This window comes from Cantharellus anzutake, assembly GCF_015039405.1.
Source record: "Cantharellus anzutake strain C23 chromosome Unknown EI90scaffold_132, whole genome shotgun sequence".
NCBI lineage: Eukaryota > Fungi > Basidiomycota > Agaricomycetes > Cantharellales > Hydnaceae > Cantharellus > Cantharellus anzutake.
Window position 1 is genome coordinate 85383 of NW_024067082.1, and position 70693 is coordinate 156075.

General features: G+C 48.1%; 8 protein-coding genes across 8 annotated transcripts; 4 read left to right on the forward strand and 4 right to left on the reverse strand.

The window, feature by feature from the left end:
* Nucleotides 1–10340: 10340 nt before the first annotated feature.
* Nucleotides 10341–11819, reverse strand: EI90DRAFT_3088205 (uncharacterized protein). The gene is made up of 7 exons (XM_039062255.1): nucleotides 11678–11819; nucleotides 11503–11627; nucleotides 11236–11450; nucleotides 11080–11187; nucleotides 10631–11003; nucleotides 10568–10610; nucleotides 10341–10538 (listed from the first exon to the last, which is right to left on the reverse strand). Exons 1-7 carry the CDS (start codon nucleotides 11782–11784, stop codon nucleotides 10430–10432), a joined length of 1080 nt encoding a protein of 359 aa, XP_038908883.1. The 5' UTR covers nucleotides 11785–11819; the 3' UTR covers nucleotides 10341–10429.
* An 865-nt stretch (nucleotides 11820–12684) lies between these two features.
* Nucleotides 12685–13437, forward strand: EI90DRAFT_3021903 (uncharacterized protein; the record flags this gene model as incomplete). The annotated part of the gene is made up of 4 exons (XM_039057712.1): nucleotides 12685–12748; nucleotides 12794–13044; nucleotides 13103–13271; nucleotides 13331–13437. 4 exons carry the CDS (start codon nucleotides 12685–12687, stop codon nucleotides 13435–13437), a joined length of 591 nt encoding a protein of 196 aa, XP_038908884.1.
* Nucleotides 13438–13806: 369 nt separating this feature from the next.
* On the reverse strand, nucleotides 13807–14433 carry EI90DRAFT_3021904 (uncharacterized protein; the record flags this gene model as incomplete). The annotated part of the gene is made up of 3 exons (XM_039057713.1): nucleotides 13807–13969; nucleotides 14224–14354; nucleotides 14392–14433. The coding sequence occupies 3 exons, from the start codon at nucleotides 14431–14433 to the stop codon at nucleotides 13807–13809; spliced, it is 336 nt and encodes a 111-aa protein (XP_038908885.1).
* A 4775-nt stretch (nucleotides 14434–19208) lies between these two features.
* EI90DRAFT_3135177 (uncharacterized protein) lies at nucleotides 19209–19825 on the forward strand (the record flags this gene model as incomplete). The annotated part of the gene is made up of 3 exons (XM_039064711.1): nucleotides 19209–19368; nucleotides 19417–19649; nucleotides 19700–19825. The coding sequence occupies 3 exons, from the start codon at nucleotides 19209–19211 to the stop codon at nucleotides 19823–19825; spliced, it is 519 nt and encodes a 172-aa protein (XP_038908886.1).
* A 4134-nt stretch (nucleotides 19826–23959) lies between these two features.
* EI90DRAFT_3135178 (uncharacterized protein) lies at nucleotides 23960–24595 on the reverse strand (the record flags this gene model as incomplete). Its single annotated transcript, XM_039064712.1, has 2 exons — nucleotides 23960–24138; nucleotides 24199–24595. 2 exons carry the CDS (start codon nucleotides 24593–24595, stop codon nucleotides 23960–23962), a joined length of 576 nt encoding a protein of 191 aa, XP_038908887.1.
* A 29750-nt stretch (nucleotides 24596–54345) lies between these two features.
* On the reverse strand, nucleotides 54346–56138 carry EI90DRAFT_3021907 (uncharacterized protein; the record flags this gene model as incomplete). Its single annotated transcript, XM_039057714.1, has 6 exons — nucleotides 54346–54875; nucleotides 55002–55636; nucleotides 55702–55744; nucleotides 55816–56023; nucleotides 56080–56097; nucleotides 56130–56138. The coding sequence occupies 6 exons, from the start codon at nucleotides 56136–56138 to the stop codon at nucleotides 54346–54348; spliced, it is 1443 nt and encodes a 480-aa protein (XP_038908888.1).
* Nucleotides 56139–66583: 10445 nt separating this feature from the next.
* Nucleotides 66584–67753, forward strand: EI90DRAFT_3021908 (uncharacterized protein; the record flags this gene model as incomplete). The annotated part of the gene is made up of 1 exon (XM_039057715.1): nucleotides 66584–67753. The coding sequence occupies one exon, from the start codon at nucleotides 66584–66586 to the stop codon at nucleotides 67751–67753; it is 1170 nt and encodes a 389-aa protein (XP_038908889.1).
* Nucleotides 67754–68297: 544 nt separating this feature from the next.
* On the forward strand, nucleotides 68298–69884 carry EI90DRAFT_3021909 (uncharacterized protein; the record flags this gene model as incomplete). The annotated part of the gene is made up of 8 exons (XM_039057716.1): nucleotides 68298–68307; nucleotides 68358–68668; nucleotides 68717–68825; nucleotides 68870–68994; nucleotides 69044–69275; nucleotides 69329–69455; nucleotides 69503–69617; nucleotides 69666–69884. The coding sequence occupies 8 exons, from the start codon at nucleotides 68298–68300 to the stop codon at nucleotides 69882–69884; spliced, it is 1248 nt and encodes a 415-aa protein (XP_038908890.1).
* Between the last annotated feature and the right edge of the window lie 809 nt (nucleotides 69885–70693).

The following is a 70693-nucleotide window of genomic DNA, read 5'->3' on the forward strand; positions in this document are numbered from 1 at the left end:
GGACCAGCCGTAGCGACCCGTCCTTCTTTTTGACAAAGAAGACCGGGGCTCCCATCGGAGACTTGGACGGCCGTATGCGCCCATTCTGCAGATTCTCGCATAAGAACTCGTCTAGTTCTTTCTGTTCAGGGCGTGAGAGGGGGAAAGTTTTCCCTCTGGGCAGTTTAGCGTCCGGCACCAGGTCTATGGCATGGTCCCAAGGCTTCCGGGGGGGTAGCCGGTCGAAAGCCTCTTTCGAAAACACGTCCCGGAAGTCTTGGTAATGACCTGGCACTAACTCCTCGAACGATGCGGGCTCTGCGTCCGGCTCACAAGCCTCTTGGGCCATTCGCTGGGAGGGCGTTGTAGTCGCCCTTAAGTCATGGCCCCACCCCGAGGGGATGATCGCAGCATAGATCCCGTCCCCGGGTTCTATCAGGGGGTCCTGGTCGTCTGGCACCCATGGTGACTGGCAGGACGATGGGCAGCGGGACATGATAACCCTCTGTCGCGCCCAGTCCACTTCCGGGTTGTGGTGTAGTAGCCATGAGTGCCCAATGATGAGGGATTGTCGTCCTAGGTTCGCAACAGCAAAACGGGCCCGCTCTGTGTGTCTCCCGAATGTTAGGAGGGCTTCTAGCTCCTCAGTTATGGCTCCATTCTCATTTGGGGTCCCATCGACATTACGGACGGGGATGGGCTGTGGGAGCGGGGTCGTCCCGAGCTTGTGCTTCCGAACGAACTCGGGGCTCACGAAGTTCCCGGTGGCCCCGGAGTCTAGGAGGGCGGACACAGATACAGAGGCGAGGGAGGTCAGGGTGGTCAGCTTCACGGTAAGGTTGAGTGACCTGGGGGACTGCTTCGAGAGGACGTAGATAGCGGGTGGGGATACCGCTACTTCGGGTGCTACCCTTGAGTCTCTCTTGCTTTCACGGGCTGAGGATGCATTTTTCCTCTTTTTCTTCGCGATAACTCGGTGGAACTTCTGCATTGGTGTTGGCTTACACGTGCTGCGGTATCTACACGAGTTGTCCGCTACAGGCAGCCGGGACGCATCCCTCACCAGTCGCCCTCCTGAAAATCCTCTTGGGGACCTTCCTCCGGCCCTCTCTGCTCCGTCTCTGGCTCTCCCGTCAACTGGCTCTTCAGTCCTTCCATCAGTGCCCGGAGGTCTTCAGGGTGGAGGCGTCGTACCCGACGGACTTTGGGGTGCTGGCACTCCCGGGCAACATGCCCTGGGGCATTACAGCTGTAACACAGCCCGTTCCTCTTCTGGTCGATTCTTGAGCGATCGAGGTCCATTGGCTGCGGGCCTGCTCCACTTGCATGGTGGGCTATAGGAGTCGGGGGTAGGGGTACGGGTGCGGGCGTGGGGCGTGGGTGAGAGGGGGTGGTAGTTGGTAGGGGTCGTCCCGGCGGGAGTGGGGGTCTAGACAGGGGTGTGCGGGGCTGTGTTGCCTGGAAACGTCGCCATTGGTTATCTAGGAGGGTGGCTTCGCGTTTCCATTCAGCCCAGGTGGTGGGCATGGGGCGGAGGCGGTAAATGCTCTCGCGGAGCCGGGCGTTGATTGCTTGCTCGAAGTGGTCGACTAGCCCAACGTCACCTAGCCGCGAGGTGGGTCCTAGTATTTCGAACTCCTGGATGACTTTATCCACGGAGTCGCTCCCTTGTCGGATGTTTGCCAGTTTCTGCCGGGCTGTGGCTTCCCGGTTTGGATCCTGGAACATGGCATCGAGTTCTGTGTTGAACTCGTCCATGGTGAGTGCGGGTGAGCTGGCCGTCAGCAACGTGATGGTGCGTTGCATGGCCCACGCTCCTGCGGTCCCTCCCTTCATATAGGAGAGCACGAAGAGGATCTGCGAGAGGGCGCTGGGGAACTCGGCCGCACGGACGTGGAAGTAGATACCACATTCAGCTTTGAAGCGGTCGAGATCCTCGCTGGCTCCCGAGAAGGGGGTAGGAGGGGCAACCTTGGGGCCCTTGGGTCTGGGTGCGGGTGTTGGCATAGGTGGGGGGGCAGGAGCGGGTATGGGGGCAGGTGCAGGTGCGGCCCGGTTCAGGGTGTGACTTTCGACAATGGCCTGTAGCTCTTCAAACCGGGCCAACAGGTCGTCATACTGCTCTTCTGACACCATGGCAGGGGAGGAGGTAGAGGAAGGGTAGTTGAAACCTTCTTCTGCTGTCAGGGTCGCGTCCGCGGTCGAGGCGGTCCGGGCATAGCGTCCGGTGCTGAGGACCTCACGGGGGATGGATCGGGTGTGCGTACTGGCAGCCCCGATGCGGGACGGCAATCCCTGGCCACTTAGACTGAAGTGGGAATGTTGAGTTATTATTAAAAGGGGAACTATGCTACTTACCTGAAGTGGGAATGTTGAGAAGAAGGTTACTTCTTCGGTTCCCACCCCAGGTGTGTTTATATACATGCGGCTTGGGTCACATGAGGTCCGCCATGTCACCCCGCATACAGCCGCAGTCACCCGGGTGTCCCTGTGGGGGATCCTGAGGGTGTATGCTGCACGCGCGCACACTAGGTTGCACCCTAGAGCCGTCCGGGGTCGTCCGGGGCTAGGCACGTCGTGTGTGCGTCGCGGGCGGGTCAATAATACATGGATATAAGGGAAAGGTCGTCCGTGTGAAGTAGAAATAGAAATAGAAATAGAAATGGAAATAGAAGGGGAAGTGGGAGAGGGATAGAGGGGGAAGGGGTATGAAGGAGGGGTGCAGGGTGGGAGAAGGGGAACCGGGTGAGGTGGGCCCGGGTGGAGGCGGGTCAGGCGGGTGTGCCCTGACATTCTACTGCGGTCAGACTGCACCTAGAATCCTTATTGTCCTCCCTCGCCTAAGCTATTTTAATGGCTAATTAGAACTTGGCTGCGCTGCATTTGTTGCAGTTACCTATTTCAAATTCCCTATATATACCATTAAATTTGCTATGACTCGGTGATTCTGAATTCAAACTTCGCATTACTATGCATACGGCTGTGCTGAGACCTTCAGCTGATTTATTCCATTTTTATTTAGTGACATTTAGTTAAAATGAGACTGAAATGGTAGATGAGTGAATTATTCAGGTTTAAAACTGAAAGAAAAAGTTGCTAGTAGTCAAGAATTACTCAAACGAATGTGTTATAGCTCTCCACTTCATTAGAATATCATTCCCTAAAATTCCCGCCATGGTCCATCGTAGTTTAGTGGTTATCATGAATTTCATTCATATTCCCTGATTCCCCTTTGTATTATCACATCCTAATCCTCCATATGCATTGTTCATTGTTATAGTAGGTCGTCCTTGAAGATATCATATTTTTATGTATTTTATTTAGGACTCTGGACCTCTTGAAGCTGTCTTCCCACGCGTTTTCAGGTTTCTAACTTCATGTCCTTGTATCTCATTCATTTCTGGATGTTTTCTCACGTTCTTGGTATCATAAATTTTCATTTATTCCCACCTTTCCAATGGTACTAAAGTTGTGTTCTATTTCCTGGTATTCGTTGAGTTAGCAAAAGTTCATGTGCACATTCGGTAATCACATGCATCGTTCCCATAGTCGTTCGTATGCGGGCACCATTTCCGTTTAATTGTTCAGGATTTATGATATGCGTGGGTGTTTATATCTTTCATATGGGCTTCTGTGATTTATTTCAGATTTTTCCCTCATGATCTAAGGTTGTTTTGCACTTTCTGTGCTTTGTTTTGACCGGGCTCTTCCTTATTTGGACGGAAATTGGTCTTCGCGATCTGCTGAAGTGCGGATCTCGGTTCCGACGGCTGGTTCCCTGCGCATCGCCACCCTCACATGTCATTAAACATGATGCAGATTTCTATATTCCCGTCATGGGTATAGCTTCACAACGGCTGGACCGTTTGGGCTGAAAATTTGCATAACTATAGTTCCCCATTTTTCATAATTTCCGTGTAAATTTCGTTGTATGTTTTAATTATGGATCCTATGCAAACATCGTCTTTTCTCTGAGCTCGGACTTTTGATGTCGCTATTCCCGTTATTGGATATCTCATTAATGCATGATCCTTTTATTATGAAAATTTGGGAGGATTAAGATTAGATCCCTTCCTTTCTAATGAGCCATCAAGCTTGTCTCGGTCGTTACTGGTTAGTCTTTGCGCTTGCTTTTTTTAGATGTTGTCCTCGTTTTGCAGGAGTTTTAGTCATATCTCCGTCGTTTATGGGTAGTTTCCCCTGTAATTACTTTCATTGGGTCCATTTGGGGGACATCTACATTCCCTATTATAGACACGACTTTGAATTTTGCATTAGTTCCTGAGGAATCCTTGTTCCGTGGTACTTCCATCCTTGGCTACGTGTGCGGATGTGGGAAAGTAGCTTCCGTGGAGGTTCTCTGATTGTTTTTATAGTCAAATCTTCGTCGATTGTCCTAATTCTTTGTTTAATATTTGCCATAAATTCCCCCGAGAATTCCGTCTCGTTGATGCTAAGCTTGAAATATTTTTGCTAATTTTCTTTCTTTCGATTTATCACGTATAGTCATAATAATTCGTAAAAATTCGTAAAGATTCATTAAAATTCAGGTCCTTCTATTTTCTCATATCTACTTGTCATATGAGGTTTTGTGATTTATCTGGCATATTTCCATAATGGGTTTCCATAGTGTGACCGTTATTTCTCCTATGGCGCTCCGATTGGTCGCCTCACCTTTCTCGCTCTCTCATTGGCTCTCCTTGTTTTTTCCCACCCTTTTGGCCCTCCTCATTCGCTGGCTTTAAGTGTGGACTTTGATGGCTTGACATCATTCTGATGTCCGCAGGGATGCAAACCTGACTGGGCCATTCCCAATCCATGGCCATCCATGCTCTCAATGGAGAGCACTCTCCTTTGTCACTATGGACATCAACACAGGTTCCAGGGCTCGGTCTCATTTCGATCACTCAGCATGTCTGATGGATTTGAATTTTCAGCCAGTTACGCCCTAGCGTTCATGTCACTCAGCTACCCTGATTCCGTGATCACCTACTGTGCCCCATCTCCCTCCATGCTTTCGCTTCCGCAAGTGGTTAACGTGGTACAGGTACGGACACAGGAGATGCAATGACTCCGTGCGATCATCCATGTAAGTTAACTCAAAATTCATCTCCCTCTCGATCAACATGGTTGAAATCTTCAAGACGGGCAGTTTTCCATGCTTTTGCTGGCATTTTGGCTGCATAAAAGTTGAATAGTGGGTGTGGGCCCCACTCAAACCCATTCTGTCTGCTTCTAGAATCATTCTCTCCCCCCCCTGTTTCTCTTCAAATGAAACGTTGGACACGACAAGAGGCTATCTCTCCTTGCTGTCAGTATCATTCTGTTGCCCTCTCCCCACCGACCGCTAGCCTATACACTCTAGTCGTTAATCCAGATACTCTACGATCAATTCTTCCCCCCTCAACGAACAAAACCCCTCCTTCCTCACCACATCCTCATGCCCCTCCCAGCCGATCCCTCATGCTGAAAAACAGCTGGCCTTCACCCTTCTGGACCACCATAATATCCGACACAAGCAACAGTGGTTGTTAGTAGACCTGCACGCCAGTATGCACATGTGACGGACAACTGAATACCACGCTATGGTGCGCAAGTCAGCCACGCTACATACCTCTGTTAGCTGTTATCTCCCTGCCGTTGCCGCCTCATGTGAAGACGTTTGGTGGCCTGCAGGTATCCGAGTGAAGGTATAAAATGCCCAAATTTTCCTTCAGCTCTCCCCTCCACCTCACCTCAACGCTTAAACGTCACCTTTATGTCATCCACCAACGTAGCTACCATGGATACTCGGCACAACAGGGTGCCTGGTATGTCCTGTGGAGAGTTATGATCGAAGCACTCCGATTGGTCGCCTCGACTTTCTTGCTCTCTCATTGGCTCCCCTTGCTTTTTCCCACCCTTTTGGCCCTCCTCATTCGCTGGCCTTAGCACGGACTTTGATGGCTTGACATCGTTCTGACGTCCACAGGGAAGCAAATCGTTGCAACCCTGACTGGGCCTTTCCCAATATGGGCCATCCGTGCTTTCGATGGTGAGCTGTGCACAATGTTCGCAGTAGTGGTGCTGTTCTTTCTGACTATGATCATCCACTCAGGATCCGAGGTTCGGTCCCTTTCCTTATACCCACTCAGGTGCGTGGGTTTTCACCCAGGCTATGCCTAACCATTTATGTCACTTGCAGACACTGCTACCAAACACATATCGCACCCATCTCCCATCAGTTCAGTCTTGGACTCTTCCTGTTTGTGTCGGCCCATGTACCGTCTGCATCAGCACCTATCAGATCCCAGGTTATGGTCTCATGCAACATCGTTCTCTCTGTCTGCTGTCCTGAGTTGAAGGATCTCCACCCGCCTCTTTCTCTCACTTCATCTCCCTCCCCAATGGCTCTCAACATCACTTTGCGATCTCACTTTGTTGGCTATGCTGTCTTGAATTCGAGACCGGAAATTAATAACAACTGTCTACACAGTGATCAGTGTGTACACACTTCCACTGTGAACACTGGTTCTTATCGTCCTAAATCAGGTACCGATGCCAGGGATGCAATGATTGTGAAGTTCGATTTCTTTGTGTCCGAGTCCAGTTCGGTCCCTTGGAGATCTCTTATTTGTTTGAGGTTCCTTTATCCCTCGATTTGTCAACAAAGAGTTCATCCCGTCCTCCTCGCTCTCCTCCTGTACTACTCTCCTCACTAACAATCCCGGAAGAGATATGCATCCTATTACTGAGATGAACGCATTTTTCGAATCCTCCTCCTCCCCTTTTCACCACCCTGATACTTTGTATCTGTATTCAATTTGTCTCCCTGTTGGCCAATCTCTTCTCTTTTGGCATCGTTGTATCTCATTGTACATTACCAGGACCGGGTCGCACGATGCCTGCATGCATGCCAATCCATAGGCTGGGACCAGCTTGGGTTCCGGCCGTTAAGTGCTCACACTGTCTGATTAGACAATAATCAATCACCATGCTTGTAAGGCTATTTAAGTGTTGCTGGATAGAGCCGGGTAGCCATTTAAATTGTGAGGCTGTGCGGACACTTTTTTTTTCTCTCACTGGGGTGCAGGAAGGATCGAGGTGGGGGAGGGAGGGCCCGCTCTTCCCCTACCAGATAACGATCCCAGGTTCTCTTACCTGTGTCCAAGGCAGGGTTGTGTTGTGCCCGATAGCGCGCTGTTGGGATATCATAGCACAGCATCCCTTGGAACCCTGCACCCTTCCCCCAAGTCAAATCCCTGGTGTGAGCCTTTTCCTTCCTATTTTATTGAGAGCTGAACTTGTCCAGAGTATAACCGGCATGAAGGTGGGGTTGGGAGTGTTGACTTCTAGGTAGGAACCTTTTGATGTGTTCAGCACTTACATCTCTCATTCCCACGCAGCGTTCCCATTTAGCATTCCCGTTTTTATTTTATTTTTCCTCTTGTCCCACTTTGGCATATCTGCTGCTCCCTGGGGGTTCCAATACTTTGATGCAAAGGGATCAGAGCATATCCCTCAAAGTGTTCCCCAGGCAGACGCGCCATTGTGTCTTTTTACATCCCTCCTTTTTTATTTTAATTTTTTTTGGTTTCTGAATAACAAATGCAGGAGCTATATCGAAGATAATTACCTTTATTCGAGGGAAATATGTCTCATGGAAGGGGATACACTGAGCCCGCAGTCGCAGTCACGTGTATGCGATTCCATCTCACCTGCAGTGTTTGTTGATGGGACAAGATGGGCGACCACCTACCTGCCTGGATCCTAACTTGCCTCCAGGAAGGCTGAGGTTGTGGGAGTTCTGCTCCCTTCTCCATCGCGCTTGTGCTTGGTGTTAACTGGTAGGTTCCCCCACCACAGCAGGGCTTGTAACTTACGCACGCTTATTGCGATGGCCAATCTCTGCAGGCAGTTATGTGGTTGTTGGGCACGGTTCATGCTCAGTGGACTGCATTCCTGATGCCGCACCCAAATGCGCTGGCTCAAGAATGCTCCTCCCAACAGATTCTGTAGATCCCTCCACACTCGACACCCTGTCCAACCCCTCCCTGCTTTGGTATCATCGACCCAATCCTTATCATCACCCAATCCCAATCTCGGAGATCCTTTCGGTACTCTAACACCCCATTGATAATGCGGCCTCCAACATTGATTTGAGTCGCACTGCTGTGCGCACAGATGCCAGTGTGTTGTCAGTTGTGGCTTGGTGTTCATATCTCTCTCCGCCTCCCGAGTCGTCGCGCCCACCATTAATGCCGTCCATCATTTAATTGTTGTTTAATGTTCTCATTTCACAGGACTAATCACAGGACTAATCACAGGACTAATCACAGGGCTGTGGTCAGACCCAACCCAGCTCATGCCGAGGTTTCCTCTGTCCAATCATATCCTGCCGCTCCTGTCCACTCTGTCAGGGCTCAGTCCTCGATCAGGGACAGCCCGACCTCAGGCCTGGGTGTCTGCGGTGTTCCGGGTGGTTGGGCGCTAGACCCTGTCCTCAGCTCCTCAAACTCACTGAAGGGACTAAGCAGGGATTGAGTTGTCATGTATTACAGAGGGTAACTACAACTTGCCTAAGCAGGGATTGAGTTGAGAAGAAGGGTAAGTTTCCCTATTCCCCGCTTGGCTACTATAAAAGGGAAGTGTACTGTACAGTTCATAACGTGACTCCGGGTAGAAGCCGAGCATGTTCCCGCGACTCGGAAAAGGTGTCACATGGGTTAAGGCGAGTTGCTCGCCTTGACCCACGTGATTTTTCCTGCGGGCTCACATGCGGGCTGAAGTTGTGAGAGATGGGGAGGTCAGGGAAGTGGGGGAAGTCTGGGAAGGTGGTTCTGGAGTGTGGTTGGGTGCCCTGACAGTGGGGTCAGGGGCCGATCCCTGACACACTCCCTTTTACCGCTCCTACCATTCACGAGTTGCCGCGCAACCTGACTACTCAATGAGTCTAGGTTTCTGCTTGGGTTTTCTGGCACGGATGCGCGGAACAGACCACATCAGCGGAGGTATGTACTGAACCTCCCTCACCACGAGAGTGCTCACAATTAGTCCAGGCCACACTTATAAAAAGCGCCTGCACCTTTACTTTCCCCCCTCTCTATCTCCTGGACTCGTGCCTCTCTCGGTGAGTAAGGCCGCTTACTGCTTTGTCTCCAAACTCTTACTCGTGCATTGTCGCTGCTGTTTCTGCTGCTGCCGCTCTCTTGACTCCCAGAATCGTCCATGCCTGCTCAGTAACTTCCTTTGCTTGTTTTTGCATTTCCCACCACCTCCCCTCTCTCCACCGTTTCATCTTTCCATTTCCACTCCTAATGGAGTTCACAAACTTTCTGGTTCACTGACTCTTCTCTCTCTTGACTTGCGCTGTACTTTGTACCTCTCTGTCTCCGTTTCCTTCATCTTTTTTGTCTCCATCTATTTTTCCGCTTTTCCTTTTTCCTTTCTGTATTTTGTTGTGCGTTCTACTCTGTATATGGACAAACAGGTCACGCATGGCTTGCTGCACTTTGCCTAATATACACTGGGCCACTTGGCCATCTCCCACTACAACTTCAGTATCACTAATCACAGGTTAGCAGTCTGCCCCCAGCTGACCTCAGGTTTCCGCCCCTGTTTGCCACTGGCTGGGAAACCTGGCTGCGCCCAGTCGAGACCACTTTGGCCTTCCCCTCATCGATCACGGATTTCTCGTGATTTATCGTGCAACTTAGCCTGAACAGGTCAAAGCATGCTGCCTCAGCTGAATGTTCCAGCACAGAGGCGCGAAGCGGACCATTCAGTGGAGGTACATACTGAACTTTCGCTGTTGAGGAGAGGTTTAAATACTACCTAGGTCGTGCCTATAAAAGGGCCTGGTATCTCGTGCTCCCCTGGTACGCTTTTGACCTGCTGCCGCTGCTGCCACCTACACATTACTCTATCCCGGATTTGCAGCTGCCAATACCGCGATTCTCAACTACATTCCCATTTGCTCCAGCTCCTAGCCTGTTTTCTTGTCTCCCTCCTCCTCCCCAATACTCCTCCTTTGCCGTCTCTTCTTTTGAATACATTGTCTGTTACTCCCTTTTCTTCATTGTATTTCATCTCTGTACATTAGCTTCTGTTTGCTGTTTTAGTTTTTACGGCTCTCAATTTGGCTGTCATCAGTTCTAGTAGCTTTGTGCTTTCCCTTTGTATGTATGAGAACACACGTCACGCATCGCACACATGCAGCTAATTTCACCACCTGCATGCTTGTCAGCTGTTGTTTTCATCATTACCCTCCTTTTTGTATTTACCAGCTCAAGAGGCTTCGACATCCTGTCGGGGCCGTTGCTACGCTAGTCTTTGCGAAATAACGTATTTGTATCCTGGCTCATGTCCATTGAGATAGCCCACACCAATTTGATAAATAATATATTTAACAAGGGACAAAAGAAAGAAAGGTATCGTGGACTAGATACCAGGCAGTCCACGTCACAGGAGATCACTGATCAAGGTGGGGGTGGTGTTCACGGAATTTTTTCTGTCCCTGCATCCCATAGATAGCGCCCAGGTCCTTCGGTCTTGGGATGTGCTCATGTGCAAATACCTGTCTATCAGAAAAAATGCAAAAACCATTCACCCTTTGCCAACCCAGCCCCCAGCCTCTTGATCCCCACTACAGGCTGATCCAATCCGGCACCACGAATAAAGAAAAGATCTCCAGGATGGGAGGGGAAAGAGCAACCCAACTCTCTGAAATGGAGATTTCCTCCCTCGTATTCTCCAAATACGGCTATTGCATCAAAGCCACACCAGGCAGATCTCCGATCCTTGTGGCACCGAATATCCACATTGAAATGGACCATCTGGCCAAAGAAATGGGACTTGATTTCAGATAGGAAACCCTCGTGATCCCGGTGCTCCCTTTCCCATACTTGATCGCTCTGTTTTGCCAATGACGGTGCAATCCTCTCAGTGTACATGTTGAGGATGTGGTAGAGTGGCTCGCATTTCTTTTGGAAGGGGTGATTATGTTCTTTCTCCTTTGAATCGGTGGAGATTCGAGGCGATATTTCCTATGGGAATATATTTAATTTAAATAATCAAGAAAACAATCAAAACTCATGTAGTGACCCTGTTGGTGCCAGTAACTTGGCCTTTCTGGAATAGATCCAATGATGGAACAAAGTGGTTCCGGGATTTCTTCTTGTCGAATTTAAAATTTTGATTGAACTCGCGACCAGCATTCAAAATTTCCTCCTTGGAAATAATCAGGTGAGTTTTGCAGCCAAGGATATGAAAACATACATGAATTGGGCTAAAAACATTTGGGATCCATATAGCCAGCAGGTTCCCTGACCGATCCTCAATGGCCACACCAGCCTCACTCTCAAGTAGGGTCCGGGGATGATTTGAGGAGAGAGGAGGGAGCTTGAGGTCCTTTGGATGTGACTGGCTCTTTGCAGGCGGAACAGCCCCATCATTGTGGCTTGCTATGTCGGCATAATCGAAGTCGGGTTTTACTATTTTGGGTTGCATTGAGAGAGAGGGTAAGAAATGGTATTAGGAACATACTTGTGTTCGTCATGGCATTACAAATATTGATATCTACTTTGCTCTCTGCCACCTCCACAATATGCCGGATCCGAGAGTCATCGATACCCTTTAGGCGCTCCTTGTGTGCTCTCTGGGACTCAAGTCTAAAATAAAGGTAGGTGGTTGATATCAACAAGGGATGAGATAACTCAACTCGGGATTTACGATGAACCGGACTGGTGCAATATTGGCCTCTCGATATTGGTCACGCTTCTGCTTCTTCTGCTTCTTTGTCTGTCGCTTTTCCTTGTGTGCTTTCATGGTTGTTGGTATTAAAACTGTGTTGATAAAATGTCTATGTATGCATGGAGAACTGAAAAAAAAAAAAGGGAAACAATTCAAAAGAGTATTGAATGGCTATAGGCATAAGTCATGTTATCATATAGCCTCTCAGGATATTTCTGAAAGAGATGCTTCATGGCGCTCCCCCAGCAGTTGGCTCTCAAACTATGTATGCACACTGCCCCAGTCGAATTATGGCAAACATTCAAGCTGCCTTGATGCTATACTGTTGGACATGAACGTTATTTAACACAAGACTGATAAAGTAAAACGTATAAGAGGAAATGGAGTTTATCACTCAGTCCCATTGTACGTGAACTAGAATAGATTGTAGAATAATCACCTAGCAAGTTTATCGCTGGTGTACAAGTATTTAATACATGATTTGTGCGAGATAGACAAGAGATAACGAAGTCACCTCAGTCCCATTGTACGTGAACTGAGGGAAGGTTGGGTTGTCCAAAAATTGGGTTTTTATAGTCAGGCACCATGAATGTGCACTGACTTTGGCACCAATGTGACCACGAAAGGCAAAAGGTGAAAATCTAAGACGCCACATGACTCAACATCAACAAACATGAAAGCATACACCATAATACCGAGAATTCTAACAAAATGTTTCCCTTCCAAATCCGCACTGGCAACCTACCTGGAAAACCGGATCTCTTTCATGAGCTACGATAGCGAGTCACCAAACTAGCCACAAGATTTCTTGTCGGTTGTGGATGATAAGTGTAAGTGCCTTGCAATATACGATGTTCACTTGCTTACTTATCGTGTCAAACTTCTAACCAAGCTCATTATCCATAAAGAGTTAGAAGAACAGAGCATTAAGGCCAAGCAGGTATGAGAGAGAGAAGGTGAGTGGGCCACAGAACTATGGTGGAACACGAGCAAGATTGGATCACAGTGGCAAGGCCCCATGATGGTGAAAATATTCTGGGTGAGTTGCTCACCCAGAGTGTTCCCACACTTGTGGCTGTGATAGTTTCTGGGCAAGTTGCTCGCCCAGAATGTTCCCACACTCGAACAATCACCATGTTTTTGACTGGGAGGTCCCTCCCACACTTCAAAAAGAAGTCTAGCACCCCGGCTCCTGCAACCAAACATTTATCCTTGAGTGTTATGGCCCCATGGGTCTCTCTACCAGGTGATGATGTGCCTTTGCCTCTATTGCTCCTCGATGCTTGGGTGGCCCAGTGCCAAATCAGTTTGAAAGGTGCTTGGTTTTTCCCTCAGGTATGCATGCAATTGACTTCAAGGTTATATTTTTCCATGATTTCCAATTTTTTTTTAGGCACAAGATTTGATGGTCTGCGAAATCATTGTGCCATTGGATCGTTGGTGGCAGGACCAACTACTTGTAGTGTTTCGGTGTCGATTTCCAGAGGGAAATCTTGGCGATAAGGCAGGTTGGACAGTCTCTGTCTGTGAGCATGGAAGCCAGAGCGCTCTAGAGCTAGCAGGTATGCATCGTGCAGTATTAACATGATCGCGTCTTCATTCCTGCTCACGTTGTGACTAGGCTACATCGATCTATTTCGTGTTTATACTAAATTCACGATTCAAGAGGGCTGCATTAAGTATGTGGACACAATGAAAGATATCGATGCACAAGCTTTACCCTCTTGATCGATCTCATTTTTGAACGTTCCACCCACCCAGCCCAATGCCTCCCACGACGCTATGAACCCACCTTTGGTGGAGCTGGAAGATTTGAGTGCATGGGCGGAATGTGGGATTATATCTCAACTATCGCACAATGATGCCATCCATGTATTTTGTCCTCCCAAAGTTCATCTTTCAACGAAACTGTACAATATTTTTCACATTTAGCTTGTATTTATTTTGTGTAGACAATCTATAATCGTCGTGGTCGTGGAACACTTTGGATTGTCAATTAAATCGTCTGATTTGTCTCTCATCACCTGACATTCACATGTAGATTGTTTGATTCGTCATGATTCCCATTCCCTGATGATTCTCAGTACTCTCACCACCTCACATTAACATGTCCGTGATGCCACCCAGTCGCTGTGCCTTGCCATCTCCAGAATGCCGCATCTCCAACTGAGAGCCGCGGACAGCGCCTTGCACCTGCTCACTCCACTGATGCGAGACATGAGTGACTTGGCCATCCACGGCGTCGCCCAATCCTTTCTCCCTGATTACGATCACATTTACTTTGTACAGCCTTCATTTTTTTTTTGGCGTGTGTACAGTGTGTCTGGAAAGCAGGGAAGTTCTAGTGACTTTCTGCTATTACGGAGATACTGAACGTGCCACGCATTGCAACCATCGGCACTGTGTTTTCACGTGTGTCGTTCACCTCCTCTTCGTCACTTGGGTAAACAAACTCCCTCACTTGGATCAATCCCATTGAAAATGATGACGACGTTCTAATCTCTTGCCACTCACATCTGCAATTGGCCATGTCCCTCCATCCAGAAGCCATCCGCTCTAGGCTTCACTGTTCTCAGAGGCAACGTTAAGTAGGTACAACCCATCTGCAACAACCCACTGTTAAACCCTTTGTGTGCAACCAAGTGCTACAATATCGGACAGTCGACTTTGGCCCTATATCACCTTTTCCCGATCGATTTGATTGGCAACAGAATCCGTGTACATGGTGTGGGGCTCTCCTTCTGGAAAGCAAATCTATCAAATGGTGTTGTTCCAAACTACTATCCCCTCTTCCTCAATTACCTCCTATGTTCCTCACAACATGTCTTGGGCGAATTCCAATACCCTGGCTACGTCAAACTGAATGGCCAAGCATTTTGGGTCCGATGAAGTCCCATGGGGTGGTGAAGCCACATTTCCATGACACGCTTTTCCCATGAAAAAAAAATACAAACCCCCAAACACCTTGCAAGCTCAGCTAATTCTACCGCAAATCATCCCGATGTCATGAAATGCAGTGTCAACCCTGGGTTCGGCTCGTGATGCAGCATTCTCACAAACTGCAGAGCCTGCTGCTCCAGCTGGACGCTTGGTAGGCCCCAATGCACTGGCGGAAACGGTATGAACAAGGATCAAAGATCAGCACTGTCGAACGTCGACTGAATTACTGTAGGGGCTTGACACTCCGCTAACCTGGACCACGTCTGGGACCTTCATACCATATAACCACACGGGACCTTCCAGTGCCCTGCGTCGGACTGTGCAAGAGTGGATGGCTTGCACGCATGCAGTTCCAGATCTGCCTTCTTCACTGAATTTTATTGTTTGGTGTCTCTAAGCATGTTTCCAAGGAAGATCAACACCAAGGTCAGTCAGTTCAGTACTGTGCATGTAGGGTACAACAGGGAAAATGGGAACAACAACAAGGTAGGTGGCCCTGTGTTCTATCTAATCACAGTAGGTATTATGAATCATAATACTTGTGCCATGGCGATTTTTTGGTATCATAAAAAAGAGAAAAATCACACCTTTCCAACGGTGTAACGGGAATGGAAGTCCGGTAAACGGTTCAGGAGTTATGGCCAATTCATTGTCGTGCCCAGTTGTGCCCTAGTTGTGCCCTATCGTGCCATTGGCCAGTACTCGGCCAGTTCTCAATATTATGAAATATGAACGAGTGTCCAAAGGCCGTATGGATCTCCTCTACAAGATGCAAAAAACCCCGAGTGAATAGCTGCCACGGTTACTGAGTTATTGAGGAAACAAAGTTGTGCCCTATCTAATCACAGTGGGTATTATGAATCATAATACTTGTGCCATGGCGATTTTTTGGTATCATAAAAAAGAGAAAAATCACACCTTTCCAACGGTGTAACGGGAATGGAAGTCCGGTAAACGGTTCAGGAGTTATGGCCAATTCATTGTTGTGCCCAGTCGTGCCCTAGTCATGCCCTATCGTGCCATTGGCCAGTACTCGGCCAGTTCTCAATATTATGAAATATAAACGAGTGTCCAAAGGCCTTATGGATCTCCTCTACAAGATGCAAAAAACCCCGAGCGAATAGCTGCCACAGTTATTGAGTTATTGAGGAAACAAAGTTGTGCCTTGAGTTTCAGTGTTTGAGTTTAAGTTGAGAATTGATTTGTTTGGGGTGTATAGCATATCACAAGATAGGTATTGAAAATATATACACGATGCAGAAAACCTTGAGTGAAACGGGTCACTCGTTGTGAAGTTATTCAAGAAATAAAGTGTGAACATGGGACCAAGGGCACGAGTGGAGGGCACAAGTGTGTTTATTGAATAGCTCAAGAACGAGAGCAGCTATTGACCCAGGGTCTTTTGCATCCGGTGGAGATTATAAATACGGCCTTTGGAACATTAACGGTGCCTGATAATACTGAGAAATGGGGGAGAAAACAGCAATGGCACAAGTAGGGCACGATTAACTTGTGCCCAATCGTGCCATGGACCATTACTCATCCATTTGTTGGTATTATCAGGCTTTACTAAATGTCCAAAGGCCGTATGGATGTCCTCTACAAGATGCAGCAAACCCGGAGTGATTAGCTGCCCTGGTTACCAAGTTATCAAGGAAAGAAAATAGTGTGCCAAGTTGTGCCCTATCGTGCCATTGGCCAGTACTCGGCCAGTTCACCATATTATGAAATATAAACGAGTGTCCAAAGGCCGTATGGATCTTCTCTACAAGATGCAAAAAACCCCGAGTGAATAGCTGCCACGGGTACTGAGTTATTGAGGAAACAAAGTTGTGCCCTGAGTTTTAGTGTTTGAGCTCAAGTTGAGAATCGATTCATTTGGGGTGTATAGCGTATCAAAAGGTAGGTATTGAAAATCTATACACGATGCAGAAAACCCTGAGTGAAACGGGTCACTGGTTGTGAAGATATTCAAGAAATAAAGTTCAAACATGGGACCATGGGTGTCATATCCATGCATACCCGACCCCAACCCGACTTCCGGACCTCCACCCTCTTCACCTCCGGAGTCATAACCTACCGCTGCCGTTCCGATACTCACCTTCGGTCCTGGCAACACACCTCCTTCTACCCCCCACACCACCTCTACTCCTCCTTACCTCTCCAACCCTATCTCCATCCGCTCCGATACTCACCTCGGACCGAACACCGCCCCTCTCACCACCCTCCTACTACTCCTCCTCCTACTCTGCTCCCCCATCACAACACCTCTACCCTCCCGTCATCCTCCTACGCTTCCCCCGTCCGCTCCGATACTTGCCTTCGGACCTGACAACCCTCCTTTCTGCCACTCCTTCCCCCTTACCTTTCACCTCTCTCCTCCCTCTGGCACTCCTCCGCCACCCTTCCGCCAAGTTACGACCTTCCGCTGCTGTCCCGTACTTCCTACTCGGACACCGCTCGTACCTTCGCTCCGAGCCTCCGTCATAGTCCCAACCTCGGACTTTGACTCCACCTCAGTCTTAGTCCATTGCATTGGTGACCTCATACTATGTAAACACCATTGCCAATATCCCTCGGACTTTCAACCCCGCCTCCGCAACCTCCGTAAGCTCTGCAACCCCCGAGCTTCACGGATCACCTTCGGCACTTTCGCCACCTGTAATGTATCTCTCGCATTTACCCCTCATCCCTATTTGGACTACTGCTTCTTCCCATTCTAGCCAGTTAGTCATCATCCCCACTTCTCCTCATCTGTTAGAACGTGGCGGGAACAGACGACTCCGGAGTGGAATCGGAGACTTAGCGTGGAGGGACCTTGGCCTCAGCGACTCAAGCGGAGCGCTGTGCCATTGCTGTTTGTCCATTTGGTCCTTAATTTCACAGTAGGTGAGCAGGAAGTCTCTTGGGGGCATTTCAGGTCGATTTCGGACTAAACCAAAACGAGTATGTACAAGCGCCGATATATATAATGGAAGGGGCAAAAGCACAAGGAGGACAAAGGGTAACCGAATCGGAACGAAGACGTCCAAACGGGAACAAAGGGTAGAAGAAGCGGAGAGGTACCGAAGGTCATAAGGCAGGACCTGTGATACATCCGAAAGGAGGTAGGGAGGGCGAGGCCCAGAGGGGCAGGAGGATGAGGGGAAGTGGGGATGATGACTAACTGGCTAGAATAGAAAGAAGCAGTAGTCCAAATAGGGATGAGGGGAAAACGCGAGAATACATTACAAGCGGCAAGAGGGCCGAAGGTGATCCGTGAAGCTCAGGGGTTGCGGAGCTTACGGAGGTTACGGAGGCGGGGTTGAAAGTCCGAGGGATATTGGCAATGGTGTTTACGTAGTATGAGGTCACCAATGCAATGGACTAAGACTGAGGTGGAGTCAAAGTCCGAGGTAGGGACTATGACGGAGGCTCGGAGTAAGGTACGAGCGGTGTCCGAGTGCGAAGTATGGAACAACGGTGGAAGGTCGTAACTTGGCGGAAGGGTGGCGGAGGAGTAACAGAGGGAGGAGAGAGGGGAAAGGTAAGGGAGAAGGAGTGGCAGGAAGGAGAGTAGTCAGGTCCAAAGGTGAGTATCGGAGCAGACGGAGATAGGGTCGGAGATGTAAGGAGGAGGTGTGTTGCCAGGACCGAGGGTGAGTATCGGAACGGCAGCAGTAGGTTATGACTCCGGAGGTGAAGAGGGTGGAGGTCCAGAAGTCGGGTCGGGGTCGGGTATGCACGGATATGACACTCATCCTCCTGCCCCTCTGGGCCTGCCCTCCCTACCTCCTTTCGGACGTATCACAGGTCCTGCCTTATGACCTTCGGTACCGCTCCGCTCCTTCTTCCCTTTGTCCCCGTTCGGACGTCTTCGTTCCAATTCAGTTCCCCTTTGTTTCCTTGTGCTTTTGCCCCTTCCATTATATATATTGGCGCTTGTACATACTCATTTTGGTTCAGTCCGAAATCGACCTGAAATGCCCCCTAGAGACTTCCTGCTCACCTACTGTGAAATTAAGGACCAAATGGACAAACAGCAATAGCACAGCGCTCCACTTGAGTCGCTGAGGCCAAGGTCCCTCCATGCTAAGTCTCCGATTCCACTCCGGAGTCGTCTGTATCAGCCCCGTTCTAACAATGGGCACAAGTGGAGGGCACAAGTGTGTTTATTGAATAGCTTGAGAACTAGAGCAGCTATTGACTCAGGGTCTTTTGCATCCGGTGTAGATTATGAATACGGCCTTTGGAACATCAACGATGCCTGATAATACTGAGAAATGGGGGAGAAAACAGCAATGGCACAAGTAGGGCACGAGTGACTTGTGCCCAATTGTGCCATGGACCATTATTCATCCTGAGGAAAGCAAAAGGGGGAAAATGGCTATTCCCAATATCACTCTGGTATGGCTCCAAGAGGTAACACACTGCCTAATGGTAATCGAGGTTAAGGGCCACCCAATCAAGGGTCTTGGTTTGTTTCCCCCCTTCCAATTATTGTGTGTAGAATTGATGGTAGGTTCATAGTGCCAAAAGTTTGGCTTGCAGAGCACAGCAGGGGTTTTTTCCAACTCAACATGGGCTCTCATCTTCGTCAGGTCATCACTCAAGCTTTCATGGCATTCCATACATATCCTGACCAAGCAATAATTTATCACTCCCTTATTATTGGGGTGTACTTTTCATTGTTTGAGTTTAAGCATCCAGAAGAGCTGGAACAACTCCCTAGAGGTGCAGGTATGCTTGGTCTTCCAGTTTTCATTGCCAGAAGGCTAATTCTCTAAGGAGATTTGAAACCAATACCATTCAGACTCCTTGACCAGTCTGCAGTGCTCTCACTCATCCCTCGTGGCTGCATCAGGGTGCTTATCTTCTCCCAACCCACCCTTAATCATGATGGCACAAACATTTTTGGAATATCACCCGCTTTCCTCAGGTGCCTTCAGACATGTCTTCCATCTGGTGTGGGTCTGGCTCCATTAGGTGGTGTTGTCACTGCATTAACTTCAGAACTTGGAGTAAGTCTCATCAGCTCTGTTAGTGTAACATCAGACTAAAAGCAAGTCAGGCCCTAGAGGGAGAAAACGAGTTGGACAACTTTTACCAATCCTACAGCTCTAGTGAGATGGATTTATCCCAGTCAGAGGTAGACTCTGAGGCTGGGGACCCATCATATACACCGAGTGATCCATGATCAGGGTGGGATGCAGAAGAACTTTCACGATAACATTCTCAATATATTCCCTACCAATTCCACTTCACACTGAGACCTAATCTGTTCCGACCAATGTAGTGGACATGGCCCAACATGGGCTGGCACAGAATGCTGATTTGCAGGACACAAAGGGCAAGGGCGAGCCATAACCGATAGCCCTAGCTTAGGATGGGGGAGGGGAGGATGGTGGTGAAGAAAGTGTTGAAATTCTTGTTTCTTGGCATGCTGTGGACCATCCATTGAGTCCATCGGACTGTACATCTTACACATGGGCATTTCCATGAAGGATTGCCCCAATATGTTTTCTCCTGTCATGGTAGCCTTACTATGCCTTCCATAAAAGGAAATTCCTATATATGGTAATTCCCAATGAGGAAAGTTCCTTCTATAAAAGGAAACTTTCCTTTTTTGGTATTTCCCTTTATGGAATTTCCTTTTTGGAATTTCCTTATATAGAAAATTTCACTTTTTAGAATTCCCTATTAGGAATTTTCTTTTTTGGAATTTCCATGTATGGTAATTTTTTGAAGGGGTTGTTTTTTTTTTTTAATTTATATTGCAAGTCAGGTACAGTTGACTTACATGGTGCTTGTTATATCCACATACCTGATCCCCATTTGACTCCTGGACCATTTCCACCACCTCTGGAGTCTCAGCTCTATTCCCGTCCATTCTGATCCCCACCTTTTGATCCGACATCACCTTCTGTTCCCCTGACCCTTCCCTCCCCAATCTCCACCAAGGTTTGATCCCTGTTCCATCCCATACCCTGACCTCAGACACCACACTGTACCCCACTCTGAGATTCCTGTCTTGGTCCCCAACCTCAGACTTTGACCTCACCTCCACATAAGTCCATTGTGTGTCATATCCATACAACTCCGGACCTCCACTCCTGTTTCTGGACCTCCATCTCCTCCTCCAGAACTCCACATCCTCCTCCACCTCCTCCCCCTGTTGGTTGTTGAGAGCCCACTCTACCTCTGGCTCCAACACAATGTCCAACACTACCTCCGATCTGACTCCGGTTTACTCCAGGTCCGATCCCAACCTTGTACCTTCCAGACCAGAGTTTGTGATGCTCCATACCTCCGGCTCCGGACTCCTGTACCGGAACCCCATTGCACCTCCACCTCCGGAACTCTGGTCACATCTCTGCCTCCAGACTTTGACCTCCTCCTCGGTCTTATCTCCTTGTATTCCTTATTACATTTTGTCAAAACTTTTTGATTTTAGGCTCAAATAAATCAGAACAAAGGAATGATTGATGATCTGGATCTTGGATAATAAGCATAAAGTGATTCAGAAGTCCACAGATCTTTTAATTAATTGGGAAGACTCTAGAACATTGGTAATGATGCAGCATCACAAGATGGAGTGAATTAGAGGACAGTCTAGAAAGTTCCTTTATAGCCAAGTCATTCCTAAAGATAAATGTTTGTGATTAAGGCAGTGTAAAGCATAGCCTTAGCACTGTAAGGCCCCGCTGGGGTCAGCCTGAAAGGCAAAGGACTGAATTACCACTGGAATGTACCTGTGGTATGACAAGCTTCTCAAAAAGGGCCATCAGGTTCTTGTAATATTCGATGTATGCCTTCTCATACTCCTCTGCTGCAGTCATAAAGACATTGAGCTTGCCAAAGAATCACTTGTGGATCCTTGCTGCAGCTGTCAGAAGTTCATTATTGATGAGTCTCCAGTCCCCCAGAGGCATTTCAGGAAGGATAGCAGCCATGAACAGTGTGGATGCTGTAGACTGCTTCTCCTTGAAAGTTGTGATGGCCTGCTTGACCTCCCTCAGATATGGGACTTCATTTGCCATCACAATGTGTATTGATCTTATTGTATGGGATCACATCTGGATCCCCATTGGCCTTGCTGGGGGAGAACACAAGATGCAGATGTTCCATGTCTGCCATCATCATCTTCAATAGCTACTGATCCCCCCCCATAATAATATATCCCACAGACTTTCATCAAGGCAGAAACTGAGAACAGCCCTTTTTGTTGGCAAAAATGTTCTCCACTGCTGACCATGATCTGACATATCTCCTGCATCTCTTTGTCAAGAAGGAGTTGACAGTACTGTGAGTTGATCCTTACATCTCTCTTGAGCCAATCAGCGATGGGTGGCTTGGGAAGGCGAGAGCCTTTTGTGTTACAGATATGGAGTCTCCAACGACCATATCCATCACATAGTCAAAGACTTCCCCTCTCTACCGCTCCCCCTCTCTCTCTCTTTCGCCCTCTATCCCAATACCCTACCCTCTTTACTCGTTCTACCCCTTTCCCCCCCCCCCTCATGCAAAGCTTTCCCCATTGGGGTTTTGGTGCTGGCCAAGCTTACTTGTGTTTCGTGGGATTTCCCATGACCCTTCCATTTGTATATAGTCATGCATCTTGTACGGAAACCGCTGAAGGCGGTTCCCACTAACTACTACTACTCTCTACAACTGTCTTGTGTGTCGTCCCTTGTAACAACCCCTTCTTGTGACTCAACTGAACCTGTGTGACTGTACAACTCGCAACATGTCCTATAAGTCTGGTTATGTCGAGTCCTCTAGTGGTCCTTGCTGTGAGAACTCAAGGTCACGAGTTGAAGACTCTCGACTTGTATATCATCCTATGGAACCTGTATCCTATGGGACTTTGTCACTCAGCTCTCCCCCCAGTGCTTGACAGATGACATCATATCACAATCTTGGAGATCGTGAATACTATGAGGCCCCCATTCCCGTGATGCCGGTACGCTTGCTATGCGAGTGCCAAGTAGCCGTCCATCCATCGTCTGTTCCCTCCTTCATCAGTCATCATATTCCCTTTGGGAACGCCAAGTCACTGAAGGCCCCACTAGTCAATCCTCATTGCACGCTCATGATATCAACCCGCTACCGGTACATTTGCACTGCGAACGCCAAGTAACCAATGGCAGTTATATGAAGTTCTCACCCACCTTGCGAGTCGTGACCACGCACACGGTACGCTCCATCGAGGAGTGCCAAGTACCTGTGGCTGACCTGTCCATCCTGACGTCTCCGACTACCCACCATCAATTCCTTAATAGCTCACTACATCACCAACCACGATTGATGGGGATTCGATCGTCCACTCCCATGCAAGACTGGGATCACTCATCGATTACACATCCCATTATGGTACAGACTAGATACAACGATCATCATCCCTCTATAAGAACAGATTGAGGAAAGGGGAGCTCTCCCCATCCTCATAACATTTTGGCAAAGGTTGTTTCGCAGCACTCCAGTGCTGAGAGAATGCAGGTTTGGATTCATGGTCTGTTCACCAACAGTGATCTGGGCCCAGTATTGAAGTTGATTGCTGACAGATTCCTGAACTGAGGTGGTGTCAGTGTCACAGGAGAGGGTGTTAGATATGGCAGATTCAGATGACTCTGGAATGGAATCGGAGACTTAGCATGGAAGGACCTTGGCCTCAGCGACTCAGGCAGAGCACTGTGCCATTGCTGGTTGTCGTGGGGGTTCCTAATTTCGGATCTAGCAGAGGGGAAGTCTCTTAGGGGGGAATCAAGTCGATTTCAGACTGAGGTTACAAGTTACTAGGTACATTGTATATAAGGAGGGGTCCAGAAGCAAAAGGAACAAGGGTACTCCGAAAGGAGACAAAGGGAGCTGGAAGGAGGAACAACACCAAGGGTTAAGGGTGTGACTCAATGGTGTTTCCCAAAGGAGGAGTGAAGGGCCAAGGCCCAAGGAGGAAGGAAGGAGGATGGGAGTGGGGAATGGCTGGCTGACTGAATAGAAAGGAAGCAGCAGCCCAAATAGGAATGAGGGAGTATAGTGGAATTGAATGGGACAATGCAATAGTTGCAAGGTCCAAATTAAGTCCAGAAAGTCCGAACTCGGAAGTTAAACTCCGGAATATTGGCAAGGGTAATTAAATGGAATTGGCTAACCAATACAATGGGTATAAGTGGAGGTGGGGTCAAAGTCCGAGGCCAGAGCTAAGACCAGAGGTTCCAGAGACAGCGATGCAAACGGGATTCCAGAGTGGAGGTCCAGAGTCAGGAGCATAGGTGTTGCATGCTCGTCTGGAAGGTGTCAAGGTTGAGGCCGGACCTGGAATGTTCCAGAGTCAGACCAAAGGTGGTGTCAGAGCTGGAGGTGGGATAAGGAGAAGGTGATGGAAGGGAAGTAGGGCTCTGGAGTCAGTTTTGGAGTTCTGGGAGCCTGGAGCAGAGGTTGGGATTGTATGGATATGACAAAGGGAATGGATGACAAGGGACCCTTTGACCAGTTCCTTCTCAATGGTTTCTATCACAAGTTGGAAGGAATGAGAGAATTATTATTATTGTTATATGGTCTGTCTCTCACCTTGGTCATAGACAATGACAAGCCATCTGTCATCATATTTGTCCAAAAATGATTTTCGTTGCTTCGAAGCACTGCAACAATCATCCACAAAATCCTTCAGCTGCATGTTGTGTGGGTTGGCTGTTGATTGCTTCTCCCATGATGCCAGCTCAGTCTCAAGTTTGGGGATCTCATTGTTGCAGATCTGAAAGGCCATCTTCATGGCCTCCCAACGATGGTGCCCATTGAGGATGGGAATCATACCCACAGCACCTGCCTTGGCTCCTTCATCCATGAGACACAGGATGGGGTGCTGGTCAATAGATTGATCATCAGTGGCAGTGGTGATGAGATTGTCAGTGGGGAGCTGGATGAAGGACTTCTTGATCAGGATTGGGATCATAAAGTCAGGCAACATCGATTTGATGCCATTGCATATTAGGTCTCTGGCAATCAAGTCTGCTGCTTTCTTGTTTAGGGCATGTGTATTAATTGAGCCAAAGGTGAAGTTGCAGGGGTTGGTATGGAGGCAATAATGAAATGTGCCTAACAAGTGGCTTTGGGCAGCCTTGATGGGCCAGGAAGGGAAGTTTATTGATTCATAATGAATTTTTGTGAGCATCAAGTCAATCAAGAATGAAATTGGTGGACATATGTCAGGGGATGACTCCCGGGTCCCCATGACCCTCCCCTATGGTCCACAGCCCCATGGTGTAACCAGCCCTATCCAGGGCACAACCTACTGTGGGTAAGAAGATGAGAAGGAAGCTAACTTCTCATCTTCCCACAGTGGCCCCAATATCAGCAAAACTTCCGGGGATACCCAGAAGTCACATGAGGAATAGGAACCGGGCCCGGAGCATGTGGCATGCGGAGCATGTGGGGCGGAGCACACATGCGGGTCCGGGCACGGGTCTGAATCTGGGTCTGGATCCGGGTCCGGGTCCGGGCTAGTCAGGGTGTGTGCCCTGACATCATACATGAAAACTTTGGCCTTGAACTCAGCATTCTAAAGATCCTGCAGATCAGCAGGGAGATTGAGGGGTTTATATCAATGATGTGCCCATTGGACATGATTGCTGATTGTCATATCCCAGATCTTCCACCTCCCTCTGCCCTAGTCCTAGACGACTCCTATGACCTCCACCAGCCCTCCCAATCTCTCCCTGCTGCCTCTGGTCAATGCCAACGATCCTAGGACTACCTCCTCCTTCAACTCTCTCCCCATCTACTTCTGCATCACCTCCACCTCCTCACACCTCTTGTTCAAAGGATATGGATCTGCTGTCAGGGCACACTCGCCTGACCCGGGTCCACCTGGACCCACCCGGCCACACCACACCCACTCCCCACTGTCCAACCCTCTCCCTCCTCCTTCCTCTGTCTCTCCTCCCCTTTCCCTTCTCTCTTTCTTCCCCTTTCTTTATCTCATTCCTCTCATCTTCCTTTTCTTGTTTATTTCCTTCTATCTACACGGACCACCTTCCTTTGTATCAATGTACTATTGACCCGTCCGGCCCACACACCCCGGATGGCTCCCTGCTGTGCCCAGCACGTGCGCATGCAGCGGATGCTCTCGGGATCCCCCGCGGGGACACCCGGATGCCTGTGGCTGTCTCCGAGGGTGACGTGGCACTCGTCATGTGACTCAAGCCGCATGTACATAAATGTACCTGAAGTGGGAACCGAAGAAGTAACCTTCTTCTCACATTCTCCACTTCAGGTAAGTAGTATAGTTTTCCCTTTTAATAACAATAACACATTCTCCACTTCAGTCTAAGTGGCCAGGGACTGGTGTCCCTTCCCAGACCCGCCAGCATGCACGCCCGGTTTGCACCCCGCGAGGGCCCTTCTGCCAGGTGATACATCCAGACCCCCTCTACCCCGGACGCGTCCCTGACATCTGCTTGTTGTTGGTAACCCTCAACTTGCCTATCCACCCTCCTTACTTCTGGTCTCCATACCTCCAGCACCTCCAGTTGTGTACCTCCGGTACCTCCTCACCTCTGGTACCTCCCCACTCCTACCTTACCTCCGGTCATGTTATTCTTTATTGTTTTATCATTTGATATTTTCTACAACCCCAATCTTCCGGACTACAACTTCCGGGCTCTGGACCTTTCCAGACATCTTCCTCTGTAGTCCCCTGCTCATTCATAGACAGGCCCAGGCCTTACCATTCAGTTGGCTTCTAATCCTCCCACTCCACAAACTTCAGACATAATTTGGGCTTTTTGCCTATTCTATATTTGTCCTGTGGAATCTTTCTATTTACTTCCCCTTCCCCTTGGTAACCTTTGTTTACCTTCAGATCCAATTGTCTCTGATATATGTACATGTGTACCACTCTAGTAAATAGTTCCCCCCAGTTATAATATTAAGTCCTTGAATCCAAACCCTCTCCAGGATGTCTATTGCATTCTACTCATCTGCTCCACCCTGAACCAAGAACTGAGTAACAGGCATGTCTAAAGGCGCCTTGGTATAAAACCCAACAAATTGTGTGACGAATGATTGACCCTCGCTAACGTCTCCATTGTTAAGTAGTGAGGGGGGGCTTCTGGCCCCCTTCCACTGGCAGTTTCAGTTCCTCCATCGCCAGCCCCCCTGACAGATTGGGGACAACAAGAATGTAACAGGTGCAGCGTTCCATTCCGAGTTGCTGAAGCTGAGTCCCTTCAACACCCTGCCACCCTCAAAGCTCCACCCCACCTCCGGTCAGTCTCTGACCCACCATTGGACAACTTGGAACACCAAGCTCCACCAGACAGCACCTGTTACGGATATAGAGTCTCCAACGACCATATCCATCACATGGTCAAAGACCTCCCCTTTCCATTGCTCTCTCTCTCTCTCTTTCGCTCTCTTTCCCGATACCCTACTATCCTTACCCATTCCCCCCCCCCTTGTGCAAAGCTTTCCCCATCAGGGTTTTGGTGCTGGCTGAGGTTGTTTGTACTTTGTGGGATTTCCCATGACCTTTCCATTTGTAGATAGTCACATGTCATGTATGGAAACCACCAGAGGTGGTTCCCACTAACTACTACAACATACTATAACTGCCTTGTGCGCTGTCCCTTGTAACTGTCAGAGACACGGTGTAGGAGAAATAACGGCCACGCTATGGAAACCCATTATGGAAATATGTCAGATAAATCACAAAACCTCATACGACAAGTAGATATGAGAAAATAGAAGGACCTGAATTTTAATGAATTTTTACGAATTATTATGACTATACACGATAAATCGAAGGAAAGAAAAATAGCAAAAATACTTCAAGCTCACCATCAACGAGACGGAATTCTCGGGGGAATTTATAGCAAATATTAAACCAAGAATTAGGACAATCGACCAAGATTTGACTATAAAAATAACCAGAGAACCTCCATGGAAACTACGTTCCCACGTCTGCACACGTAGCCAAGGATGGAAGTACCACGGAACAAAGATTCCTCAGGAACTAATGCAAAAGTCAAAGTCGTGTTTATAATAGGAAATGTAGATGTCCCCCAAACGGACCCAATGAGAGTAATTACAGGGGAAACTACCCATAAACGACGGAGATATGACTAAAACTCCTGCAAAACAAGGACAATGTCTAAAAGGCAAGCGCGAAGATTAACTAGTAACGACCGAGACAAGCTTGATAACCCATTAGAAAGGAAGGGGTCTAAACTTAATCCTCCCAAAGTTTCATAATAAAAGGATCATGCGTTAATGAGATATCCAATAATGGGAATAGCGACATCAAAAGTCCGAGCTCAGGGAAAAGACGATGTTTGCATAGGATCCATAATTAAAACATACAACGAAATTTACACAGAAATTATTAAAAATGGGGAACTATAGTTATGCAAATTTTCAGCCCAAACGGTCCAGCCGTTGTGAAGTTATACCCATGACGGGAATATAGAAATCCGCATCATGTGTAATGACACGTGAGGGTGGCGATGTGCAGGGAACCGGCCGTCGGAACCGAGATCCGCACTTTGGCAGATCGCGAAGACCAATTTCCATCCAAATAAGGAAGAGCCTGGTCAAAACAAAGCACAGAAAGTGCAAAACAACCTTAGATCATGAGGGAAAAATCTTGTTAGAATGGGCGGAAACGGACGACTCCGGAGTGGAATCGGAGACTTAGTGTGGAGGGACCTTGGCCTCAGCGACTCAAGTGGAGCGCTGTGCCATTGCTGTTTGTCCATTTGGTCCTTAATTTCACAGTAGGTGAGCAGGAAGTCTCTTGGGGGCATTTCAGGTCGATTTCGGACTAAAACCAAAACGAGTATGTACAAGCGCCGATATATATAATGGAAGGGGCAAAAGCACAAAGAGAACAAAGGGTGACCGAATCGGAACGAAGACGTCCAAACGGGAACAAAGGGTAGAGGGGGCGGAGCGGTACCGAAGGTCATAGGGCAAGACCTGTGATACGTCCGAAAGGAGGTAGAGAGGGCGAGGCCCAGAGGGGCAGGAGGATGAGGGGAAGTGGGGATGATGACTAACTGGCTAGAATAGAAAGAAGCAGTAGTCCAAATAGGGATGAAGGGAAAACGCGAGAAATACATTACAGGCGGCGAGAGTGCCGAAGGCGGTCCGCGAAGCTCGGGGGTTGCGGAACTTACGGAGGTTACGGAGGCGGGGTTGGAAGTCCGAGGAATATTGGCAATGGTGTTTACGTAGTATGAGGTCACCAATGCAATGGACTAAGGCCGAGGTGGAGTCAAAGTCCGAGGTAGGGACTATGACGGAGGCTCGGAGTAAGGTACGAGCGGTGTCCGAGTGCGAAGTACGGGACAGCGGTGGAAGGTCGTAACTTGGCAGAAGGGTGGCGGAGGAGTAACGGAGGGAGGAGAGAGGGGACAGGTAAGGGGAGAAGGAGTGGCGGAAAGGAGAGTAGTCAGGTCCGAAGGTGAGTATCGGAGCGGACGGGGGAAGCGTAGGAGGGTGGCGGGAGGGTGGAGGTGTTGTGAAGGGGGAGCGGAGTAGTAGGAGGGTGGTGAGTGGGGCGATGTTCGGTCCGGGATGAATATCGGAGCGGGCGGAGATAGGGTCGGAGAGGTAAGGGGGAGGTGTGTTTGCCAGGACCGAAGGTGAGTATCGGAATGGCAACGGTAGGTTATGACTCCGGAGGTGAAGAGGGTGGAGGTCCGGAAGTCGGGTCGGGGTCGGGTATGCACGGATATGACAAATCTGAAATAAATCACAGAAGCCCATATGAAAGAAATAAACACCCACGCATATCATAAATCCCGAACAATTAAACGAAAACGGCTCCTGCATACGAACGACTATGGGAACGACGCACGTGATTACCGAATGTGTGCGCGAATCTTTGCTAACTCAACGAATACCAGGAAATAGGACACAATCTTAGTACCATTGGAAAGGTGGGAATAAATGAAATTTTATGATACCAAGAACGTGAGAAAACATCCAGAAAGGAATGAGATATAGGGACATGAAGTTAGAAACCTGAAAACGCGTGGGAAAACAGCTTCAAGAGGTCCAGAGTCCTAAATAAAATACATAAAAATATGATATCTTCAAGGACGACCTACTATAACAATGAACAATACATATGGAGGATTAGGATGTGATAATACAAAGGGGAATCAGGGAATATGAACGAAATTCATGAAAACCACTAAACTACAATGGACCATGGCGGGAATTTTAGGGAACGATATTCTAATGAGGTGGAGAGCTATAACACATTCGTTTGAGTGATTCTTGACTACTAGCAACTTTTTCTTTCAGTTTTAAACCTGAATAATTCACTCATTTACCATTTCAGTCTCATTTTAACTAAATGTCACTAAATAAAAATGGAATAAATCAGCTGAAGGTCTCAGCACAGCCATACACATAGTAATGCGAAGTTTGAATTCAGAATCATCGAGTCATAGCAAATTTAATGGTATATATAGGGAATTTGAAATAGGTAACTGCGGCAAATGCAGTGCAGCCAAGTTCCAATTAACCATTAAAATAGCTTAGGCGAGGGAGGACAATAAGAATTCTAGGCGCAGTCTGACCGCAGTAGAACCGCAGTTCAGCGCAGCAAAAGCGCAGTAGAACTATAGCATGAAAATTTCATTTTTATTCAGTTTGAGAAAAATACACTGTAAATAAATCCTGTAAATAGAAAGTAGAGCGTGAAAAAGGAAGGCGACCCAAGGAGTATAAAAGGGAGACCCTTTCTGCGACTTTTCACCCCCCTTAGAGAAGTAAGAAAATAGAGTATTATTTTTCTCAAGCATTTCTGGTTGTCACTCCAGTGCGAAAAAGTGATATACAGTTAAGATTGCCACTGTAGGAAAAGGCAGCAATAAAGGAGAGAAATATTAAGTAGATATTTCAAGAGGAGAGCTGGTTAACACTCCAGATTTCAAAGTGTAAACACAAAACAGTTATTTCGCTACTGTTAAAACAAGCAATAAAATAAGACAAAAATAAAACAAACTCAAGGGACACTCCAGACACAATCCAAATTCATTAACTGAATAGAATCTTTGAAACTTCACCAAGTAGAAGATTAAATTCAAGTTTAAATCCAAATTAAACAATGCTACACAGAATTACACCTAGACAAATTAATAAATTTCAATAAAGAAACAGCTCCGCAGGGCTCGGTTTATCTGTAAGTCAATTCCCAGGAACTTTAAAACTAACCCATAAAAATAGAATTAGCCAAAACACTCGGATTGGTACTATATTTACAATAAATAACACTAGTACACTTCCCCATCCTAACTAAAGAACCAGGGAACAGCTTGGTGGTGGTCTCGTTTGAACCTCCCAACTGACCTTCCTTCGTTCTCTCCTTCAACGGTGAGGAGGGGCAGTGTTCCTGGACCTTTCCCTGGAAGGGAGGCTGGAGGTAGAGGACGGGTGGGAGGACTGTGGCCTCAGCGACTTGGAGAGGAGCACTGTGCCTACGTTTGGTAATGCTTTAGAGTCTGGTCCTTAACTTCAGAACGAGGGGCACGAACTCTGGGGGATAGTTGTTTGTCGATTTTGCACTAAGGTACCATCAACTACAGTACATGACTTATATACATATTACAAGACAAATTGGAACAAAGGGGAAAACCCAAGAGGGACTTACCCACTTGCCAGGTTGGCGAGCTCATGAGAGAAACACCTTATCGAGCATTGTGGAGTGGGTAGGTGAAGGGTGGAATTAGCGACAGCTATTGGAGAGTGGGAAAACCTTTGCAGGGATGATGGAGGTCCTAGGAGGTCCATAGTAATATTGGGTAGGTAGAAATATTAATAAACGTTTAAGGTGAGGATAAGAGGTACCAGAGAAGGTACCAGAGATTGGAGGTGGAGGTGAACCAGAGGTGAACTGGAGGGTATGGCAGAGGTGTGGGGGAGGATGGACCAGAGGTGGACTGGAATGGTGGCGGAGTAGAGCAGAGGTTAGGCAGAGTTGGTATGGATATGACAGTATCCCCTTCTTAGGCTGAAGGCTGTAAGACCTACGAGAGAGGCTAAGGGAGGGAGGTGACTGTGGACAGGAGGATTGTTGGCGCTGGAGGAGGAGAGGTAGTGGAGGAGAGAAGAAAATTTTTTATCGAACCTAGTACTCAGGCCCAGGCTTGTGCAGATAGCAGGCATGGAAGGCTGCAACAAGATCAGGAGTGTGATCAAGTTCCGAAGCCAAGAGCGAAGAGTATTCCTCATCAGTCCCTTCATAACCTAACCAACGCACAGTGTAGATGAGGTCACTGTTGTAGTACATCTACCTCTTGTTTGATTTCCTTTTTCTTTTCCTTTTATGTGTCACATGACTGCAGAGATGAACTCTATCTGTTTCTACTCTTGTATAAACATTACAGTTCATCTCAGGCAAGTCTCTCCTGTACTTATCTGTTTCTACTCTTGTATAAACATTACAGTTCATCTCAGAGGTGCCATAACCTGAGTTACAACAGGTTATGAGCCCAGAATACTGAAGGGGCTTTCGCAAATTTCGTTTTGAGGTCAAGTTTTCATCCAGCACTTCATATCTTCTTCCCCTGGTTGAAAACACACTCTATAACTGCTCTAAACAACCCCTGGAACCCCCTCTCAGCTGATATCTGCCATTGCGCCTCGAGATCTGCTTCAATCGACGCGAAACTTTTGCCACGTCGTCACTTCTTGTCGAACTCGACGCTCTCCGATTTTCGCGCCGATCGAATCACGGACTCCGCTGATATTTAACGAACGATTCTATCATCTTGCAACTGCTCTAGCTCCTCTGTTCTTCGACGGATCGCTCTGAAATTGATATTCGACGTACTTCGTATATTAATCTCGCGTTCCTCGCATTTTCGCGCCGATCGAATCACTCGTTCACCCAAAAAACGACCTTTAAAAATCGTACAGTTTTTGAAAGGGCTATAGCATCTCAGAAACTGTGCCAATCGCCTCGAAAGTGACATACGATATACTTCGTTTGCGGATCTACTATCCCTCCAACTTTCGTGCCGATCGCGCCATTCCTTTATCTGGAATAAGGCAAACATATTTGAGCACAAAATTGACTCTATCGCCTCAACGTGCCATTGAATCTCTTCGAAACTTTGCGACTACGTAGCTCTCTTGACGCTCCATCATTCCTCCGAGTTTCATGTCAATCGCATCACTGACTCCCACTTTATCACTACATTTTTCCATGTTGTCCCAACACCCAGCACCCTTCCTCCTCATCACACTACTGGCTGCAGGGATGGCTTGCCATTCTGTATGCAACATACTTTCTATGTTGCTCTCATTCCTATCCCACTTGCATGCCAAATTCACCACTTTCTTCTGTGACCATCAACACACTGGTTATACCTTTGAGGAATTTGCTGGCAATACTACTGCTAGGACACTCTCCACTGCTGCCTGCCCAGGTCCAGATGTTTGGATTGCAGACACTGGTGCTACATCCCATATGACTCCAAATCGCCACTGGTTCTTGGAGTACAACCCTTGCAAGATCCCAGTTCGTCTTGCTGACAACAATGTGATCTATGCTGCTGGTGTGGGATCAATTGTGTTTACTCCAAGGAAAAATGGACAGCCCCTACGTCAACTTGTGATCACCAATGTCCTCCATGTCCCCCTCCTTGCCAACAACCTTCTCTCTGTCCTTGCTCTTACTCGTAAGAAGGACTTTGAAGTGCACATCAAGAAATCAACTATGACCTTCACCTTGAACTCCCAGTTGATCTTTCAAGCATTGGTTGGTGATGACAACTGTGCTTTGTTGGATGGATCTACAGTTGTTCAAGCCTCTGCTCTCAAGGTCTCTTCTTCACTGTCCCCTGAACTCTGGCATCGTCGTTTTTGCCACATTGGACAAGATCGTTGGAAGCAGTTGATTTCTGGAAAACTTGTGAGGGATCTTCTTGTTCATAATTCACCTCCCTCCACTCCTTTCCCCCAACTCTGTGAACCTTGCTTAGCTGGCAAACAACATCGCTCCTCATTTCCTCATGCTGCCTCTAATCGGAGAAGTCAACCACTGGAACTTGTGCACTCAGACCTTCATGGTCCAGTCTCAGTCCAGACTCCACAGGGGTGCAGGTATTGGATAAGCTTTGTTGATGACTATTCTCGATATAGAATTGTCTACTTGCTGCACAAGAAGTCAGATGCATTTCTGGCTTTCAAGGAGTTCAAGGCCTTTGCTGAGAAACAGACTGGTTTCCCACTTAAGGCACTCAGGGATGACAAAGGGGGGGAGTACATGAGCAAGGAGATGGATGATTTTCTTAAAACCCATGGAATTGCAAGGGAGCATACCACCACAGCCACCCCTCAGCAGAATGGAGTTGCTGAAAGGTCTAATCGAATATTTGATGAGGGGATCACTTCTTTGTTGAATGAGGCTCACCTTCCTGGTTCTTTCTGGGGAGATGCATTGGGAGCCTTCATCCATGTCCTGAATCGTTCTCCATCTTCAGCTGTCAAGGGGGTAACACCATATGAGGCCTGGTTTAAACACAAGCCCTCAGTCTCACATCTTCGTGTCTTTGGCTGCCAAGCTTATGCCCATGTGCAAAAAAACAAACGTAAAAGCTTTGAATCCAAGACCCAGAGATGCATCTTCATTGGTTACCCCTCAGACTTTAAAGGCTGGAAACTCTATGATCCATCCACTCAGAAAACTCTTATTTCAAGGGATGTGATCTTTGATGAACAGACAATGCCTGGAACCAAATCCACCCTTTCTGATACCTCCTATCACCCTCTACCCTTGAACCAAGTGCCAGAGTCAGGGGGAGACAAGTCAACTGCCAATCACTTCACTCCCTTCCTTGATGACATTTCCAACACATTGACTTCTGCCACTGATTCAAATCCACTGCCTTACCATCCTCCTTATCCCTCTCCTTCTCCCACTCCCACTCCCAATCCTTCATCTCCATCACCTCCTCCTTCTGGTGCTCCATCTTCCTCATCTGGCCCTACCAATCTTCGCAGGACTACTCGCTCCAATGCTGGCAAGCCACCTGGTGAGTGGTGGAAGGTTAAGCTTCCTCCACCTGCCAGCAAATGGGAAGCCAGAGAGCCTACACCTGATGTTGAATCCCACTCTGAATCTGAGGATCTCAATGAGGAATCAGAGGATGAACTTGCAATGTCAGTTGGCTTGGCCAAGTACCAGTCCAAGGTGTTGTCAATGGAAGCAATGGTAGAATGGGCTTTTAGGACTTCTCCAGCTGAGCCTAGGTCAATGAAGGAGGCTCAGAAAAGAGATGATTGGGACTTATGGTATGAGGCTGCCCTGAAGGAGTACACTCAAATGTTGTCACACAACACTTGGGAGTTGGTTCCCCTGCCAAAGGGAAGGAAACCTGTTGGGTCTAAGTGGGTCTTCAAGATCAAGGAGAATGCAGATGGTTCTATTGAGAGGTATAAGGCTAGGATTGTTGCCCAAGGATTCTCCCAAAAACCCCATCTTGATTACACTGAAACATTTGCCCCAGTCACCAAATTTGCTTCCCTCAGAACCATCCTTGCCATTGCTGCCATAGAAGACTTGGAACTCCACCACATGGATGTGTCTTCAGCCTTTCTCAATGGTGACCTCCAAGAAGACATCTATATGGTCCAGCCTGAAGGATTTGTGGAGCCAGGCAAGGAACACATGGTATGCCACTTGAAGAAGTCACTCTATGGTCTCAAGCAAAGTCCTAGGCAATGGTACCAGAAGTTGCATGAAACTTTCTTGGATTTGGGATTCAAAAGATGTCCAAGTGATAATTCTATCTGGGTTTGGGCCAAGGATAAGGTCAAGGTTATCATTCCTGTCTATGTTGATGATCTCACACTTGCATGCAATAACTTGGATGCTCTCACTGAGCTCAAGTCCAAATTGCAATCCAAGTTTGAAATGAGAGATCTGGGGGAGCTCAAGTACATTCTAGGCCTTGAAGTTCATAGGAATCGCCCTAGCTGCAAGATCTGGCTCTCCCAACACAAACATACCCTTGACATCCTCCATCGCTTCCATCATGAACACTCTAGGCCAGTTTCTACCCCTCTTGACCCTTCCATTTCCCTTTCCAAAGTTGAATCCATGTCCCAAGAGGAGAAGGAGTATATGGCTGGTGTACCATACTTGAGTGCTGTTGGAAGCCTCATGTATTTGGCTATTGGGACAAGGCCTGACATTGCTTATGCAGTTGGGCTGCTAAGTCGCTTCAACTCTTGTCCAGCCAAGGTCCACTGGAAGGCCATCCAAAGGGTATTCCAATATCTCAAAGGTAGTTCAGATTTCTGCCTTGAGTTTGGTCCATCCACTGTAGGGGGAGTCAGCCTCTCAGTGTTTTCTGACTCTGACTATGCTGGTGACACTGAGAAAGCAAGATCCACATCTGGCTATGCCTCCTTTATTGGGGCTTCTTGTGTCAACTGGTCAAGTCGTCGTCAGGATGTTGTGGCTAAGTCCACCACAGAGGCAGAGTTAATTGCTGCCAACTGTGGAGCCTCTGATGGGACTTGGTTGACTCACCTACTGGAGGAACTTGGATTCCCTCAAGCCTCACCATTCCCCCTTCAAATTGACAACCAATCATCCATCAAGGTGGCTAAGAATCCAGAGCATCATGGGAAGATGAAGCATCTGGACACAAAATATTATTGGATCAGAGACCAGGTGGATTTGGGGAAGTTGAGGATAGAATGGGTACCATCCAGCAGTAATTGTGCTGATATCCTGACCAAGGCTCTCAGTAAAGATCTCCATCAAGACCAATGCCAATTACTAGGGCTTAGAAGACAAGAGCTAGGTTGAGGGGGAGTGTTGTAGTACATCTACCTCTTGTTTGATTTCCTTTTTCTTTTCCTTTTATGTGTCACATGACTGCAGAGATGAACTCTATCTGTTTCTACTCTTGTATAAACATTACAGTTCATCTCAGGCAAGTCTCTCCTGTACTTATCTGTTTCTACTCTTGTATAAACATTACAGTTCATCTCAGAGGTGCCATAACCTGAGTTACAACAGTCACAACCCTGTCTATGGTGATCAATCTTCAAGTCGAGGATCTTGCCAATCTCGAACTCAGGTTGTCTGTTGATCACAATTGGCAGAGGTGGAGGTTGGTTGCAGTTCGGGATGACGTTAGGAGTAGCTGGTTCGATTTGAGACACATGGAAGACAGGGTGAATGGCTCTCATGGACTCAGGGAGGCAGAGCGTGATGGAGTGACTACCCATGTGGGCAATGATCTTGAAGGGGCTGAGATTCTTCTTGGACAACTTCCTCAAAGGTCTGGTGGAGTGGAAGCACTTGGCCTTGACATAGACCGAAGTACCAACCTCGAAATCAGGAGCTGGGATGTGCCTAGCATCTGCCGGACCCTGATAACGGATCTGGGTGTGGTGCATCTCCTCACAGAGGAATTGATGGAGAGAGTCGAGATCCACGGTGTACTCCTGCACACGTAATGAAGATAGATCTTGCTCTGGATGGATGGAGAGGTTGGGATGGTAGCCCTTGTTGGTGAAGAAAGGGGAGATGCCAGTGGTTGTGCTAGGAGCATTATTGTAGGTGAACTCTGCAAGGGGCAAGAGTTCAGCCCAATTATCCTGCTGATAATTGCAATAGATGTGCAAGTACTGTTCTAGCATCTGGTTCATATGCTCTGTTTGTCCATCTCCTTCTGGGTGATAACCGGAGGTGAAGTGGAGGTGGATGTCAAGGGCTTTACCAAGCGAACGGAAGAAGTGTGAAACAAACTCTGGACCCCTATCAGAGGTGATATGGGAAGGGACTCCATGTTTGGAAAACATGTGGAGAAGGAACAACTTCGCCAGCTCTGGCGAGGTGATGGTATCATATGTGGGGACGAAGACACATTGCTTCGACAAGCAGTCCATGATGACCAGCATGGAGGTGAAACCAGAGGAGGAGGGGAGTTGTTCTATGAAATCCATGGATATGTGTCAGGGGATGACTCCTGGGTCCCCATGACCCTCCCCTATGGTCCACAGTCTCTGGTCTGGCCAGCCCTATCCAGGGCACAATCCTACTGTGGGTCAGAGATGCTATATAAGTGTCAGGAACGTGCCAGATGCGTATCCGGGTGACCTGCAAGGCGTGCGAAGTCGTCTGGACTCGGAAGGTCGGAGGGGCAGGACTTTAGCTTCAGCGACTCGGGTGGAGCGCCGCACCTCGTTCTTACGTTGGTGTCCCAATTTCAGACAGAAGCCTTACGATGAGGATAAGAGTCTAGAGGGGGAATCCAAGTCGATATACGAACTAAGGTACATCTGGTATAACCTACATGCATTATAAACACAAGTAACTAAATAGGACCGGCCCGGAAGGAGTGGTGGATCAAGCATGATATTAATGAATGAAGAAAGGAACAAATAGTTAATATTGGCAAACTTGGTCAACAAAAGGCAAGCAAGGAACAAAAGGAGGAACAATAGTCCGCAAGTGGACAAAAGGGAAAAGGCCATCTGGCTGGCAAGTGGACAACAATGAAGTGGGCAACCTAGGTTGGAAGGTATGCGCACGAGGGAGGAAGTGCAGATGAGGGTGACAGGTGGACGGATGGGTGGATGGATGATGATGATAGTGGGAGGGATGGGCCAAGTGGCACTAGGATGCATAGATGGAAGTGACGGATATGTCAGGTTGTGACAATAAGCAAGAGGCAAGTATGTACAACTTGCCTACTGTAGGTCAGAGATGAGAAGGAAGTTAACTTCTCATCTTCCCACAGTGGCCACAATAGATTGAAAACTTCCGGAGATATCTGGAAGTCACATGAGACCTGAGACCTGAGGTCCGGGCCATCTGGCCGCATGGAGCGTCCAGCACAGGGTGCGTGCAGGAAGTGCAACAGCCGGGTGCAGGCGCAGGTGCAGGTGTGAGTGTGGGTGTGGATGTGGGTGTGGGCTAGGTCAGGGTGTATACCCTGACAATATGGAGTTCCAAGGATGTTCAGGGATGGGGAGTTGTTTCAACAAGATGAAAGGCTTGTGGCAAGGGACCTTGGTGCAGGTGCATGATGTACAAGATGAGACATAGTTCTTGATGAAGGTGTGGATTCCAGGCCAGGTGTAATCTTGATGAATCAGATCTAGTGTCCGATTCTGGCCAAAGTGGCCTGAAAGCGGATGATCGTGTTTGTTATGCAAGATCTGAAGTCGGAGATCATTCAGGTTGGGAACATAGCTGCAGTGATCCAGCCTCAGCCATCTAGTCCAACGAGAGTCAGGAGGTATGGGAGAGGAGAGATGTGATGATACAAAAGTATCTGAGGGAAGTGTTGTAGTTAGTTCTCTTCATTTTCTATTCAATCTGTGCTCCATATAGTGTCATGTGACTGCCAAGTCGCTCTTTACTGTTCTTACTACTGTAATAACACTAAACTGCTACTCAGGCAAGTCTCCTCTTGTATATACTGTTCTTACTACTGTAATAACACTAAACTGCTACTCAGACTGAGGTATCTGCTGAGATACAATAGGTTATGAGCCCTCTTCTCTGAAGAGTTTTTCGAAAAAACACCGATTTTTCGCATTTTTGACACACACTTTGAGTCCCTGTGTCCTCAAACTCGCTCTAACGCCTCAGTCGCTGCTCGCATTGCTTCGTCGCACATTCACGGGATACTACGCACTACGCACTACATTCTGCCACAGTTTCGTAACGATCGACGCATTTTCGACGCTGCTACACCGACTTCTTATCAGTTCAACTCTGCCACGTCACCTAGCACTCAGAATCGTTCTGAAATCACACAGAATGCTTATCCCACGTCGCCTAACCAGTTCCTTCACCCTCACGCTGATCGCTGGGCTCTCTCTGGCGCTACTCAACGTTTTTTGGGCCACAACTGGGGCCACAACTTTTTCTGGCTGTCTGGGCATCTCTACTTTGGATTGTGGCATTCATTTTCGCTCTCCTGGCGCCCCTAGTGCTTGGATCAACTCCATTTTCGCACTCAGTATCGTTCGTTGGGCACTCTCGCTGCCGCTTCGATTTGACGCCGAGCGCTTCGTTCGTTTGCTCACCCCCACATCCCTGACATCCCTTACATCCCTGGACTCTCATTTACACTCTCTGGGGATCTACACCATGTCGATTGCCCCCAAACTCGGACATACTATACTTCGTATAACGTCCTCGCGGCTGTTGAAGTTTGGCGCTGAACGCTCCATTTCCTTGGCCCCCACATCTCAATTCATTCATATCAGCTCTATTGGGACCTATGCTGCATCATCCACCTTGGCTTTCGGGCAGAGTATACTTCGCATAGTACTCTCGCTCACATCTCAATTTGGTGTCGAGCGCTCCATTTCCTGGCTTGCCTCCACCATTTTGAAGTTCTACTGGGTCATTCCCTTCACACTCTGCCTCTCTTGTGTTACCAGGGGTGCACTTGAGATTATTTGCCAGCTTGTGAAGCAGGTCAAGTCTGACCTTTGCCTTAATGGCAACTTTTGTGATTCCAGGGGTTCACTTAAGGTGGAAAATAGCTGGTTAATAATGTGGCTAAGAGAAGTGTTTGGAACAAGGCAACACATCCCAAGTGACAAATGTCAGGAGTTTGCTGGGAATGCATGTGCCCTCTCCACCCCTGCTGACCTACCAGATTGTTGGATTGCAGACACAGGTGCCACTTCTCATATGACTCCTCATCGAGAGTGGTTTAAGACATATAGACCTTGCAAAGTCCCTGTTCGTCTTGCTGACAACAATGTGATATATGCAGCTGGTATTGGGTCCATTGTGTTTACTCCTATAGTTGATGGAGTTCCCTTACGCCAACTTGAGTTCTCAGATGTTCTCCATGTCCCCTTGCTGGCCAACAACCTCCTCTCAGTTCTCACTCTCACCAAGAAGAAGAATTTCGAGGTTAACATCAGGAAAGCCACTATGAGCTTCATGCTGAATTCACAGCTCCTATTCCAGGCATCAGTCTCAAATGACAACACTGCCCTATTGGATGGTGCTACTGTTGTTCAAGCAGCTCTGAGGACCACAGCCTCCTCACCTGATCTTTGGCATCGTCGTTTTTGCCATATTGGTCGAAATCGACTCAAGCAACTCATCTCTGGGAAATATGTAAAGGACCTCAACATTGGAACTTCCCCTCCCTCCTCCCTTCCTGACATCTGTGAACACTGCCTAGCAGGCAAGCAACATCGCTTCCCCTTTCCCCAGTCTGCCTCCAATCGTCGAACTAAGCCCTTGGAACTTGTCCACTCAGATGTCCATGGGCCAGTGTCATTTCCAACACCAGGGGGTCATAGGTACTGGGTGAGTTTTGTGGATGATTACACTCGCTATCGTGTAATCTACTTGCTCCAGAACAAGTCAGAGGTGTTTACTGCCTTCAAGGTGTACAAGGCCTTTGCTGAGAAGCAGACTGGATTTGCCATCAAGGCACTTAGGGATGACAAAGGGGGGGAGTATATGAGCAAAGAGATGGATAATTATCTCAAGGAACATGGCATTATGAGGGAACACACCACTACTGCTACACCACAGCAGAATGGAGTGGCAGAACGTACTAATCGGATTCTTGATGAAGGGATCACTTCTATGCTCAATGAGTCATCACTTCCTGGTTCTTTCTGGGGAGATGCTCTAGGTGCCTTCCTTCATGTCCTAAATCGCTCTCCCTCCTCCTCACTTGAGGACATCACTCCCTATGAAGGCTGGTTCAATAGGAAGCCCTCTGTGTCCCATTTTCGTGTTTTTGGGTGCCAGGCCTATGTCCATGTGCAGAAGGACAAAAGGAAAAGTTTCCAATCAAAAACTTGTCGTGGAATCTTTATTGGGTATCCACCAGACTTCAAAGGTTGGAAGGTTTATGATCCATCTACTCAGAAAACAATTATCTCAAGAGATGTGATCTTTGATGAACAATCCATGCCTGGAAATAAATCTGGTAACCCTAACACTGCTTACACTCCTGTCCACTTGACACCAGTGCCAGAGTCAGGGGGAGATAACAAGGCCCACAATCGCTTCACTCCTCTAGCTGATAGTGACACCTTCACTTTATCCTCTGACACTGGACACCCTGTACCTCTCGCCAACCCTGCCCCTTCTCCATCTCCATCTCCACCACCTCCTCCATCTCCATCTCCTTCTCCTTCTCCACCCCCTGCACCACTTTCTTCTTCTGGGACCTCAAACTTGCGCAGAACTACTCGCTCCAATGCTGGAAAACCACCAGGTGAGTGGTGGAAGGTGCAACCAACTCCAACTCCTTCCCCACCTGTGAGCAAGTGGGAAGCCAGAGAGCCAACCCCTGGTGTCAACTCTGACTCTGAGGCTGATGCTGATGAACCAGAGGAGGACTCAGAAGATGAACTCGCTATGGCTGCTCTCTTTGCAAAGTCCAAGGTTAAGGGTTTGTCACAGGAAGAAATGGTTGAGTACTCGCTGGCCACTTCAATTGCTGAACCCAGATCTATGAAGGAGGCACAGAAACGAGATGATTGGCCACTGTGGAAGGAGGCTGCATTGAAGGAATACACTCAAATGTTAGCACACAGCACTTGGGATCTGGTTCCTCTTCCTAGGGGTCGAAAATCTGTTGGTTCAAAGTGGGTCTTCAAAATTAAGCACAATGCAGATGGCTCTATCGAGAGATACAAGGCCAGAATCGTAGCACAGGGCTTTTCACAGAAACCCCATCTCGACTACACAGAGACCTTTGCCCCTGTTGCTAAATTCGCCTCTCTCAGAACCATTCTTGCCATAGCTGCAATTGAGGACTTGGAGGTTCATCATATGGATGTCTCCTCAGCCTTTCTCAATGGGGATTTGGATGAAGATATATACATGGTTCAGCCTGAGGGATTTGTGGAACCTGGGAAGGAGCATATGGTTTGTCGTCTCAGGAAGTCTCTTTATGGCCTTAAACAGAGCCCTCGCCAATGGTACCAAAAGCTCCATGAGACATTCCTGGATCTGGGCTTCAAGAGGTGCCCCAGTGACAACTCTATCTGGGTTTGGGCCAAAGACCATGTCAAGGTGATAATTCCAGTTTATGTGGATGATCTCACTCTAGCCTGTAACGATTTGGCTGCTTTGACTGCCCTCAAAGATCAGCTCAAGGCTAAGTTTGAAATGCGAGATCTGGGGGAGTTAAACTACATCCTAGGCCTAGAAGTTCATCGAAATCGCCCAAAACGGACAATCTGGCTCTCTCAGCACAAACACACCCTTGACATCCTGCAACGCTTCCACCATGAGCATTGCAGACCAGTTGTTACTCCCCTTGATCCTGACATCACCCTTTCCAAAATCGAGGATATGCCACAAGAGGAAAAGGACTTTATGCAGAGTGTCCCATACTTGAGTGCAGTTGGCAGCCTCATGTATCTAGCAATTGGGACCAGGCCTGACATAGCCTATGCTGTTAGCCTTTTAAGTCGTTTCAACTCCTGCCCAGGAAAGGTCCACTGGAATGCAGTTCAAAGAGTCTTCAGGTATCTCAAGGGGACTTCAGATTTTCGCCTTGAGTTGGGGGCATCACCTTCTGGGGGAGTTACACTCTCAGTTTTCTCTGACTCAGACTATGCTGGGGATGCCACAAAAGCACTGTCCACTACAGGATATGTGTCTTTCATTGGCTCCTCTTGTGTCAGTTGGTCTAGTAGGAGACAAGATGTCGTTGCCAAGTCTACCACTGAAGCAGAACTTTATGCTGCAAATGCAGGAGCCTCAGATGGTACTTGGGCAACACACTTGCTTGAAGAACTTGGATACCCCCAAGGCACATCATTCCCTCTATACATGGACAACCAATCCTCTATCAAAGTTGCCAAAAACCCAGAGCATCATGGGAGAATGAAGCACATAGAGACCAAGTACTACTGGATTAGGGATCAGGTTGACTTAGGGAGATTGGAGATCAAATGGGTGGCTTCCAGGGACAACTGTGCAGACATTTTTACAAAGGCTCTCTCTAGAGACCTTCATCAACACCAATGCTCCTTATTGGGGCTCAAAAAGCTGGAGCTGGATTGAGGGGGAGTGTTGTAGTTAGTTCTCTTCATTTTCTATTCAATCTGTGCTCCATATAGTGTCATGTGACTGCCAAGTCGCTCTTTACTGTTCTTACTACTGTAATAACACTAAACTGCTACTCAGGCAAGTCTCCTCTTGTATATACTGTTCTTACTACTGTAATAACACTAAACTGCTACTCAGACTGAGGTATCTGCTGAGATACAATAGGAAGTGCAGAGATGATGTCCATATGCAGTGCCTCTGTATTGACCATGGAACTAGCTTCAATAATGGAAGCAGCCAGATAGGTAGCTTGTAGGAACGATGTGAGAAATTCCGATGAAAAAACAAGCCTGAAGTTCTGTGGATTAACACGAGCATGGTCCATATCCCCTTCTTTGGGATAGATGTCCCAACATCTAGTCAACACATCAGGTTTGGCACTGAGTTTTCCAGGACGGAAGTGGACTATCATGTTGAATTGTGATAGAAACTCAGACCAACGGGCTTGATGCCACATCAGGAGCTTTGTAGTGGAGAAGTATTTGAGGTTCTTGTGATCAGTGACAATGTCGATTGGGTCTCCAGATCCTTCTAAATAATGATGCCAACCCTTAAACGCCTCATGTATTGCAAGGAGCTCCTTATTGTGGGTGTCATAATTCAACTCCAGCAGGGACAATGTATGGGAGCGAAAAGCGACAGGGTGTATCTCACCATCAGAACAACAGATGGAGAGGATCCCTGATACTGCATAATCGGAAGCGTCTGTCTCCACGATGAGCGGAGTGTCAGGCACCCAATGAGTAAGGATGGGGGTGGAGGTGAAGTTGCAAAGCCAAGGAAGGACTGGACATCCTTAACCTTACAGGGCTCAGGCCAGTCCTGAACAGCCTTAACCTTCTCTGTGGACATGGTGAGTCCAGCTGGAGATAAGCAGTAGCCGAGATACTCCATAGTATCGGTGTGGAATTTGCATTTCTTCAGATTGGCATAAAGGCCGTTAGCATGGAGTCTCCGGAGGACCTCACAGACATGCTCCTGGCGAGAAGCAATGTCCTTGGAGTAAGTGAGGATATCATCCAGATACACAACCATGGAAATGTCCAAGAGGTCAGCAAAGATCGTGTTGACAAATCATTGGAAAGCCACAGGGGCATTAGTCAGACCAAATGGCATGACTAGCCATTCATAGGATCCATAGTGGGTGCAAAAAGAAGTCTTCCACTCGTCACCCGCAGCAATACAGACCAAGTGGTATGCATGGTGGAGGTCGAGTTTAGTGTAGACTTTGGCATGACTAGGAGCGTTAAGGAGGTCTGATATGCAGGGAAGCAGATAATGATCCTTCTTCATGATCTTGTTCAGTCCTCGGAAGTCGACACAAAGGTGGAGCGAACCATCCTTCTTGCAGACAAAGAGAACTGGTGCTGCATGGGAGGATGTAGCGGTGTAAGCGTGCTAGGGATGTAACCCAGCAGCAAACAAGAAAAGAAAAAAAGGGGGCAAAGAAAATCTTACTACCGGTAAGGCCGCACACGGTCCTGGTGCAAGTGCATGATATTAATAAATTCTTTTAAAACTCAGAACTCACCCTGGTCCTTCTTGGACAGTCGTCAGGGAGTCAGACTAAGCTCTTTAAACGTATGGAAGGGTCGCTCAACACCACAGTCTTTGTAGCACAGATGAGGGGTCCAACAACGTAAGTACAAGATAAACTGGGCATATTTATAGAAAAAAGGGAAATCAGAACAAAAAATAAGAGAAAATAGCCGATGGATGGTGTCAATGGAAACAGGAAGAATGTTGAGAACTCGGCTAAGAAACAATAAGGCAAAAAAGTGTCCACAAGGTAGCAATAAAATCAATAATTGAGGCCCATAAGGTCAATATCAGCCATCAATCTCGCTTCTCCACCGCTCCTAACTCCCGTCCCGTCCTTCCATCCTCTTCTCCTGATCCGTCGCTGTCCTTCAAGCTCAAAATCGTGTGAATTGGTGGAAAATTGGTGGAGATATGGGGGAAATGGTGGATATCCGTGAATTTTGGGGAAGTGGCAATATGGGTCTTGAGAAAAAAGCATGGAAAAAATTGAAAAAAATGTGGAAATGTCTCGTGGGCATTGTGAATGTGTCGGAGGTTTGAGGGTGCTCGTTGGAGCCTCGAAAAATGTGGTTCTGGCCTTGTTTGTGTGGTACTTGCTGTGCCCTCCTACAGCGGGGCAGATGAAACTGGAAGCCAAGTGTTCCTCCAAGAACACATGAAGAGCTTCAAGTTCCAGGGGAGAGAGGGAGTAAAGGGTTCCTAGGGGTGGTGATGTGCCTTCCCCCAGGTCGATCTTCAAGTCGTATTCACGATGCAGCACTAGTATGGAGGCTTTGCTCTTGCTAAACACATCCACAAAATCGTGGTACTGCTCTGGAATGGCCAAAAGGTCAACATCTTTGGAGGATGAAAAAGCAGTGCAGAGCTTAGCTTCTAACAGGAGTGTGCTCAGACTATATGAAGTAGAACCTTTGAGTTTGCACAGCTTTGCGAATGCGGAGCAGCTAATGAACTCGATGGATAGAGCCTGGCAGTCAGATGCATTCAGTATAATTGGGGTAGGGGAGTCGACAGGTGGAACAAGTTCTGGATGCGATGGAGGGGTGCGCATGGAGGTAGGACTGATATGTTTGGAGGTTCGGAACGAGATACTGCTCTTTACCCAGTCAATCAACAGATTGTGGTGGGTGAGCCAGTTGTGTCCTAGCACCATGGAACAAGTACCATCCAACGAGGTGATGTAGAAACTTGTCTGGGTGATGTTACCGGAAGCAAAATGGAGTTTAATGTCTACTGCTTTAGTGATGACGGAATTTGTGGTCCTGTCAAACAAGCGGAGAGACAAAGGTAAAACCGGATAGGTTGACAGGTTGTTCTTAGTCACGAACTTTTCATCAATGAAACAATCCGACAATCCTGAATCAACGAGAGCTTGGTATTGCTCATCAGGGGTGTTTTTATTATTGGGAGGGACAGAAGTAACAGGCAAAGGAGAAAGAGGAAGTGAGGACAGAGGAATTGGAGCAACAGATGGTGGAGGGGGTAGGCCATTTGGGGGAAACAGTTTTCCTGGATCAACAGCAGGAGGGAGGGGTGGGGGGGGGAGGAAATAGACCATTTTCAGACAAAAGAGAAGAAAAAGGAACAAAAGAAACAGGAATGATGAGGGAGGATGTTTTGGATATTGAGGGCACTTAAGCAAACCTCTTTGATAGCATGTGGGGGAGTAATGCAACCCCAGGTTCGTGCTAAGTCCATGGGGTTGCAAACTAATTTTTTGGCTCTACAGGAGGTGCCATAGAATGCGCAGTTTGGGCAATTCATGCCTTAGAAGCGTGAGAGGATGATTTCGGGCAGTCCTTGACCATATGGCCAGACAAGCCACAAAACATACAAAGATTCCTGTCCAAATGGCGCTTACACTCTTCTGGCGTTAGCTTGCCATTTTCACTGAGTTTTGAAGAGAGGTCCGGTTTGGCCATGGGGCGTCCTTCAGACTTCTTGTGGTCCTTAGGGGGCTTCGCAACCACAGCGAAGGTGGAGGCAGAGGGAGTAGAGGAAGGACAGAAGGAAGTACTTGCCGTTTGGGAGGCAGCAGCCTTGTTGAAGGTAGTGGCAAAGGAGGGTGGAGGTCTAGCATGTTGTCCAGCTTCAGCCTTACGTTTCCGATACCGCACATCGAATGTCTGCGCAAGTTTTTGGAGGGCAGAAAGTGAAGTAGGCTTAGTGACATGCGAGAAATCGTCCTTGAGACGCTCTGGCAGTCCATTGTAAAAGAACCAACGAAGTGCAGGCTCACCATAACCATGCAACTGCATAGCATATTGATTAAACTCAACAATGTACTTGTTTATATGATGTCCATCTTTCATACTCAACTGGAGGATCTCATCTTCAGCATCACCCATTGGATCATGGGGACCAAAGTTCTCCTTAAGCTCTAAAACGAATTCCTGAAAAATATCCATCCACAAAGGTCGAGCCCCCTCAGGCAGCCCTTCCAGAAGGTCTGGTTCGAAACGATCAAGGGCCATCCCCATCAGGAATGACTGTGCATAAATAATCTTTGAGCGGTCACTCATGAAGGCCAGGGGGTGGTCCTGAAAGCCCAACCCACACTGGACCAAGAAGGTGTGGAGTTTGCAAGGATCGACCCTGTTAAACTGGTTGGGTTCTTAATAGAGGTGGATGGAGGGGGAGGTTGTACAGGAGCGGGAACTGGAACAGGAATTGGAGTGGGACAAGTGGTAGAGCGAGCAAGGTCGGTGATCGCCTGTGCTAATTGGGCAAGTAGTGGAACAGGGACTTGCTCAACTCTGTCGTTGTCACCAATGAGACTAGGAATTGGTGGGATAGGGAGGTTGAGGTCAACGAGAGGGACAGGTTCATGAGGAACCAGCCCATCTTCATTAACAGCCTCAACAAAAACAGCCAAGTCGTGTGTGCTACTGGCAACAACACAGTCGAAATCGGAACCTATAAGAGAGTGGTTTGTAACTCGAGAGTGGGAGTGTGAATGTCTAGGCCATGAACGTAAGGAACGTGAACGTGAACGTCTTTCGGAGGAAGATCATGAGCTAGTAGTAGATGGAACGGTTCAAGAAGTAGGACTAGGAGACTCAGCTCCAGCACATCTATTTGAAACGGGATGACCAGAACTGGTGCCTGCTCTTGGCATTGCATCTATAATCAAGCCACAAGTCTGTGAACGGGTACAAATCACTCTAGACATAGTCAGCATTTTAAAGGAACATAATTAGTGCAAAAATACTGTCAGGGACATGGCAAGGAGGGGCAGTGTTCCTGGACCTTTCCCTGGAAGGGAGGCCGGAGGTAGAGAACAGGTGGGAGGACTGTGGCCTCAGTGACTCAGAGAGGAGCGCTGTGCCTACATTTGGTAACACTTAAGAGTCTGATCCTTAACTTCAGAACAAGGGGCACAAACTCTGGGGGATAGTCGTTTGTCGATTTTGCACCAAGGTGCCATCAACTACAGTACATAACTTATATACATAATACAAATTGGAACAAAGGGGAAAATCCAAGAGGGACTTACCCACTTGCTGGGTGGCAAGCTCATGAGAGAATCGCCTTATCGAGCATTGTGGAGTGGGTAGGTGAAGGGTGGAATTAGCGACAGCTATTGGAGAGTGGGAAAACCTTTGCAGGGGTGGTGGAGGTCCTAGGGGGTCTGTAGTAATATTGGGTAGGTAGAAATATTAATAAACATTTAAGGTGAGGATAATGTCAGGGCACGCTGCCGCCGCCACCTCCTTCTCCTTTTCATCTCATCCTCTCATTCTCTCTTCTTTCCTTCTTCTCTTTTCTATCTTTATACAGACGACCTCTCTTTCTTTCCTACACTTGTAACACAGACGCATCCGATGCTGAGCACCCCATAGGGGCACCGCAACGCTGGACATGCCGTGCACTCCTACTTGTATTTCCCCTCCAACACTCGGGATCGACCGGGGAGCCACCCGCAGTAACCCGGCTTCGTCCGGGGGTGACGTGGCACCTCCACGTGACCCATTCACACATGTATATAAACTAAGCCGAAGCAGGACCAAAGAAGTAACCTTCTTCTCATTTCCTGCTTCAGGCAAGTACCCTAGTTTAGTCTAGCTTCCCACCCTAATAACAATACATTTCCCGCTTCAGCCTAAGAAGCCACACAGGGACATGAGCCTGAGTGAGGGCTGCCCACTATATGGTCTCACCGCCCCGTCGCCATCTGGGCCACTAGTGTCGAGCGCTACACCGCTACCTCTGCCTTCCTCGAGCCATCCCTGACAGATAAGAGGTACCGGAGAAGGTACTGGAGATCGGAGGCAGAGGTGAACTGGAGGGTATGGTGGAGGTGCAGGGGGAGGATGGACTGGAGGTGGACCGGAACAGTAGTGGAGTAGAGTGGAGGTTAGGTGGAGTTGGTATGGATATGACACCTGTGGGGTACCTGGCATCGGATGTGTCTGGGCTACAGGTATGAAGGAGAAGGTTGTCTGTATGGAGAAAGAAGGAAGGAAAGGGAGACAGAAAGAAAGGAAGACAGACAGGAGAGAGAGAAGGAGGCAGCGCAGGGTGGCATGCCCTGACATATGGTCATTGAAATGTATTTCCATATGTTATGGTGGAGGGGACAATTGGAGCACTACATGATTTTGGAGATGAAGATGGAAGGATGTCACCCTGATGGAAACTTTTCCATCAGGGCCATGATCAGTGATTGGGTGGAACCACTGAGTTGTGCCCTGATGAGATCTTTTCCATCAGGGCATGTTTGTCACTTTCAGCTGGAGGATTCACAGAGTTATGCCCCAATGAGAAATTTCTCATCAGGGTGGGTGCCAATAATCCCTCCAACCATGGGTTAGATGGCATACCAACCACTGGTGTAACCCAACTCAAATGTCTTCATGCCCCTTACAAATTCGCTGGCTTGTTGGGAATTCAGAGGCTTGGGCCTTCAGTCCAGGCCATCGCTGTGCTACTCTTGGCATTGGTCTGCTCACACATGCGTTATGTTGGGTACATTTTATGTATAAATACGCATGGACCCTATATACCTCTGGTCAACCGCAATGCATCGCTGCTGCGTAGCGAATTTCCCGGTAGGGAACCCCCTTGTTACCACAGCTCCCTCAGGATCGTCACTCTCAGCACTCAGTGCCTGAGTAGATTGGGTTCGGCCATGACTCCATTCGAGCTTCACGGTGTTTGATTGCCTGATTTCTTCAGATGGACCAACAAGGTCAGCTGGTAGGCCTTACCTGAGCTGCAGCATAGCAGAGTGGGCCTAGGTCATGGGTCTATTCCCTCACGCGTATCTCATCTTCACAATCGGCTCCTTTCAGTTCTAGGCTGTTGATGGCCGTGCTGTTGAAAATTGCTCACCAAGGCCACTAAATAACACCCTCATTAAAAGTAAGCGTTCATGCGTTAAGCTATGTTTGACACCCTTTTGAGAAAGCCCACCAAGAATAAGGGCGTGTATTGCGTTCTCGAAGCAAGGATCAGGTTTATTGAACAGAAGAGGAAACATCCACAGTTCTCATTGAGCACTGATGACCAACTACTCGTGGACCCCAAACGCATGTTGGCCAAGCAGCCGAAGACGACATCGGAGCAGAAGTAAGCTGATGTTGTTGTTTATTCGGGATGTTTATCCTGCAAACTTTAGGCTGCTCATGAGCGCAGGGGTTGGAATAAATACATGGAAATAAAGTGAGAAAATAATAATCTAAGTCCAGGCTCTCATGCCTTCTGACGAGGTTAACTCCAAACGCTGCTCCGCTTTTGAGTTGTCGTGTTGTGCTGGCCGATTTTGGGTGACGGTGTCGAAACACGGGATGGGTTTCGCTGTACAGCGGTGTCATAACTCGGTTCGTGTCGGTTTCTCCTGTTATGTCTCTATTTGTTTCTCATATGCTCCACTCACTGCCAGAAATCCCGCTGTTCTGTCTATTCCTTTCTCCTCCCCCAGGAGGTCGTCCAGGATCAGTTCGCCTTCATCGTCTGGTAGCAGGTAGCGGTTGTATTTCGGGCAGTCATAATATTGTCCAATAAATGCGTGGCCTGTGCGTAATTGTATTAGGCAGCTAAAGGTTTTTCGAGAGCGAGCTTTGAAGCGCTTTGTTAGTCGGAGATGTGGTTCTATGCGGTTGCAGCTGGGTGTTCTGACGCTTTCTGCTGTATAGGGTCGGTGTTCCAGCAGGAGATTCGCTCGCCTTTGAATTGACTTTTGTTTTGATTGCACATGAATGCCGCTGAGGAGGTGTGTGGGTAGACAGAGGGCAGGTTGGATCCTTCGTTGGCCCATGCGTCTGCACGTTCGTACACGCAAGTTCGATTCGTAGTAGTTCTTCAACGTGAGAATCGCATTCTTCGCTGCACCCAAAAAACGTGCGGTTTGCCTCTGCATATCAACGTCGGATGTGTGACAGAAGAGCGGCAAGTAGGTGCTAGAACCTGTAGATGAGGGCATGCGGTGTTGTAGTTTGAGTTGTCTCTTTTCTTTTCAATCTTCACTCTATATATATAGTCATGTGACTTTGGAGTCGACTTTATCCTTTCTACTTATTGTATCAAGGCTAAAGTCTACTCCAGACTGCCCCAGGGGTGCTAACCTGAGTTACTACATGCGGTCCACAGGGCACCTGCAAAACTAATACAGGCACCTGCGACATGAACTTTAGGTCATGATGCACATCTCGAGAACACACGTGCAAGCTCACCAGCGATGTAGAGAATAAAACAAGGGAGATTGGAGCCCAGATTAGCGGAAATCTGTCCCCTTGTAAAGGCAGCGTAGTACCAGGCTGCTTCAAATAGAGGCTCAGTGCTGCCTAGGCTAATCTCTGACTTGACTTCCATGAGCCCGAAGCAAAAGTTGTTGCACCGAAGATCTCCATCAGTCGTATACCTGTCGATTTGGGCCACCAAAAAATGGAGCCCATACCCTCCAAAATCTTCTCGAGCCTTCTCCACCCTCCCTTTCTTGGTGTTGTAAAACTCTGATGTAGAACTTGACAGCTTTAAGGCACAGTCATGGTCTGCCTTCATTGGTATGTAATTTCATCAACCTCATGTTGTGTGTGACATTGTATCATTTGTTCTGGTCAGCCACCCAAATAAGGGACAGCAACTTGGCCAAAGCACGATATCTAACGATTGACTTGATATCGCGCTCAGGCAGGTCAGGCAGGTCGCTAGTTATTGGACTCGTATTTACATATCTCATGATTGGCTTGATATCGCACAACACACAAATGGTAGTTCTGGGTAGCTGGTAGTGTTGTAGTTTGAGTTGTCTCTTTCTTTCAATCTTCACTCTATAGATAGTCATGTGACTTTGGAGTCGACTTTATCCTTTCTACTTATTGTATCTAGGCTAAAGTCTACTCCAGGCAAGTCTTCCTGTATATTATCCTTTCTACTTATTGTATCTAGGCTAAAGTCTACTCCAGTCTACTCCAGACTGCCCCAGGGCTGCTCACCTGAGTTACTACAGGTAGAAACACTACATTCAGTCACTCTAGCATTCACCGCATACAAAGAAATCTGAGCTAAGGATCTGCCACTGGCTACAGTGAAACTCCAGTGCATGGCCCAACATTGCTCATATTGGGATGAGTGGAGTACAGCCATATATCCAAACTCCACCAAAACAGGAGGTACTCTCCAAAAGTGTAATCCTGCATCATGAAATCATGAGGAGTTATGACATGTCATGAAATTTCATGACCCCCTCATGACATGTTATGACAATTGAATTGAATCAGACATTTTTTATATTGAAAATTTTGGATTTCATGACAGTTCATGACAAATTGTCATGAACTGTCATGAACTGTCATGTATTCTCACTTTCCCACTTCAGACTAAGTGGTCGGGGATGCTCACCCCACAACAGGACCACTGCTATGCATAGCCGCTACTCCTCCCATTGAATCCCCCATGCTGGGACTTTGCCACTTTTGGAGCTGTCCCTGACAACTATGGACAAGAGGACTTGGGGGGTATTCTAGTTGACATTCAAACTGGGGTACATAGGTAGTATACTATCTACAATGCATAAATACGAAAGGGAGAACAGAAGAGGGGCTGGTCAGTCTGGCACCTGAATGGGAGGCAGAGCAGTGAACATGACAAACTAAATGAGGGATGAGAACCAGGGAGACAGAGAGTGAGAGAATAAATGACTCGCTCAGGTGAGATACTCAGTATCTCAACTGGTGCATGGCAACATTTGCTTCCGCAAATTCTGTTCCCACAAGCTCAGGTGAGATACTCAGTATCTCAACTGATGCATGGCATTATTTGCTTCCACAAATTTTGTTCCCATGAGCTGAGGTGAGATACTCAGTATCTCAACTGGCACACAGCAATATTTGCTTCTGCAAATTCTGTTCCCACAAGCTCAGGTGAGATACTCAGTATCTCAATGGGTGCACAGCAAAATTCGCTTCCGCAAATTCTGTTCCCACAAGCTCAGGTGAGATACTCAGTATCTCAACTGATGCATGGCAACATTTGCTTCAGCAAATTTTGTTCCCACAAGCCAAGGTGAGATACTCAGTATCTCAGCTGGCACACAGCAACATTTGCCTCTGCAAATGTTGTTCCCACAAGCTGAGGTCAGATATTCCAGTTGTCCTCATCCCATGTTCACTCAGCCCACAGACATATTTGGTGATGGGAAATGGTCTTGTCAGGTGATCCCGAAATTTTGATTCAATAAATATCAAGAGAAAGCGGAGTTGCAAGGCCAACATACCATGGACTGAGGACTGAGAACAATTCATAATATTGGGGTTTGCCATGCACCAGTTGAGATACTCAGTATCTGTGGAAGCAAATATTGCCATGCATCAGCTGAGATACTTATTCATAGGTTCCATCATTTTGCAATTCCATCAGTGAGATTGGCACCTGACAAGTTCAACTCTTTAACATGTCACGTGTCCACATATTCATCAGACATCAGGAGGGGAGTTAGATCCCTTGGCATTCGTAGATCCAGTATCATTTATCATTTATCATTTATTATTTATTTGTTATTTGTTATTATTTGTCATATATACACATAGGAGACTAGGCAAGGGACCAGGTTTACTGACATAACGTTGTCATTGGTTAGTAAGCTAAGTGTCTGAATCATCATCATCCACTACGCCGTGTTCTGATCTTTCACTTCTGCATGGGTGGATCCACTGAATGTTCCTCAATCGCTTGCGTGGATGCAACAAGATAATGGGTGCAGATGTAGAGGCAGGTGCATCTGAGGGATAAAGAGTGCCATGTGCCTGGCTGCGAGTAGTCCATGGTCGGTCAGGTTCTGCAAGAGGAAGCCAAGCAAGAGTGTCCAACCGCCGCACTATCTCTCCCCGGATCTTATTGACCAACCTGGCACTGACCTTGCTGTCCTCTTTGAACAGTCCCCATGATGTCCAATATGCCATTCCCTTCCACCCTGTTGCTGATGCAGGCACCACAGCGCCCTTGTCAAGGAAGAAAATCCCAACATTGTGCCTCCACTCTGTGGTGCTGCATTCTTGCACTTTGCAGTGCATGAACACACATGCAAGATCCAGGTCTGCGAATATCTCCAATGTCGCCTCCTCTCTTTCAGTCTTTCCAAGTCGGATGTGTGCTCCTCTACCACCCTTGACCCCTGGTGCCTTGACCAATAAATCTCATGGAAACGACCACCAAATTTCCTTCAGCATCTCCCCCATCTCCTTTGTTTCCGCAGTCGTTTGCTGTGCCCAAGGGAGATCATTGCCATGGTCGTATCCACCTCCAACAAGTGCTTCCCTCAGATCATCAAGATTGAAAGAGTCATCGGCACCTCCATGGATTGGTGGCTCCTCAATGAGTCTTGTAGGGCGTGTGCTCCATGGAACGTGGTCAGGGTGCCTCTCAGCAATCAGCTGAATCTTTGAGGTCTTTAGGCGGAGTGTCTGAAGGTCATACTTGAGTAAAAATGGCCAATGATCCCTGGATATGCATCGCCATGGGGAATATTCCAATCGAGGACAATCAGTCTCAGGCTGGAGCACCAGAGCCCGAGTCATGAACATGCCGAATGGCATGTAACTGAACCATTCGATTTCATTGCCATCACCTTCCTCCCCCTCTTCTGGTTCCCACCCATGATCCCTGGCTGCCCTGTCAGTGAACGTGTCTGGGAGTAGTGCTGGCATGTCAGTGAAGAGATGCTCTGAGGCTACATCTTCCGTGTGTGGAAGCACATAGTCTGCCAGGGCCTTGAATGCGGGGTTGTCTTTTGGCCAACTGTTGAGGGCGTTCATCATCCACAGTGCTGCTGCCTTCAAAGCCAAGGACATCTCCTTGGATGCAAGGCTCCCACCACTGTCCTGCTGCCACTTGCATATCCAGTTGAGAGCAAGCAGACGGAATTGTTTGAATTCCCTGAACACATGAGGACAAAGGTCTCATCCAATTTATCCAGGTGCATAACAAAGGGTCATACTCACCACAGAATATCTGCTGGATGACCAACGTGGCCTGGAGCAGAGACTGTAGAGGGAGCGTGCAGAGCACAGAGTGGACATGCCGAATGGGAAGCCGTGCTTTGAAGTGGGCTGCACCTGAAAACTTCTTCTGGGCTGCTTCTCCATACAATGAATACATCCCTTGGAACCATTTTGATCCCCCATCAGGAGCCTTTGAGTTGAGGATAACGTCTGCACCAAGTTCCTTGGTGACTGACCTCCCAGCGAGCTGGTAGGTGAGCTGTTTCTCTGTGTGATAGACGTTAAGATATGTTATGCTGTGAGTGTTGCGCCGAGCTACAGGCTGTGAAGATAAGTCCAGTCAGGAACGTAACTTGGCCAAAAGGAGACTCATCTTACTTCAAGCTGGAACCCTATCTAATCACAGTGGGTATTATGAATCATAATACTTGTGCCATGGCGATTTTTTGGTATCATAAAAAAGAGAAAAATCACACCTTTCCAACGGTGTAACGGGAATGGAAGTCCGGTAAACGGTTCAGGAGTTATGGCCAATTCATTGTCGTGCCCAGTCGTGCCCTAGTCGTGCCCTATCGTGCCATTGGCCAGTACTCGGCCAGTTCTCAATATTATGAAATATAAACGAGTGTCCAAAGGCCGTATGGATCTCCTCTACAAGATGCAAAAAACCCCGAGCGAATAGCTGCCACGGTTACTGAGTTATTGAGGAAACAAAGTTGTGCCCTGAGTTTCAGTGTTTGAGCTCAAGTTGAGAATCGATTTGTTTGGGGTGTATAGCATATCACAAGATAGGTATTGAAAATATATACACGATGCAGAAAACCTTGAGTGAAACGGGTCACTTGTTGTGAAGTTATTCAAGAAATAAAGTGTGAACATGGGACCAAGGGCACGAGTGGAGGGCACAAGTGTGTTTATTGAATAGCTCGAGAACGAGAGCAGCTATTGACTCAGGGTCTTTTGCATCCGGTGGAGATTATCAATACGGCCTTTGGAACATCAACGGCGCCTGATAATACTCAGAAATGGGGGAGAAAACAGCAATGGCACAGGTAGGGCACGATTGACTTGTGCCCAATCGTGCCATGGACCATTACTCATCCGTTTGTTGGTATTATCAGACTTCAATAAATGTCCAAAGGCCGTATGGATGTCCTATACAAGATGCAGCAAACCCGGAGTGATTAGCTGCCCTGGTTACCAAGTTATCAAGGAAAGAAAATAGTGTGCCAAGTCGTGCCCTATCGTGCCATTGGCCAGTACTCGGCCAGTTCTCAATATTATGACATATAAATTAGTGTCCAAAGGCCGTATGGATCTTCTCTACAAGATGCAAAAAATTCTGAGTGAATAGCTGCCACGGTTACTGAATTATTGAGGAAACAAAGTTGTGCCCTGAGTTTTATTAGTGTTTGAGCTCAAGTTGAGAATCGATTCATTTGGGGTCTATAGCATATCAAAAGGTAGGTATTAAAAATTTATACACGATGCAGAAAACCCTGAGTGAAACGGGTCACTGGTTGTGAAGTTATTCAAGAAATAAAGTTCAAACATGGGACCATGGGCACAAGTGGAGGGCACAAGTGTGTTTAATGAATAGCTCTAGAACTAGAGCAGCTATTGACTCAGGGTCTTTTGCATCCGGTGGAGATTATGAATACGGCCTTTGGAACATCAACGATGCCTGATAATACGGAGAAATGGGGGAGAAAACAGCAATGGCACAAGTAGGGCACGATTGACTTGTGCCCAATCGTGCCATGGACCATTATTCATCCATTTGTCGGTATTATCAGGCTTTGATGAATGTCCAAAGGCCGTATAGATGCCCTCTACAAGATGCAAAAAACCCGGAGTGATTAGCTGCCCTGGTTACCAAGTTATCAAGGAAAGAAAATAGTGTGCCAAGTTGTGCCCTATCGTGCCATTGGCCAGTACTTGTTGAGTTCTTAATATTATGACATATAAACTGGTGTCCAAAGGCCGCATGGATATTCTCTACACGATGAAAAAAACTCTGAGTGAAACGGGTTACTTGTTGTGAAGTTATTCGAGAAACAAAGTTGGACAATGGGAAAATGGGGCACAAGGCACAAGTGTGTTTATTGAATAACTCGGGAACGAGAGCAGCTATTGACTCAGGGTCTTTTGCATCCGGTGAAGATTATGAATACGGCCTTTGGAACATCAACAAGGCCTGATAATACAGAGAAATGGGAGAGAAAACAGCAATGGCACAAGTAGGGCACGATTGACTTGTGCTCAATCGTGCCATTGGCCATTACTCATCCATTTGTTGGTATTATCAGGTTGCGACGGATGTCCAAAGGCCGTATAGATACTCCCTACAGGGCTTAAAAGACTTTGAGTGAATAGTTGCTCTGGTGACTGAGTTATTGCAAAAAGAAAGTTGTGCCAACATGGCACAAGTCGAGGGCACAAGTCTGTTTGTTGAATAGCTCAGGAACCAGAGTAGCTGTGGACTCGGGGTCTTTTGCATCTTGTAGAGGATATCCATACGGCCTTTGGAACATCAAAAGTGACTGATAATACTCAGAAATGGGGGAGAAATTGACAATGGCACGAGTAGGGCACGATCAACTTGTGCCCAATCGTGCCATGGGCCATTATTCATCCATTTGTTGGTATTATCAGGTTGTAATGAATGTCCAAAGGCCGTATGGACCTCCCCTACAGGATGCAAAAGACTGCAAGTCCATAACTGCTCTGGTGACTGAGTTATTGCAAAAAGAAAGTCGTGCCACCATGGCACGAGTCGAGGGCACAAGTCTGTTTGTTGAATAGCTCAGGAACCAGAGTAGCTATGGACTTGGGGTCTTTTGCATCTTGTATAGGATATCCATACGGCCTTTGGAACATCAACAGTGCCTGATAATACTCAGAAATGGGGGAGAAATCAACAATGGCACGAGTAGGGCACGAGTGACTTGTGCCCAATCGTGCCATGGGCCAATCCCGTGGATTCGCCCTCGAAGGGGCTTCGAGGGAAATTCCCACACTTTACTGAATTGATTTTTTGTTCTCACGACCCCTTCGAGGGCATTCCCACGACCCCTTCGAGGGAGTTCCCACGCAACATTTTGAATACTCCCTTCCTTCCCACAGCCCGGTAACTCCCTTCATCACATCACTGAGCAACACACATCGTCCTCACTGTTTCCCACGGCCTACAGAGTTGTGGCTCGGCAATTTCCGATACTCTCGGAATAGGAACCGACAACATTTCTCACGCTACTGGTATTGACCCCGTGACCCCAAACTCAATAGAACGCCCCCAGTGCCGCTAAAAGTGTTGTTATCAGGCTTGTCTTCACGCTTGGTCCTATTGGGTTGGGTTTTGGCAATTTCCAAAACTCTCGGAATATGGACCGGCAACCTTTCCCATCCTATTCCCGTTGATCCCGTGACCCCGGCTTCAGTAGGATTCCCTCGGTGCCGCTAAACATCTTGTTCACAGGTTTGGCCTGTTTATCATGTGCGCAATGGTCTGTTAGTTCTGGTGCTTATGGGTTCCAGGGCTTCTTGATCGAGTAATGCTATCCATTTCACATATTATTTCGTATCTTGTATATTTTTCTTCATATTTTATGTGTACACTATTAATTGCAAAATTATATTTTGCCTCCTTGTTCGCATATTGTACTAGCCATGCCGTATTTCTCATTTCTCATTGCCCACCGGGGGTTGGGTTTGCGTAGTGGGTTGGATTTGCGTGGGGCTGTGGTATGGTGTGCGGGCTATTGAAAAAAAAAAAACAATCCCATGTAACATTTAGCGTGAAGTGAGACAGCCCCCGCAGCGAAGCGAGGACTGGGGGCTGGGGAACGAGCGGAGTACACGCGAGTAGCACCATCACTGTTGTCATATGCAACACTGTGATCTGCATTCATAATAACGCCCCGTGCCACCATTCCTACTAATTTGAGTGCTGTTCCCTGGTGCTCCCATCTGCACCTGCCCATACCTTCAACATCCCTGCCGTCACCCCAACCGAGCTTGCCCCTGTGACTGCCATCATCACTGTCACCAATGCCGGCAACCCTGTAGATTTCAAGGCCACCCACCTGCTCGCAACGCCTGTGCGCTTGTGGAGCAGAACCCTTGGCACGTACTCATTCAGCTATTATGGCACCTTTACCTTCTACCAGTTGTTTATGACCATACCTTCAGTGCCAACAAGATTTCCATCTAGCTGCGCATTTCGAGGATGCAGCCACTGCCCGCCACAGCAACGATGAACATGGGAGTGCGGTATAAAAGTTCTCGTTCCTTGATCAAGGAATCCGCATTGTTCAGTGTCATCATGGTTCCTGTGTCATTTGCATGTACGTATCTTATTTTACATATCCTCATTTTCTTGTGGGCGAGGTTCATGGGCTCCGTTTTCGTCATTTCGGCCTCAAATGAGCCTATTTCATCGAGTAAGAAAATAAGAAAAAAATCCTCTTGTTTATTCACATGTTCCTCGAACGTTTTGTGATTTTTCCTGATTTTCACGACAATGTCATTCCGAGTGAGAGTCCAATGGAGCAGCTCGCAATTTGGAGGCTCATGGGAACTCCCCATGCCGAGAAAAAATGGTAGAAATTTCCCCGTGGTTATTTAGATGCTGTTCTGTTATCCAACAATTTTATACGATTTCTATGACTGCAGAGTTCCACGCTAGGGCCTCATGTATATTTTTTCGCTTCAATCCCCTCATTCTCCACCATTTCGTACTCCCACGATGCGTTCTTGGGCTCTAAATGTAGAGTTGATTTAGTAGTTTACACCCCCAAAATTTTGTCCTAGATGGTCGCCTGGTTGAGGAGATATGGGGAGGAAGAAAACTTTTTATGTGTACTCGGGAACTTGTGGACGAAATCCACAACTGCCATTTTGGGTAATGTCGGTGGAAGTTGGAGCCTGGGTGTTGGAAAAAATTGCAAAAATTGCACCGTGCTTATTCGAATCTCATTCTGTTAGTTGAAGATTTTACATTATTTTTTCAACTGCGGATTTCCACACTTGAGCCTCAAGTTCAGGCGTGCACAAGAAATTTGGCGGCATTGAGATGCCAAGGTGAATTGTCATTTTTTATGGGTTCATAAAACAATATTAAATAAGTTTTCCACATGTACAAACTTTGAACCAAAACGGTCCAGTGGTTGTGGAGATAAGGATTTACTTGGGGGGCCATTCGTTGATTCACAACAAGTCTCATAGCCACCGAACCAGAGCTTGGAAGTCGCCAGCCGAAGTGTCCTCATGGTACCAAGGCCATCTTATTCAACGAAGCCATAGGTTCCTAGCTTGTTGGTTCTATGATGACTCTCGGGATTGGGTGCGTCAGTTTTGCCTATGCATCAACCCATCGCATGCTGCTAACGCCTTGAGAGTTTTCGGACTCTTATCAATTGGGTTGGTTTTATATGACGTTGGTCGTTATACAGGAAGTTTGGGTTCAAATTGGCATTGTTGGAAAGCTGGGGGAGAAGGATGGATTGGAGTTGGGTCGACAACTGCTCTGACATATTTTCGCTACTTATTCTGAAGCGTTGAGAATCAATTCCATGCATTTTAAAATACTTGAAACTTGTCCCACTTGCCCTTGTCCCGCTTGCCCCTCGTAGGTTCAGGTTTCTCGATCGAGGCACCTGATTCTTGGTACACATGTACTTTGTAGTCAGCATGTGATATGGAGAAGATCTCGTCATCGTCCTTCCCTTACTCTAATCGAGGGCACCATGGGTTTGGACAAGGTCACGCTCAGCTTCATCCCACTGTCATGCTGGGGACCCACTCATAGCTCTGGGTCCTATGCGAAGTGTAACCTCGTCGAATACAGTGCATGTGAGCTTTCCCACACCCTTCCTTGATCGAGTAACTAAGCATACTTGCAGAGCCGTGACGGTGTTCAGTATCTGAGAAACGTCCCGCATATCTCAATAAAATGGCAACTCTTCGTTATCTCGCTGCCAGTACTGGTGGCGTCGGTGCCGAGGCACTATTACGTCATGATCTTGGGTCACCCTCAGAGTGTGCTGGGGTCCTTCTCGCGTCATTCCTCTCGGTCTTTCTCAATGGACTCCTATGACTCTGATTCCTCATTTGAGGAGATTGAAGAGCAAGAGGATGAGCACGAAGAATTGTAATACTCGCCATCACACTCTATGCATATTGCTGACTTTCTTGTTAGATGTTCAATTTGCGAAGAACGGCTCCTGGACCCCAGTTTACTATATTTGCATCATACGCAAAGACATCCAGACAGTTCATTTGGCTGTCCTCTATGCCAGATTCTGTTCCCTGATCCTGCTGAGGAGTTGGCTCATGCACGTCTCCACCATGTAGTTGTTTCTCTCGGTAAGTCAACTTTCCTGCCTGTTTGGCGCACTTTTGATTATTTTGAAGGCGAGGCAGAGGTACCGCTCATTGGGTCTGATTACAGCTGCCCATTGTGTCCTTCGATTCCCGCCTTGTCCTTATGGCATTTTGGCCTCCATGCCGAGCTACAGCACTCTCAGTCACTCACGCTTCCAGGAGTAGATTCGAGGCTCCCATTGGGCAATGGCCTCACCTATCACCCCCGATTCCAGCTACTTTTGTGTGATGCGACCCGTCAAGCTCTGGATGTCACCCATACTCCCCAAGAACGCCCGTTGTCCAACCACTTGCGTCAGTGTGGCCATCATGACGACTGCGCAATCGATCGCGTTCTGGAGATTGTTTCACGGCACCATATCCCTACACCTAACACCAATACTCGTCTTCCATCTGGTCCCCATCCTATCTTGCCATTCCTTGGAGAACCGGTTCCTGGATATATTTGTCCACACTGTCAACATGGTTTCCCGTCCGTTGGGGCCAAAGGGGGTAAAGATCCATACAAGAGCGTTCGTGAACACTACCAGATCCACCGTTCGACTGTCCCTTGGGACAAGAGCCACGCCCATCCTGTACAGCTCCAGCGATGGTATCCTCCGGACAAAAAAACCCGATATAGTCCGATCACAGCCTCTGGCTCGACACCCGTTCCTTGCTCCCCATGGGTTATTGTTTCGGAATCTCCAACCTATTCGCCGTCTCAACAAATCGTCCATCTGAACTCCCTTCTGCAGCCCCTCTCCCCTCCTGATCCATCCGTTATTGACAGCCGGGACATCAGCTCTATCGTTGAAAGGATGGGTTGGAAGCGATTTGCCACGCGCGATCTGATGCAGCAGCATTTGCAGCTTCTCTCGGAGACGGCTTCGACTGGCATCAGTGGATCCGATTTAGACGGGCACCGTTTGCATCTCTGGTGCGAACGGTATTTGAAGTACATCGAAAGTCAGTTGGACAATGTGCCCCACAATCTACGTTTCGAACTGGTTCAAATCTCGCAGTAAGTTTCTTCCTCGTGTTTTCTCCATTCTGCTCATCTCCACCAGACCAGACGCAAGGAGGCCATTCACTGCTTCAGCATCAAAGGGTACTTTCAACACCCGGAGCCGTCACCTCTCGAATGCTCTTACCTTTTCTTGTGCATTGCATGCTGTCCAATCCGATGGCATTGTGCCTGAACGTTGGCAGTTCCCATCCGAAAATTGCTGGGTCGACTACATTGGGTGTCTCCCAGATAACCTCTGGGTCGCGATAGAGAGATTTAAGCGAGCTCTCCAGGACGATGACCTGAGTGAAAACGAGGGATGCATGGTCATTGGTGATGTTTGGTGTGAGCTGTGGGCGGAACACACCAATTCCAGACAGTCAAACTGGGATACCCTAATGGAACGATTCATATTTACCTCTTCCATCGCTGTCAAGTCTCAGAGAAGCACCGTCTACCATTTTCAGCGGCCAGATGCCATGGCCTCTACCATGTCTCATCTGACGTGGCTTGCACGGACGACTGCTATCTTTGGTTACATTAAAGATCGCAACGCGCATCGATCATCTCGGGAGTTGGAACAGTACGTAGGTTCTGATTGTTTAGGGATGATACTGACGATTTCTCAGGGGGTTCAAATCCCTCCTTCTCCACCTCGACACTGCATCCTCGACACCCTTCTCCCGGCTGCGCTACCTGGCCAAGTGGCTTTCGGGCATTGTCCGGGTCAAAGGCTCACTGACTCCCAATGACTATTTCGCCTGGCCCAAGTCTGCGACCTACACCTCGTTCTTCTGGAAGAGTGCCTTGGTCGACGTTTCCATTATCCGCGCAATGCCGGGAGAAAGTGTCAGGCAAGTGAGACATGCACTGGAAAGATTGTACCATTATGCAGCTCCGGGCTGGGACCCGACGAAGCTGCGAGAGAGGATCCATCGTGGACTTCAGGTGGCTGGGTCTGGTTATTTCGTTGACCCAGTTGAATCCTTGGATTCCTTTGTCGATCTTCCTTTGAATGGGCTGTTCGTCTTCAATGATGAGCTTTTGGAAGCCATCTCACAGCATCATTCCCTCACCGTCCAGGTTGCCCAAAAGATGGTCATCAATACAACGCTTGTTCATCAGTTCCTCAAGTTTTCATCAGGGCTCAATCAGGTGAGGTCATACCAGTTCTTCATCGGCCTTTTGAATAATCTTTCCCAGGCGCTGATGGTGGCAACCCATTTGTGCGTCGGCACGGTAGCAAGGGGAACAGAGGTCGTTGGACAGACGTACCGGGGGACAGAGATCGGGGGTGAGCAGTCGTTCCGACTATGTGCTGGAATGGGTTCTCTGGTCTCCATTTATATGAAAACGCGGCATCTCAATGGGGCTCAAAGAGTTGTTAGATTCCTTCCTGACGAGCTCACTGCATTCCTTATTGAATATCTCGTCGTCATCCGTCCCGTGGAATCCAAGTTTGGGCAACTGTTCTACAACCATCAGGTCGCGCATGACTATCAACGCTTTCTTTGGTTACAATACGGACGGAGGGTACCGTCAATTTCCCTCTCCATGGGTATTGGTCGAATCACTGAGATCGTTACTGGCGGGGTCCAACTTGGCATCAAATTCAACCTCCACATGTGGCGACAGGTTTCCAAGGCCATTCTGATCGGTGTCGTGTTGAGGCAGACCCATCAAATGTATGCGTTCACTCAGATGGACGAGGTCCACCCCGCCATTCATTATGGGTTCGGTCACTCAGATATTATTGGTGAGACGAGGTACGGTGTCGATGCCTCGAGGTTTTCGGCCATCAGTGAGGGAAACCTGCTGGCAATGCAGGATCTCTGTCAGAGATTCCACATCTGGGCAGGTCTTTCCAGTGAATGCTTGGTGAGAAGGTTCATTCTATCGTTATTATCCATGTTGATGTCGCACAAGATTCCTCCTCCTGCTCCGCTGGCCCCATCCATGGATCCCCAACCTCGTTCCATTCTGGATTCTAGACAGGTCTTTGATGATATGTTCCGTGAAAAGCAACAAGAGCTGATACGGAGTATGAAACGAACCGTCCCCGCATTCGACCAGTCATCTGGATGCACATTCACTGGGGATCATGTGCCCCCACTCAATGCTAGTGTTCTGGCGTACCTTCAGGACATCTATGGACGGCCTACTACGGTCAAGTCCATCGCCCAGGCACAGTTCCTCACCTGGCTAATGACCACCCAGAATGACATCATTGCGGTCCTCCCAACAGGAGGAGGGAAATCTTTATCGTTCCTCCTTCCCGCACTAATGGAAGAAGGCGACTCTATCTCCATCGTCATTGCCCCATTTGTGGCCATCGAGGTTGACTATTGCCGCAAGCTCATGGACCTTGGTATCCCCTATTGTCAGTGGCCAGCTCAAGTGGAGGCCACTCATCGTGTCATCCTAGTCACGTTGGAAGCTGCCAATCATGATGAGCTGCTCTCTTTGGCGCGTCATAGCCCACGAATTACCCGGCTCGTTCTCGATGAAGTCCATCTTGTCTGCCTTTGGTCTGCCTTTCGGCCCCAGTACTGTCTTCTCAAGAATTGGATGACAGTATCCATCCAAAAGGTGTTTCTGACAGCGACGTTGCCCCCTAAGATGTACAGTGAGCTCGCTTCCCTGTTGGGTCTGGATGCTCGTCGCACAGTGGTTGCACGAGACTCTCATACCCAGCGACCCGAGGTCCAATACCGGTTCGAACTGTCTTCTGATGTAGACCAGAGTGTTGTGTCGATAACCCGAAAGTACCTGTCGACACTTGAGAAAGGTCAACGGGTCATTGTGTTTGTGAGGGAGATATCTGATGCTGAACGAATTGCGGACCTTCTTGTTGATGATCAACAGCGCCCGATTGTCTACCACTCCCAGGTGCAAAGCCGCCAGGATCGCTATTGGGATTGGTATCGCGGGAACCAGCCCATTTTGATCGGCACTAGTGGGCTCTATCATGGGATCGATCATTCTTCGGTTGTGGCTGCAGTATTCCACGACTTTCCAGAGACCATTATCGAGTTTGCACAGGCGAGTGGACGAGTGGCCAGGGGCCTCAAGTTTGGTGTCTCTCATGTTGTCGTTCCCATGCAACAGCATCGATTCGCCTTTGGGGACCCAGAACGCCAGCAACTATTGTCATCACTCACATTGCCGTTGGCGGAGCAACCTTGCCGGCGACTAGTGTTGGGGCAGGTTTTGGATGACAAGCCGCTTACATGCCTGTACGTAGTTGACTCTGCCCTCTGCGATGTTTGTGAACTTCATAAGGTGAGTTGGGTTTATATGTGATCCTTTGCGGGGCTCATGTGTATTTTCCAGGAGCAAAGACATTCGCAATTTTTGGTATCCGGTACAAAGATACCGCCCCAGCATCTCCTTGAAAACCTTCTCCAACCCACTCAAACACCTAGTCATGTCCCCATTCCATTTCCCCTTCCCAAGCCACAGCGCCCTCACCTAATAAAGAAGAGGCCCCCGCCACCCACGATTCCAAACATGCCGATAGCTAACTCGATCGAGGAACGCTGGCCGCTCTTGCCCTCGATTCTTCCTTCATGCCTTGTCCAGCCAGAGTCTATCCCGGACAACGGACCCCCGCCACATGTCCCAGTGATGGACAAGTCACCTTCCATTCCTCTTTGGTGTTTTGAGCCTGCTCCACCTCCGTATTCCCGCTCCTCTCCTATCCCAGCCGCTATCCCGATCGATGAATCACCTACGAACGATGCGCCATCACACTTGCCTTCCGTCCCACTTTCCTGTCTCATCGCTCCCAATGTGCCCCCTTCCAAGGAACCCTCGATGGGTTCCAACATGGGTTCCGAAGGTGTAGAACCCCGCCGCTCATCATCACCAGAACGGCTACTTGGCATTCCTTATCTCGAGGGTGCCAGGCTTTTGCCATTTGAGGACAATACAGCCAATCGGGATGATCGCTTACCGTCTATCCCGGCTTGCTGCCTTATCGCTCCTCAGGCAGACTCTCTGATGGGTGTCTGCAGTGACGTGGTGAACGATCCCGTGTTGTTGGGTTGGGAAGTAGGAACAGGTTTTTCTGAGCAGGTATCCCCTACCCCCTCCACGATGCTTGACGCCCTGCGTGGTTCCAACGCCCATGAAGTCTTGTCCCGCTTCCACAGAGGATGCATTCTGTGCCTCTATCAAACCGGGAGGGAAGTCCACCACGCATCTCAGCTCAGCGTGGCTCCGATTTCAAGACCGTGTCCTTTTTATTCTCTCGGCACTCCATACGAAGTCTTCAAGCAGGGTCTCCATGGTGCCACTCCGTCATGCGTAGCTTTCCATCGAACCGTTGTTAGTGAACAAACGTATTCATATTGCGGTTGTTGCTACATTGACAAATGCCGATGTCACCCACCACATCACACGTTTTGTCATGCAGATGAGTCTTGCCCTGGGATAGATGATTTGGATGAACGAGAATGGTATCAGCGTCTTCTTTATCTCGCTTTCCGTCAATGTTGGGTGAGAGACAGAGTGGCACCCCACTTTGGGCACTCTTGTGAGTCCCCAGGATTGGGTATGGACAACAAGACAGTGGGAGAGTGGGGACGTTGGGCAGCCCATGTGTCAGCCGAGGGTATGAGACGCGGTACCATTGTAGCGGCCTTGGCATGCCAAGAGCTGCACCTGACATCTTCCTAGTGAACATTTGTAATACGACAAACTATTGTCGTGGTTATGACAAGGCAAGTGGCGACGATGCGGGTAGACCAGCACCGCCGAGCCACAAAAGCTTATGTTTCCACTTGTATTTACAGATGATATCTAACGAATAAGCATGCCCTTTGTACGTGTTTTGCTTCCATACTTGAGAGAGACTAACGTTTACATCACCGGTCACTCCTCGATTGTATGAATTGACCAAGATTGTTAAAGTATTTGTGCTATTTACACTAGTACAATCATGTATTACGCATCATGGGTTCGCAACCAAGTTCTCGTCCTTTGTATATATCGCTGTGCATTGACCTTGGAGAAATCAAGAAAGGAGACTGAACGAACACTTGACTCTTGAGGCTGTGTTTTCATTCATGCATGAATGTTATTGATCCCGACGTCGCAATGTGAATTTGATCCCGCTCCCTTATATAAACCCGATCTGATCTCGACCCCCCTCCTCATATCTTCTCTCTGCTCTCCCTCCTCGTCTATCTCTGCTCTATCTCTATCTCTCTTAGTCTCGAATATGTCCCATAGTACGCTTCCACAATGGGTCACTTTCCGCCACTCTGATATTTCCTCCTAGGCCAGAAACGCGCGTTGTCCCCTGCTGCCAACTCCGATCCTCCTCTCAAAAAGTGTCGATGCCATGACGACGCACCACTTACGCCGTCCACATCCTCCTCACCACATCCATCCTCTATACCGCCCATGTCCTCCACGTCCTCCCCGCCACACTCATCCTCTACCCCGCCCACGTCCTCCTCCCTGCTACATCCATCCTCACCAGCAGACGCGTCCTTCATGGCAGACGCGTCCTCCAAGGCAGCCGTGTCCTCCGCGGCAGACGTGTCCACCGCAGCAGACGTGTCCAACGACGCGCCCACTATCCCAGATGTAAATCGTTTTTCATTTCCACCCCTCCATACTCATTGATTTCCGTAGAGTGTTACCACTCTCACCTCGGCAATGCATGACAGCGGATCAAGGTTCACCATCGTCGGGATAGTTCAACATAAATCAGGTGTCATGCCCTACAGGGGAGGGGGTGGATGTGAGTTCTTGTTGTTTGGTTTAATACGCTGCTGACTTTTCCAGTTTTCATGGAGTTTTTGCTTGCAGATACCACTGGGGGTGCGTTGGTTGAAGTGGCTAAGATGGATGGCAGCCTCCTTCCGAAAGATGCTGAAATTGGGGACGTATTGTGTGTCGGTTCCTGCAAGGTGACGTTAAATGTTTTTGCTGAGTGTATGTATTTATTTCTTCCCTTAGCTGCACAAGAACCGCGACCGTTTGATTTCCTATGCCGATCGGAGCACATACCGATACTGGTCGATCCGGTTGCAACGCTGGATGAATTTCGGGTTTATGAATCCCAGGGCATTCAAGGCGATGAGGAATCGGGACGGCCAATTGGACGCTAATCCATATACCAAGTTTACATCTGAGGTGTCAGGGTATGCGCGTTATTTGCCCGTCATGATGGAGACGCCTCGGGCATGCAGTAAGTTTGAGTTCATTTCTGGTCCTTGGTGCTATTTACCGTCTTTCTCTCAGCTGCTCAACGATGTTACTCGTTGACTTGGGAAGGGGACTCGTCGGGTTGGAGAGAGGTTAAAGGGGAACTGTCTGTGCTCAATACCGATCCACCACAGATGTGGTACTGTCTCGAATGTCAGGTCTTGTACGTCCAACTTTAATTCTATTTTCATGTGCTTATCACCCGTATAGCACCCACCCTGGAACCCATTGCATTCGGCACCCTGGTAGCAAGCCCGCGCTAGTGTGGTCTGGGATCTTCCAGCTGCATGGGGACGAAACCACGGAGATCCATATGTGTGGAGCGGTAAGGATTCGTAGCTCATGGGTTCTGATTATTTATTGACTCCCTTAGTTTGCGGACATTTCAACTGGAGAGGGTGACACAGCAGAGGAGGCCCTCTCTAGTTGGATGGAAAAGGTTGTCGACGTCACGAGTTGCATGTGTGGTTCATGCAAGGTGACGACTACCCTCCAGGTAATGGATATCTCGGCAAAAATCCAAGGGCCTAAAGGCACCAACCGAGAAGACCGATGCATCGTGCGCCCCTTCCACATCCTTCGTGAACACTAATCATCTTGTCCGCATCATATCGCCATGTTCTTTCACGGTAGTCATCTCTCTCCCGTACGCTCATCATTTCTTGCCACGAGATAAAATCGTGTATTTTTCATGTCATATAAATATGCGTAGCCGCAAAATTAAATATGTTTTACATCAGTACCCAAGCCTAGTTGTCCGACCCATGTCCGCAAGCGAGGTCCTCAGCTCTGGATGATAAGGATCATGACCGTGTGGCTTATGTTAATATGCATGGGCTTGCCCAATGAGCGACATACAGTTCAGAGAAAGAACTTTACCCACTGGGCTCCAAAGGCACAGAAGGCATACACCGTGTTCACCTAGAATTATTATAACATGTCAAATGCGACGCAAAGGAAGTGGGAATCGTTGTGAGGACTCGGGAAGGCTCAAGGAGGCTCACCACTTTAGATATGGGGAAAAAGGTTGCCTATCATGTATGGAGGGTGTTAGCCGGTGAAGTTTGTAGCATCCGGGACCAGCCGAAAGCTTCCTGCAAAAAAAAAAAACATGGCTCCGTTCCTCAATCGAAATACCACTCGGCGAAAGGGAGCCAGGAGTCTGCGTCGGATCGATCTTCATGTGCGTGGTACTAGCCGGCATAGAAATCATCCTGGGCATCGTCAGGCTGATCACTGACAATGTCGCACAGGCGTGCTCGTCGTCGCTGTATTTCCGGCACTAACTCCACCTACCTCGTCTTTGACTCTTCCCTGGATCATCCGATTCCCCGTTCCTTCCTCCATCTCCTCAGCATTCGTTTCCTTCTGGACAACGTGCGACCCTTGGGCACCTCAATC

What these genes read in the sequence shown, in the direction of transcription:
- EI90DRAFT_3088205 (XM_039062255.1), bottom strand. Translation starts at nt 11,784, where the DNA reads ATGAAAGCACACAAGGAAAAGCGACAGACAAAGAAGCAGAAGAAGCAG. An exon ending in TAATGCCATGACGAACACAA is followed by an intron (nt 11,451 to 11,502) that starts GTATGTTCCTAA and finishes AACCCAAAATAG; the next exon opens with TAAAACCCGACTTCGATTAT. An exon ending in GGGGGCTGGGTTGGCAAAGG is followed by an intron (nt 10,539 to 10,567) that starts GTGAATGGTTTT and finishes TTTTTCTGATAG; the next exon opens with ACAGGTATTTGCACATGAGC.